Source organism: Aegilops tauschii, chromosome 6 (assembly GCF_002575655.3).
Source record: "Aegilops tauschii subsp. strangulata cultivar AL8/78 chromosome 6, Aet v6.0, whole genome shotgun sequence".
Classification (NCBI taxonomy): domain Eukaryota; kingdom Viridiplantae; phylum Streptophyta; class Magnoliopsida; order Poales; family Poaceae; genus Aegilops; species Aegilops tauschii.
Window position 1 is genome coordinate 4,430,663 of NC_053040.3, and position 70,624 is coordinate 4,501,286.

General features: G+C 43.5%; 5 protein-coding genes, 1 long non-coding RNA gene and 1 pseudogene across 12 annotated transcripts; 5 read left to right on the forward strand and 2 right to left on the reverse strand.

The window, feature by feature from the left end:
* The first annotated feature begins 2,498 nt into the window (after positions 1-2,498).
* On the forward strand, positions 2,499-3,464 carry LOC109731432 (uncharacterized). Of its 2 annotated transcripts, none has more exons than XR_012186942.1 (3): positions 2,499-2,612; positions 2,709-2,773; positions 3,119-3,463. It is a non-coding gene; the product is annotated as an uncharacterized lncRNA (long non-coding RNA). The 2 variants fall into 2 exon arrangements; XR_006668953.2 differs by having other exon boundaries at positions 2,592-2,612; positions 2,706-2,773; positions 3,119-3,464.
* An 11,819-nt stretch (positions 3,465-15,283) lies between these two features.
* On the forward strand, positions 15,284-24,472 carry LOC109731428 (DNA-directed RNA polymerase III subunit 2-like; annotated as a pseudogene).
* Positions 24,473-24,560: 88 nt separating this feature from the next.
* LOC109731430 (putative invertase inhibitor) lies at positions 24,561-25,133 on the reverse strand. Its single transcript, XM_020290578.2, has one exon. It carries the CDS (start codon positions 25,131-25,133, stop codon positions 24,561-24,563), a length of 573 nt encoding a protein of 190 aa, XP_020146167.2.
* Positions 25,134-25,528: 395 nt separating this feature from the next.
* On the reverse strand, positions 25,529-26,500 carry LOC141025653 (putative invertase inhibitor). The gene has a single exon (XM_073501569.1). It carries the CDS (start codon positions 26,498-26,500, stop codon positions 25,898-25,900), a length of 603 nt encoding a protein of 200 aa, XP_073357670.1. The 3' UTR covers positions 25,529-25,897.
* A 6,344-nt stretch (positions 26,501-32,844) lies between these two features.
* LOC109731434 (uncharacterized) lies at positions 32,845-36,793 on the forward strand. Of its 5 annotated transcripts, none has more exons than XM_040398028.3 (6): positions 32,845-33,058; positions 33,211-33,273; positions 33,930-33,983; positions 34,135-35,279; positions 35,995-36,083; positions 36,464-36,793. In XM_040398028.3, exons 1-5 carry the CDS (start codon positions 32,877-32,879, stop codon positions 36,081-36,083), a joined length of 1,533 nt encoding a protein of 510 aa, XP_040253962.1. In that variant the 5' UTR covers positions 32,845-32,876; the 3' UTR covers positions 36,464-36,793. The 5 variants fall into 5 exon arrangements, with proteins under 5 accessions (XP_040253962.1, XP_040253961.1, XP_040253963.1 ...); XM_040398027.3 differs by having other exon boundaries at positions 33,933-33,983; positions 35,991-36,083; XM_020290580.3 differs by having other exon boundaries at positions 32,862-33,058; positions 35,991-36,083.
* Positions 36,794-43,230: 6,437 nt separating this feature from the next.
* On the forward strand, positions 43,231-46,149 carry LOC109731426 (protein FAR1-RELATED SEQUENCE 5). Of its 2 annotated transcripts, XM_073500759.1 has the most exons (5): positions 43,231-43,363; positions 43,492-43,702; positions 44,149-44,770; positions 44,880-45,167; positions 45,272-46,149. In XM_073500759.1, the coding sequence occupies exons 3-5, from the start codon at positions 44,549-44,551 to the stop codon at positions 45,932-45,934; spliced, it is 1,173 nt and encodes a 390-aa protein (XP_073356860.1). In that variant the 5' UTR covers positions 43,231-43,363; positions 43,492-43,702; positions 44,149-44,548; the 3' UTR covers positions 45,935-46,149. The 2 variants fall into 2 exon arrangements, with proteins under 2 accessions (XP_073356860.1, XP_020146164.3); XM_020290575.4 differs by lacking the exon at positions 43,231-43,363 and having other exon boundaries at positions 43,449-43,702.
* Positions 46,150-48,709: 2,560 nt separating this feature from the next.
* On the forward strand, positions 48,710-51,882 carry LOC109731435 (putative F-box/kelch-repeat protein At3g17540). Its single transcript, XM_040398026.3, has 4 exons — positions 48,710-48,799; positions 48,955-49,012; positions 49,310-50,478; positions 51,507-51,882. Exons 2-4 carry the CDS (start codon positions 48,978-48,980, stop codon positions 51,518-51,520), a joined length of 1,218 nt encoding a protein of 405 aa, XP_040253960.1. The 5' UTR covers positions 48,710-48,799; positions 48,955-48,977; the 3' UTR covers positions 51,521-51,882.
* The last annotated feature ends 18,742 nt before the right edge of the window (positions 51,883-70,624 follow it).

Genomic DNA, 70,624 nt, shown 5'->3' on the forward strand with positions numbered 1-70,624 from the left:
CTGCTACCTCTTGAGCACTGCGTTGGTTTTCCCTTGAAGAGGAAAGGGTGATGCAGTAAAGTAGCGTAAGTATTTCCCTCAGTTTTTGAGAACCAAGGTATCAATCCAGTAGGAGGCCACGCACGAGTCCCTCGCACCTACACAAACAAATAAATCCTCGCAACCAACGCAATAAAGGGGTTGTCAATCCCTTCACGCACTACAACAAAACAACCGCGTAAGGTCGCTTTTTTTGGGACGCTATTTATATTCATCTCTATGGCAAGGACAGTAGCATGCTAAAGACGCTTCCTGAGACGTTTACATAAGCATCCCAATCTTATTTTTAGAATGATGCATTTATACAATAAATTTATATTCTTAATTAACTTAGAGGCGATTTGTGAGACGATTTGTTAAGCCCGCGAGATATTTGGCGCTTGCAAATTCATTATTTTACTGCTTAAAGACTTCCCGCGGCTTTTCGTATTTTATTTTGCTAGTAAGATACTCCGTGTAATCCTCCCACACCCCGTCTTTCCAGTTTCCACCTCCCACAAAAATCCCAATCTACGCCGCCACCAAAGCCTATCCCCCGCGGCAGTTCTCGGCCCGGCTCTGCCCTCCGGCGCCAACTCCACCCTCGGCCGGCGACTTCCCCCTATGTCAGCATCCTCGCTGGTCGGAGCCCCGCCGGCCGTCGGCGTACTCCCCGTTGCCACGTCGCGCCCCTCCCAACTCTCATCGCCACACCGTCCCGCAAGATGGGATCCGCCATGTCAAGAAGGTGCTCCCTCGAATCCCATCTCTTCTACAGTTTTTAAATTAAATCAATCAACGCAGCTTCTTAGTTGACACATCCCACGCCTCTATCAATCACAGAACTGATCCTGATGCATCAGATCTCATGAAGTAAATCTCGATGGTGGTGTGTCCTGCAGCTTGACAAATTTTTGTATTTTGCATCTCACTGTGCAACTTACTAATTTCGTTTGTTCCTTTTTAGGGGGAGAAGGAGAGAATACATTAATCAGGTGCAGGTTCGAATGACTGGCCATTAAGTAGACTACTTTTACTCTCTGTGGGAGAGTTCCAGTTTAAGTTGCAATTCCAACATGATTTGTACGTTCATTGTTTGATGATGTATAGTTTTAGCTTCCAGAAACTAGCATCACTTTCGCCTAGTACTTACGAAGCAAAATGACATATCTATGTGGGTTTTTACTTTATAGGTTCTGGCTTCACATGACTTCGTGAGACTGACAAGGCATATTTTTTGGTCCACCACTAATGGCTAGTGCGATTATTTTCATGGATTTTTGCTTACTTTAGCTTGGTAGATGCTCAGTATTTGTCTTACTTGTACCATTTTGGGAAGTGTTTATGCATCTTAATTAGGCATGAGTAAGATCAGAACAAGCCAAGTTATGTACATTTTGAAAAAGATCCAAACTAGATATAGTTTTCCGCTCAGTTTGATCCAGTACACCTGGTCAGGCAAATTGTGGTTCGCCAACCTATCTGATATAGCCTTGAAACATTCTGATTTTACACAAGTCAGCTAGGGCATAGGGAAATGCATGTTAGTATCTGACAATGGAGGATGCGACTCACTGTTGAGTCAACAAATTGACCAGATCAACGCCCTGTTACACACAGCTGCCCTATACCTAACCCCTGAAAGAAACAAAAAAAAGTTGTATCCCTCTCCCCAGATACGGCGCATCCATGGCTCCTGACGGGGATAACTTCCGACATTGATACTTCCCGGACATCTGGGTGATGCCGCTCGCTACCAACCAAAGTCCCCCTGCCCCCACCGGAAGATGCAGCCGATACCACTACCTTGCAACCATAGATTGATTCCTTCCTGCGCTGGCAGGCTAGATGTTGAAGGAGGTAGCGGAGGTGCAGCCGTGTGTCCATCCTCTCCTATGGAAGGCACCTGGTACAGTGGTACCCCATGATCCTCCTTCCAATTGATATTTTTATTGTCAATTTGTGTTTGCCCCCAAACATTTTTTTCCTTCTTCAATAAGTACAACTCCCATGAGCGATTGATCAGATCTTTAATTTCGGTTGTTGGTTGAGTTCACCTTGTTATGTATCAGAATTAATGATGGGATTCATGCTTTTGTACATATTACGGAGGATCTAGTATGATAATATTAATACTTCTACATAGTATTACCTCACCTTCCATACCATTGTCCACTTGTTTTGTGCTACTATCCAATGGGGGCACGTTTATTTTGTTGCCATGTCACGTAAGAGTATAATATACTTATGATATATCCTAGAGTGTATATAAAGACTAAATTTTGTAGTATGTTAAGGTGATCAAAGTTTCTCTGTGTTACCTTTATACATGACAACAGATTATAATGCTGCCAAATTTATGTGGGCTATAACCAAACAAAACACTGTAATTTCTTTCTGACAACAGTTTAGCTAGTGAATTTTATACAGATTGTAATAATATAAAACTGATGTGGGCTTTAACCAAACCACATACAATATTTTTTTCTGTCCGCACATTAACTGGTCATTTTTATACAGATTATAATATTGTCAAATCGACGTGGGCTATAACCAAACATCACTGTCATTTTTTTTCTTTCAGCAAACAGCCAGTAAGTTTTTTATTGCATTGACACTATCATAAGAGACAATGTTTTCTTACTGTTTGCAGATATTTGAGGATTTAACATTATGGAAATGTTCAGCAGATGATCTTTTGCAAGTGAAAAGAATACATATTTATAAGGAGCAATCAATGTGGGACCAATACAAGGTGTGTGATTTATCCATGTTCCAACCTTTTCTGCTGACAAAGATGGTTCAGAATAATGTAGTCGTCATCTGTTTGACAGATAAGCTGCATTATCTCTAGATCAGCTGGCTCAAACTTCTTTGTTGTGTCATCCCCACTAGTGTAGAGTTTCTATTGGACGGAAGATTACTAGTGTCGACAAGCATAACCAGTCAATCCTAAGAAGTCTTACTTCTATAGAGAAGAAACACACAAATTATAACTATTCTTTGTGAAATCAATGTATATTTCTTATTTAAAATTATCTAGCTCTGCTTCTCTATATTTCCCTTCACCTTTTCTGATGGTAATGTGCTCTTATTGCAGGATTTAGAGGACAAAACTAATTATATGGACAGATTATAACAGGTTTTATATCGGAAATAATCTTGAAACGTGCAAGGGAAATCTTCACATTTTTCTAGAAGTCATTTCCATAAAAGCTGCGAAAGCCGTCAAGCTGATGTACCAAACTAGCTATAGAATTTTTAGACAGATTTCCACTGAGAATTTCCATTTTTTTCTCAAATTGGTTTCAACTTTTAGATAGTTAGAATTAGAATTAGAAGTTTATTTTCTAGTGACATACACATTATTGTATGAACGTGCAGTTCACTGGTAAAGTATCAATACCCTTTGTAATAACAATTGTTGTAATGGCTTGCACATTGCTACTTGTTTTGCTGTGTTGATTATGAGAAACCTTTTCAGTTAATTATGAGAATAAGATGATGTTGGATAATGCCTACACAACTACATTATTTGATGATCTGCATGTGCAGCAGGGCATGATAAAACAATCCAATTCAAAATAATGAAATACAACAATGTACGACGTCATACGGGCATGTCTAGCAGAACGTATATATTTGTTCAGACACGTTTTTGAGCGTGCCTATATAGCGTCTCAAGTCATGTAGACACGCTTTTGAGCGTCCTTATATAGCGTCTCATGTCATGTAGACACGCTCTTGAGCGTCCTTATATAGCGTCTCATGTCATGTAGACACGCCTATCAAGCGTGTCTAAATGTTTGAGACGGTCCGTGTGGAGACCTTCGAAGGACGCTTTACTAAAACGACTCTACAATTGGCTAGAGATGAGATACCACGTCACTAGCTATGTAATTTGACGTCTCTACTGGCAGGTTTTGTTGTAGTGATGGTCACTTAGATCTGATAGATATGATAAGATAATATTTTTGGTATTTTTATGATAAAGATGCAAAGTAAAATAAAAGCAAAATAAAAGGCAATGGAAATAGGTTTTTGTTGGAAGATTAATATGATGGAAAATAGACCCGGGGGCCATAGGTTTCACTAGTGGCTTCTCTCATGAGCATAAGTATTACGGTGGGTAAACAAATTACTGTTGAGCAATTGACAGAATTGAGCATAGTTATGAGAATATCTAGGTATGATCATGTATATAGGCATCACGTCCGAGACAAGTAGACCGACTCCTGCCTGCATCTACTACTATTACTCCACACATCGACCGCTATCCAGCATGCATCTAGAGTATTAAGTTCATAAGAATAGAGTAATGATAACGTCTCCAATGTATCTATTATTTTTGATTGCTCCATGCTATATTATCTTCTGTTTTGGACATTATTGGGCTTTATTATACATTTTTATATTATTTTTGGGACTAACCTATTAACCGGAGGCCCAGCCTAGAATTGCTGTTTTTTTGCCTATTTCAGAGTTTCGCAGAAAAAGAATATCAAACGGAGTCCAAACGGAATGAAACCTTCGGGAACGTGATTTTCGGAACGAACGTGATCCAGAGGACTTGGACCCTACGCCAAGAAAGCTACCAGGAAGCCACGAGGTAGGGGGGGCGCCCTCCACCCTCGTGGGCCACACGTTGCTCCACCGACGTACTCCTTCCTCCTATATATACATACGTACCCCCAAACTACCAGATACGGAGCCAAAAACCTAATTCCACCGCCGCAACCTTCTGTACCCTTGAGATCCCATCTTGGGGCCTGTTCCGGAGCTCCGCCGGAAGGGGCATCGATCACGGAGGGCTTCTACATCAACACCATAGCCTCTCCGATGATGTGTGAGTAGTTTACCTCAGACCTTCGGGTCCATAGTTATTAGCTAGATGGCTTCTTCTCTCTTTTTGGATCTCAATACAATGTTCTCCCCCTATCTCGTGGAGATCTTTTCGATGTAATCTTCTTTTGCGGTGTGTTTGTTGAGACCGATGAATTGTGGGTTTATGATCAAGTTTATCTATAAACAATATTTGAATCTTCTGAATTCTTTTATGTATGATTGGTTATCTTTGCAAGTCTCTTCGAATTATCAGTTGGGTCTACTTGTCTCGGACGTGATGCCTATATACATGATCATGCCTAGATATTCTCATAACTATGCTCAATTCTGTCAATTGCTCAACAGTAATTTGTTCACCCACCGTAAATACTTATGCTCTCGAGAGAAGCCACTAGTGAAACCTATGGCCCCCGGGTCTATTTTCCATCATATTAATCTTCCAACACTTAGCTATTTCCGTTGCCTTTTTATTTTACTTTGCATCTTTATCACAAAAATACCAAAAATATTATATTATCATATCTATCAGATCTCACTCTCGTAAGTGACCGTGTAGGGATTGACAACCCCTTATCGCGTTGGTTGCGAGGATTTATTGGTTTGTGTAGGTGTGAGGGACTCGTGTGTAGCCTCCTACTGGATTGATACCTTGGTTCTCAAAAACTGAGGGAAATACTTAGGCTACTTTGCTGCATCACCCTTTCCTCTTCAAGGGAAAACCAACGCAGTGCTCAAGAGGTAGCAAGAAGGATTTCTTGCGCCGTTGCCGGGGAGGTCTACGCAAAAGTCAACATACCAAGTACCCATCACAAACCCTTATCTCCCGCATTACATTATTTGCCATTTGCCTCTCGTTTTCCTCTCCGCCACTTCACCCTTGCCGTTTTATTCGCCCTCTCTTTTCCGTTCGCCTCTTTTTCGCTTGCTTCTTGTTTGCTCGTGTGTTGGATTGCTTGCTTGTCACGATGGCTCAAGATAATACCAAATTATGTGACTTTACCAATACCAACAATAATGATTTCCTTAGCACTCCGATTGCTCCTCTTACCGATACTGAATCTTGTGAAATCAATGCTGCTTTGTTGAATCTTGTCATGAAAGATCAATTCGCCGGCCTTCCTAGTGAAGATGACGCTACTCATCTAAATAGCTTCGTTGATTTGTGTGATATGCAAAAGAAGAAAGATGTTGACAATGATATTGTTAAATTGAAGCTATTTCCTTTTTCGCTTAGAGATCATGCTAAAGCTTGGTTTTCGTCTTTGCCTAAAAATAGTATTGATTCTTGGAACAAGTGCAAAGATGCTTTTATCTCTAAGTATTTTCCTCCCGCTAAAATCATCTCTCTTAGAAACGATATTATGAACTTTAAGCAACTTGATCATGAACATGTTGCACAAGCTTGGGAGAGGATGAAATTAATGATACGTAATTGCCCCACACATGGTTTGAATTTGTGGATGATTATACAAAAAATTTATGCCGGATTGAATTTTGCTTCTAGAAATCTTTTAGATTCGGCCGTGGGAGGCACTTTTATGGAAATCACTTTAGGAGAAGCTACTAAACTCCTAGATAATATTATGGTTAATTATTCTCAATGGCACACTGAAAGATCTACTAATAAAGAAGTGCATGCGATAGAAGAAATTAATGTTTTGAGTGGAAAGATGGATGAACTTATGAAATTATTTGCTACTAAGAGTGTTTCTTCTGATCCTAATGATATGCCTTTGTCTACTTTGATTGAGAATAATAATGAATCTTTGGATGTAAATTTTGTTGGTAGGAATAATTTTGGTAACAACGCGTATAGAGGAAACTTTAATCCAAGGCCTTATCCTAGTAATTCCTCTAATAATTATGGTAATTCCTACAACAAATCTTATGGAAATTTTAATAAGATGCCCTCTGAATTTGAGACTAGTGTTAAGGAATTTATGAATTCGCAAAAGAATTTCAATGCTTTGCTTGAAGAAAAATTGCTTAAAGTTGATGAATTGGCTAGGAACGTTGATAGAATGTCTCTTGATATCGATTCCTTGAAACTTAGATCTATTCCACCTAAGCATGATATCAATGAGTCTCTCAAAGCCATGAGAATTTCCATTGATGAGTGCAAAGAAAGAACCGCTAGGATGCGTGCTAAGAAAGATTGCTTTCTAAAAGCGTGTTCTTCTAATTTTTATGAAAACAAAGATGAAGATCTAAAAGTTATTGATGTGTACCCTATTAAATCTTTCTTTTGCAATTAATATGAATCTTGATAATGATGGGACTGAATATGATCCACCTTTACCTAGAAGGCGTTCCAGAAATTCGGAGTTTTTAGATCTTGATGCTAAAATTGATAAAAGTGGGATTGACGAGATCAAAATATTAGATATTAATGAACCCACTATTTTGGATTTCAAGGAATTTAATTATGATAGCTGCTCTTTGATAGATTGTATTTCCTTGTTGCAATCCGTGCTAAATTCTCCTCATGCTTATAGTCAAAATAAAGCCTTTACTAAACATATCATTGATGCTTTGATGCAATCTTATGAAGAAAAACTTGAGTTGGAAGTTTCTATCCCTAGAAAACTTTATGATGAGTGGGAACCTACTATTAAAATTAAGATTAAAGATCATGAATGCTATGATTTGTGTGATTTGGGTGCTAGTGTTTCCACGATTCCAAAAACTTTGTGTGATTTGCTAGGTTTCCGTGATTTTGATGATTGCTCTTTGAACTTGCACCTTGCGGATTCCACTATTAAGAAACCTATGGGAAGAATTAAATGATGTTCTTATTGTTGCAAATAGGAACTATGTGCCCTTAGATTTTATCATTCTTGACATAGATTGCAATCCTTCATGTCCTATTATTCTTAGTAGACCTTTCCTTAGAACGATTGGTGCAATTATTGATATGAAGGAAGGGAATATTAGATTCCAATTTCCATTAAAGAAAGGCATGGAACACTTCCCTAGGAAGAAAATAAAATTACCATATGAATCTATCATGATAGCCACTTATGGATTGCCCACCAAAGATGGCAATACCTAGATCTATCCTTGCTATTATGCCTAGCTAGGGGCGTTAAACGATAGCGCTTGTTGGGAGGCAACCCAATTTTATTTTTAGTTTTTTGCTTTAAGCAAGATGACATGATGTAGAGGGATAAACTCATGCAATATGATATAAACCCCATCTTGTTATCCTCGATGGAAACAATACAATACGTGCCTTGCTGCCCCTACTGTCACTGGGAAAGGACACCGCAAGATTGAACCCAAAGCTAAGCACTTCTCCCATTGCAAGAAAGATCAATCTAGTAGGCCAAACCAAACTGATAATTCGAAGAGACTTGCAAAGATAACCAATCATACATAAAAGAATTCAGAGAAGATTCAAATATTGTTCATAGATAAACTTGATCATAAACCCACAATTCATCGGTCTCAACAAACACACCGCAAAAGAAGATTACATCGAATAGATCTCCACAAGAGAGGGGGAGAACATTGTATTGAGATCCAAAAAGAGAGAAGAAGCCATCTAGCCAATAACTATGGACCCGGAGGTCTGAGGTAAACTACTCACACATCATCGGAGAGGCTATGGTGTTGATGTAAAAGCCCTCCGTGATCGATGCCCCCTCCGGCGGAGCTCCGGAAAAGGCCCCAAGATGGGATCTCACGGGTATAGAAGGTTGCGGCGGTGGAATTAGGTTTTTGGCTCCGTCTCTGGTAGTTTGGGGGTACGTAGGTATATATAGGAGGAAGAAGTACGTCGGTGGAGCAACATGGGGCCCACGAGGGTGGAGGGCGCGCCCAGGGGGGTAGGCGCGCCCCCCTACCTCGTGCCCTCCTGGTTGATGTCTTGATGTAGGGTCCAAGTCCTCTGGATCACGTTCGTTCCGAAAATCACGTTCCCGAAGGTTTCATTCCGTTTGGACTCCATTTGATATTCTTTTTCTGCGAAACTCTGAAATAGGCAAAAAACAGCAATTCTGGGCTGGGCCTCCGGTTAATAGGTTAGTCCCAAAAATAATATAAAAGTGTATAATAAAGCCCATTAATGTCCAAAACAGAATATAATATAGTATGGAACAATAAAAAATTATAGATACGTTGGAGACGTATCAATTACCTGCCCGACGATGCACATTTTGATACAATGGAGGTGGATGAACACAAATACCGGTACGGGAAGCCTCTCGTCAAACCTGGTCATCCTCCTCTAACAACGATGATGTGAAGATTCCATAAGTGGTACATGGACACCTGCAAGTCTGGGAAGGATATTTTGACGCTAAGAGTTAAAGAGGAGCATGACCTCGTTGGAATTGATCTGTTGTCTGTTCCATTTGAGGAGTTCTTCCAGTTTTTCAATCAAAATGCCCTCGATAAAATAATCATCACTTGCTACTGTCTGTAAGTACTACTTCCGTAATTAAGTCTCTATATATAGCTCAGCTCTTTCATTGCATGTATATATAATTATCCTCACTATATTATGCAGATTGAAGATCGTCGAATGCAAGAAAAGACAAATCTATGATATTGGGGTCATTAACACAAATTGCATAGATGAATGGACGGTTAAATTTGATGCCAAAGAAGCCGAGGCCAACTTGCTAAAATCGTTGCTTCAAAATCAAAACAAACAGAAAATAATCTTTCCTTGCAACTTCAAGTGAGTGTTACTATCTTGTGCATATTCGGTTTTCCTTATTACTCGAGGTTATAGTAATGTAATTGATGAGTTATGCATGCGTGCACACCTTCCACTTTATTCTCCTAGAGATTAAGCTTGAGCAGGGACTAGTAATCGTCTTAGACTCAAGACGAAAAGATCCCAAGGAGTATGCGGCCATGACTGAAATGCTCCAGAAGTAAGTTCAATCGATCATTATCGCACCATATCGGCAACTTTGTTCATTTTCTGATATCAAGTAATAATTATTTTCTTTGTCTCGCAGGGTTTGGAAAGTGTTCACCGCAGAAACTCCGGGACTGCCGGGGGAGCTGCGATTTACACACCCGAAAGTAAGTACTACTAGCTAGTTCCGCGCATCTCCCATTGATTCTAGCTAGTTTCATCAATACCATTTATAATGCTTTAGTTTGATTGACCTCTATTTCTCGTAAAGTGGTTGTGGCAGGAAGGCGGGAATAATTTTTGTGGATACTATATTTGCGAGTACATCTACAACGCGACGACCTCTAAGCGGGGCTACTCTAAAGAAGATTATGAAGTGCGTAAGCAATAATATTCACAATTTTATTTTATTACCATCATTTGTGTTGAGTTTCATTCATATATATGTATTGACCCCCTTCTTCAAAATAGCTTTGGCAGCTGCGGGATGAACTCCTACCACAAGATCGCATAAAAGCAATTCAAGAGGAATTGACGGGATTCTTTCTTGACCACGTCATAGATAAAGATGGAGAATACCATGTGCAACTTGACATCAGATGCTAGGGATTGTAAGAGATCTTATATTGTATATATGTAGCTAGTAGCGTCAGATAGATGTACGAAAACTTGTTGTTTGACCAATCTCTCGGAGAAAGAGAGGTCGATCACTTCTCTTTGTATATGTTCATGACGATCTTGTGGACTTAATGGTTTCCTTCATTTGCTTACTAGCTAGCGTGTCGAGTCCTCTCTATACGTATAGTACGTAGCGTCGACCAAGCACGGAGATAAGAGAGGACACTTCTCTCTATTAGCTAGCTAACACAATATATGCAACCCCTAAATTAACCCTACAAAACCCCCAACCCCCCCCCCCCCCCCCCCTAAAAAACAAAAATCCCAGCCCCTGAACTGCTGACGCGTGGATGCCTTTTGGTCCCGGTTGGTGCTACCAACCGGGACAAAAGGCCCTTCTGCTTGGGCAAGCCGCATCGGCCACGTGGAGCCCCATCTGTCCCGGTTCGTGGGCGAACCGGGACTAAAGTTATTGGGCTTTAGTACGGGCCCTTTAGTCCCGGTTCGGGAACCGGGACAAATGGGCCTTATGAACTGGGATAAATGGGCCTTTTTTAACTAGTGATGAAACCACAGTTCTAGTGATAGACCCAGGTATATAGCACAACATCCAATAAAAAATTACTGTAATACACACCATCTAACTCAAAGTCTCGCATATGAAAAATTAGACCAACGATAGGAAACACGTACCAAATCTCAGCAGGAAATATCAAATACATGCTTCCCTGTTCGAGGCATAAATATGTGTAATTCTTAATTGATGCACTTTCGAAATCTTCTAGCTAATATAACACCATAATACGGTGATTGCGCCACATATTTTTTAGAAAATATAAATAAGCACTTCTTCGCCCTAAATTTTTTTTAGGGAGTCAATAACTGCCATTGGTTGCTAAGCCTTTGAGTATAAACACACTTCTTTTCTCAAGCTTTCCCTTGCTTCATTGAGCTGTAATTATTGCTAAACAAAAGAGAAACCACATGAAAAAAAATAATAAACAAAGCAATAGGAGAAAAGGTGGCATACTACATGGCCATGTCGCTGACTTGGCCATCGCAACCTCTGAGGCTAAGGGGCAAGGATGTGGCAACATCAGCTCCAATAAATCAATGACACCAAAATGGTTATGGTTGTCGTCCTCGATCGTCAGCAACATCGACTCAGTGGTCGCTCTCCTTGTATCTTATTCCCCATGGATCGGCATTGCTTCTACATAGGGTCAGGACAACAAACATAACCATCCGGCCCACCACCGCCCACTTCCACACGCCACCATCCCCTGTTCACCGCCGGGATGCCGACCCCAGCTCTCAAGCCCCTAGAGCCGATGCGCCCACGGGTCGTCGCATTGCGCCTGTACCCGCTGCCACCGTGCTATTGTAGAACAGATGGTGAGAGAGACGAGCGAATGGAGGAGGAACAATTGGGGTGTGATATGAGAAGAGGATCTCCCTGAGACGCCGCCGTCGTTTCCCTACATCTATGGCCACCGCCACGCAAAAGGGACAGAGAACGAGGTAGAGTTTTCTAGTTAAAAATCTTACGTCGGGGCAAGATTATTTTGACGTATATTCATCTACAGAGATTCTGGTTAGACACTGTTTAATTTAGAAATCTCAAACCAAACCCCATAGCAGAGCGCGCTACACAGCCTACGGCCGGAACACGTTGGAGGAAAAGCAAAGGCTTGAAGAAAGAAGGACACACCATCGGCTGCTGTCAACCAACCCAAACAGTGCCCACCACCACTCAGCTCTTAAGGTGACGCCTTCAGGAAGGTCACAGTGTCAATGACGCCGCTGCCACCCACCAAAGTTAACGTTTTCACATGAAAGGCAGGGAGGTGGGGAGTGGAAGAGTAGACCTTGACCGACACCCTCGGGCATCGGCGTCGTCGTGACGGGCCAAAGCCGGCAAGGGCTTTCCCCCAAACTGGATCCCCACCACCAACTTTGCTCGTGTGCCGGGGACCAACTAGCCTCACTGGCGCAGCCAGGACTCGGCGAGAGAGAAGCACACGAGCAGGGAAGAAGGCCAATGGCCAGATCTGGCGCTGTCAGCCATGCCATGCCCAGTCCACCGGAGATCCGTCGACCACCCAATCAGATGGTCAACACCACACCAACGTCGCTGCTCGCCGCAAATAGAGGGGCCGACGCCTTAAATGCAAGGCCCTCCGACGCGAACCAGAGCAGCACAGGCCCCGCCGCCGCAGTCCCCGATTGTGCCTCAGGTTAAACGAAAGCAATATTTCCTGGGAGCCAATGAGATTCCATAAAACATTGGCTGGCTGGAAGGAGAAGGAGATACCGCTATAGTAGTGTGAGATAAGGATATTTTGATGGCGAAAGTCTAAAATAAACCTTAAACTTGTAGGCGAAAGCTAAATCGAACCTTGAACTTTCAATCCCGGAAATCAGCACACCGAACTCTTCGATCCCGGTCTATTTTAAACCTTGAGGGCTTTTAGGTGGTATTCGCTGACGTGGCAAGGATTGTTGACTGGCTAGCTGGACATTAGGACGAAATGGGCCGGCCCATTAGCGCAGCGCACATACAGTCTGCTTTATATTTTTCTTTTTTTTTCTTTTTCTTCATTGTACATTTTTCGTAATAATAATAATAAATTATTTTACATTTCCGTTATGCCAATAAATACTTTTTTAAAATTACACGAACCCACTTGTCTTCATTCAGGAGCGACAAAAAATATTAGCATCAAACAGTGTGCTTAAGAGGCCTCACGGTCGCACCTTGCCAATAGCTATGAAGGATGCTGACTATAATTGTTTGCCTACAAAATATTGATTATATGTCGGGCGACACACTCACATATAAGAGCAGACAGGAGTGTTCTAGATGAAACATTTTTAAAAAAACTTTTGAAACATTTCTTGAGAAAAATGTGAACAATTGAAATACCTAATATTTTTTTAATTGCAAATAATTACGAAATTCCTAAAACATTTTTTGAAAAATTTGACACGGTAACATTTTTCCATATACACTTTTACATTTTGTAAAACTATACAACATTCTTTTACATTGTAAAGATTTTTGAAAATTTGTTCAGGTTAAAATATATGTTCCCAATTTTTTTTCAAAAACTGTTATGTTTCAACAGTGTTCGCTTTTTCAAAATTGATTGTGTTCGCAAAAATGTTCATTTGTTAAAAAAGTATTCAGAATTTTCAAAAGTGGTCGCACTTTTGAAAAAAAATCGGAGATTTCAAACATTGTCAGGCCTGCACGTCTTCAATTGTTGTTTGCCCTTAACAAAATATTTTCAAATCTCAACGCAGCGGTTAAATTGTCCCGGACTCTTGTTATAGCAGTGTCATCCAATGCTTCTTGTGGCTAGCAGGACGAGGTGAGCCGCACCAGGTCGCAAGTTCGAGTTTCACTTTTTTTTGGTATTTTTAATTCGGGTGTTATATTTCGAAAAAGAAAAAATCGCTTCGCATCTGTTGGGCCGGCCCAATCGCGACCGTAGTAAGCATGCCCGGGATTCGACCTGCCAGGTGCACAATCCCTGTTTGGAAAACGTGTGAAGGTTGAAAATAGACTGGGATTAGAGAGTTTGGTGTGCTAATTTCCGAGATTGAAAGTTTAGGGTTTAATATAGCTCTCGCCTACAAATTTAAGGTTTATTTTAGACTTTTTCCTATTTTGATCGGTCGAGATTTCAATTCACCTCAAAGAAAATGTTGACACCGCTAAAAAATATCAATTTATTTGAATTGCAGCGCTCGGCTTACGTCCAACAACCAGCGCATGCATATATTAAGACAACGAAGCCCTCGACATGTTTTTTTTAAATTGAAACACACGGCATGTTGGGAACTCGTGCACGTGCTCCATTGAGAGACCTCCTAATCGGCGCCTTCTATGGCGATTAAGGGTTCTGGCACCTACGCGCTCGCAGATATGGACCGGCCCATCACGTGCTGATGCGATCGCTCGCCAGGGCGCACTTGGTCAACCATTGACTTGTTGGAAAGTAGTAAAAGAAAAGACCAAAAAAAACCACAAAAATAGGAAAAGGTTCAAGAATTCAAAAAAATCTTGAATTTAGAAAAAGTTCATGGATTTGTATTTTTTTAGTTCATGACACTGATTTTATTTCCCAAGGATTTGAAAAAAAATCATTGGTTTTGGCAAAAAGTCATGATTTTTGAAAAGTTGACAGATTTGGAAAAAGCACATTGATTTTGGAAAAGAGTCATGATTTTTGAAAAAATATTGTGGATTTTGAGAAAAAGTTAACAGATTTAAAAATAGTTCGTCAATTTTGAAAAATGTTAACAGATTAGAAGAAAGGGTTATGAATTTTGAATAAAAAGTTGCGGACTTGAAAAAGTTGACTGAGTTGGAAAAAGAGACAAATCACGAATTTTGAGAAACAGGTTCATAAGTTGGGGATTTGTTTTTGCGAATTTTAGTACATGCATGCATTTGAAAATAGTTCACGGGATTCGAAATGGACTTCTCAAAGTTGAAGAAAGGTTTGGATTTTAAAAAAATTCCGCGCGTGTAATAAAAAGGAAAGACAAAAGGAAAAGGAAAGAAGAACGAAAACATAAAACAAAAACCGAATTAAAACCAGTCCAGAAAATATTAATGATAAAACGGCCCGAAAGCTTCCCAGAAACGTCCTGGAAGCTTGGCAAAACCGGGGAGAGAGAAATGCTCCCTCTCGCGCGTTCCGTGGGCCGGGCCATTTGGAATCGAAGGAATCGACTGAGAGAGATGTGTCGTGCCGGGCCCATTTGGGCTTGGGCCAGCCAGCAGGGCACGAGCGAATGAATCGCATCCCCTCCCTGAATCAGAAAAAAAAAGTCTCTCTCTCGTCGCAGCTCACTCCACCGCCTCCTCTCCTCCCGTCTCGTCTCGCGAGCCCCTCCAAAGCCCTAGTAGCACCGCCCGCCATGGACCTCGCCGGCGCCGGCCGCCGCAGCCGCGGACGGTACCTCCTCCTTCCCCCCTTCCCCTCCGACGACCCCCCGCCTCGAACTAACCGTGTAATTTGTTTCCTCGTCACCGCCGCAGACGCAGCCTTCCTCCTGGTACCCCGCCACCCGCCCCGGCGCTCGTGCCCGCGGCATAAGTTTAACGTTAACCCACTCCGTCCGTACACATGCAATTTAGGTTAAGCTGTTCCCCACCTCGCCAAAATTGGCAGCGCGCCCTGTTCTCAGTTCAGTGGAAACCCGTGTCGTGTACTACTGCTGTGATCCCCACTCGAACACACCACATTTCTTCTTGATTTTGCATGTCCAGTAGCTGTTCAGCTGTGTCCACGGGAAGGGGATTTGCTAATCACCAGTCCAGTTTATGCCCGTGCGTTTCAGGTCAAATCATTTCCCTCTTGCTGAACCGACGGCAGTGCGCCCAGTTCTCGGTTTAGCGGGTGAGCTGTTTCGGATGCTATTGCTGTGATCCCCTTACAAGCGCGCCGCATTTGTTCTTGGTTGTTTTGATCAGGCAATGCATCTACTGTATCGATCATGGTACCATTTTTTTTGGAATCTTCAGTTTAGTCCTTCCTGAATTGCGACTAAATAGATAGTCTCCGCACACAGCCTGTCTTTCCGCTTTGCCCTGTTCTGAATTTGTATTGATCTGCATGTGGCGGGTGATCCAATTCATTCAACTGTGCAAAAGCTAAACATTGTTGGGTTTCTCTTCAGTCAAGTGCGCCACTCTTGTTCTCATTTCAGTGCAGATCCTTTTCGTATGCTATTCCTTCGATCCCAACTCAAGCGCGCCACTCTTGTTGTTTATTTTACGTGTCCAGTGGCTGTGGCCACATTTGCTCTTGATTATTTGATTGGGCATTGCATAAACCGCATCGACCATGGCACCATGTTTTTTGAGTCTTCGGTTTAGTATTTAGGTAAACTTTTGCTCTTGATTGTTTGATTGAGGCATAAACCAAATCACGACAATGCCGCACCCGGCCTGTCTTTGCATGAACAACACAATAACAAAAGTGAATCATAGCTCAGTTAGTCGGGATTGGATATGTCAAATGCTAGTGTTAGTATAATAAGTCAAATGGATCATATCTGCAGTAATTGCTTTGCTTCTCTGTTTCTTCCCCTAAACAGAGCTCTTTTGCCCTCTACTAATATGCATTGTTGTGCTCTAGTTGATACTTGTCGTCTTCCCTTTCAACGGGGTTACTCATTTAATTTATGCCTCAATTCACATCAGTTCGTCTGCTTTCACACGTGTGCCATTTGATTTATGCCTCAATTCGCGTCTATTTGTTTGCTTCTACATGTGTGTCATCATCTGATTTATGCCTCAATTTGCGTCGATTCCTTTGCTTTGACACGTGTGTAATCTGATCTATGCCTCAATTCACGTGAGTTCGTTTGGTTTGACATGTGTGTCATTTGATTTATGCCTAGTTCACTCCGATTCGTTTTCTTTGACACCTGTGTATGTCCGGTTGATTAAACTCATAGGTCAGAGGTCTCGTGAAGGAGCACATTGAGTCCTTCAACTACTTCATCACCAAAGGAATGGAGAACATTGTGAAGGCAAATGACCGTATTGAGGCGCTCGAAGACCCATCCGTTTGGCTTAGGCATGAAGCTGCTTTCCAGTTATATTATACATGCAGCCACTGTTTCCTTTATGTGTTTTTCCAGTCCTGTCTTATATGTGCTCTATTGTTTGCTTTGATGCAGGTACACTGGAATACGTGTCGGCGTGCCCTCGATACGCTCAGACTTTAGCACTGAGGCTCTCACACCGCAAGTTTGCCGCCTTATTGATCGCACGTAAGTTTGAGCATCTTGTGGCACGATTGTTTTAATTCCTATCTTTGTGCTATTAGTACAAGTTCTCCATTACCTATGTTCTACCGTCGTGCTTCCCTAAGATTTTCCTTTCTCCTTCAGTTACTCTGCTCCTGTAACCGATGGTATTGAATACACCACAAAAGTTCGAGGGACAACATCATATCCACAGCAGGTAACCCATCTAATGCCTGGTTGAAATGTCGCCCCACCCTCCACGCGGACACACACACACACACACACATATGTCCAGCCTAGTCTTAAGTACCTCCTTTCAATCTTGGTGCCAAAGATACTTAGCCCCCTCCTTATTTTCTTCAGGGAAGTTCCATCATTGGGTACATGCCTATTATGCTTAGAAATCGTGCCTGTGTTTTGAATGGAAAGGATGAAGATGAACTAGCAAGATATGGTTAGCCTATTTGTGGTCTTGTGGGAAAATGCAATTCTTTCTTGGACAGAGTTACCATATAATCTTTTTGGTTATTTGATGGTTTTGCTATTGCGTCTATAGGTGAGTGCCCTCTTGATCCTGGTGGTTACTTCATTGTGAAAGGAAATGAGAAGTTAGCTAAAAACATCGATGCCTAACTGCCTAAGTTGTCTTCTTTCTTGATCTTGACTAACATTCCGCGTCGCTACTACCTATTTGCATGGCAACAGTAACAGTGCCAACTGCCTATTTTGACACACAAGTTTCTAACTGGTTTTGTGTTTATTAATGCCTCACGATATGTTTCCAGTCCAGTTCCTTATTATACAGGAACAACTATCAAAGAATCGTATTATTATTGAGACCGACAGTAAAGGAAGGTCATAATCTTTGCTGAGTAACTTACTGTGTCCTTTGTTTACTATTTAGAATTTTGTATCAGCATCCAGCAGTTCCTTGTATTTTTAGGGTTTGAAAACTGTTGGCGAAGACATCTTTTGTCAATTACCTGTGTCTATGGCTATTCTCGACATAATGTAGTGCACTTCGTTGGGTAGTTTACTTGAAGTAAAACATTTTGATGGATAGACAGCTGTTATAAATAGATAGACTGCACATTATGTGATTTTTGCTGTGAATATAGAAAGAGAGAACCAATGGTAAAGGGGGGAGGATACTGATAGTAATTTATAGTGTATATGTTCTTGAATTATGTGGCAGTAAAAGGTAGTGTGTCGATGGCTTATGCTGTTACATTGGTTTCATGCTGTCTACACTTAAAAGGTATTGTCACCTAGTGCAACCGCCTTAGTATGTGATATACCTTGTTTCTCCCGAATCACCATGTTTGAACTTGGTTCATTGTCTTGTTGAATGTTGAAGCAAAATAACTTGTCTAACCAACCAGTCATTTCTGGAGTTGCTTCTTTCTGTGTGATTATCAGCTTATCCGCATGATATTTCATTTCGTATTCATGTGGGTTCTGTACACTTTGTTCGCTGTATGAAATGCACCACGGTTGAAATATTAAACACATTCTGCTTCGACTATTATAACAATGTGATTTTTGTTTTCTATCGATTAGGGTGACTGCATCTGTTGTGAGCAGCACACACCAAAAAAAAGCAAGACCATTGTTGTTATGGAGAAGGAGAAGATTTATCTACAGTTGAATCAATTTACTAAGCTGGTACGCATTTGGTATCCTGTTAGTGTGTTAACTATTCCTTCCATTTAAATATGAGACTTTTTTCATCTTAACCCCTTGTTTATTATAGGATCACAACAAAATAAAGGTTGTATTTAATGAGTCACTTCTTTGTTAATTATTTTAAATACGCTGTACCGATACTTGTTGGCTGGTGCCCTAGTGGTGTATGGCTCCTCGGGTTTTGCCATGGTTTCACTCTATTATAGTCATGGTGGAAGGGATTGCTAGGTTGTGGAAGGAGACAGCTAGATAGGCAGCTTTTATGAGGGATCAAAAGCTCTTGACTATTAGTGCCAAAATCTTCTAGGCTTGCTTACTTGCTCTAGTCCTTTCACTTCATAGATAGAATTGAGCCAAACAAATCATTTATGATTAAGCCAACCACTGTAGAATCAATACTGACAGAAATTTAGGAGCACAACAAGATAGTGCCAGTTGAAAAGTAACACTGGCATGCCACTGGCATGTGGCCCACCGTCCCATCTATCGGTGGTCATATCAGTGTTACTTTCCAATTTATATATCTTTCCGACGTACTGAGCTAATCTTCCTGAATTTAAGCAATCACATCCTTTAAATAGAGCAAGACCTGAGACACCGAGTAGCCTTCTCTTATTCATTGGCTATAGACCCGATGGCTTCTTAACAAATGTGCATAAGGCCATTGATTCCTATATTGATATGGAAGGATTAATCTCAGTTTCTAAGCTTTGAATTCTGCAGATTCCTATAATGGTTGTTATGAAAGCCATGGGAATGGAAAGTGATCAAGAGATTCTACAAATGATTGGACGAGATCCAAGATATGAGGACCTCCTGTTTTTATCTATTCAGGTAATGTGTTTGTTGAATTAAATGAGATCTCTCAAGGACTACATAATCATTTAATCTTTTGTCATTGTTAGAATATTTCTCTTGTCCTTGATATTTACAATCTTATATTTGTATGTACCTTTTCCTTGTTCTTTTCTTCAAGAGCTTATGTCTTTATATTTTAGGCTATCTAAACAGTTTTTTACTTTCTTAGGAATGTGCCTCAGAGAGAATATATACACAAGAGCAAGCTCTTCAGTACATGGATGGCAAGGTGAAACTTCAAACTGATAAGCGCGTAGTTTGTTTAACATGATTCTTCTGAATTCTTTTGTAGTTTGTTTAATTTGTGATAATGTGTTTAATATCATTCAAACAGATTGCATTGTATGAGCATGAGAATCAAGATGATGTTCAGAGAAGCAGAATCACACACATTGAAATAGAGCCCTTGACTATACTAGGAGTTGTGGCTGGACTTATTCCTTATCCACACCATAACCAATCTCCATGTAACACTTATCAGGCAAGGATTTGAATTACTGCTATACGTGATGATTCATTCAATCCCACGCTTACATTTTCTAATCTGCAGTGCGCAATGGGTAAGCAAGCAATGGGCAATATTGCATATAATCAGGTAAGAAGCAGCTTGAGCTGTTTTTTACAATTTAATGCCGCATTAGTTTTTGCTTCATTGCACTCACAAGAATGCATCATGAAGTGGCCTGGTTGGTTGCAACCTGCGTACACATTCGACCATTGAAAAGCATCTAACTCACATGCCTGGATAAATTAATTATATTCCCATCAAATAATTTACAATGTTGTTATACTCTGGCCCTTGTTATAAGCTGCTTCCCCTACTAACGTGAAATAATGTTTCTTTGGAATGTGCTACAGTTTTCCGGGCAGATCCTCGACTATATTTGTTGGTGTATGCGCAGCGTCCCCTGCTTACAACGAAAACAATCGAGTTGGTTCGTACCTGCCCCGTTCTCTCCCATCCTCATTTTAAATTTTATATGTATCACATATTGTACTGCATTTCTTTTCAGGTGGGATATGATAAGCTTGGGGCTGGGCAGAATGCAACTGTTGCTGTCATGAGTTACAGTGGATATGATATTGAAGATGCAATTGTAATGAATAAGTCATCCCTTGATCGAGGTTTTGGTCGCTGCATAGCAATCAAAAAGTAATGTTATGCTTCAAATACAGTTGCTCTTCCTTTTACTCTGTTTTGCTTCTTATAGTGTATCTTTGGTTCTCATCCTAAAGGTACAAGGTCACTATCAGAAGTATGGAAATAATATATCAGAAAAGAATGTTAAACCGGAGAGGGATAAAGATGGTGTTTTGATGAAAAAGAATATGCAGGTACGAAAAGCACCGACCATTCATATTAGCGGAATTTGAAGGAATAATACTAGAGTCCACCTTGAGATGCTAGGCAAAAGAGGTTTTTTCTTGGTAGTGAAGGTCTTTCATTCATATTGAGCTATCTAAATTTTCCGGGAAAGAAAGAAAGCAGAACCCCATAGAAACAGCATGTCGAAGGTTGAGATTTTTTTTTCCAAATAGTTACCTCAAAATCCAGATAAATTTATGGATTAATTTCTTGACCTTCTTTCCAAAGACTTCCATAGTTTTACATCAGCTGTTCTCATTTCTCAACATACATTGTTTCTGTATCTCATCCCCACCCATATAATTTTTAATTCAAGTTGGGTTGTATATGGACTGTCATCAAAATGGCATTGCTATTTAGTTACACCTCTTGATATTTCGACTTCTGACTAGGTAGTTTAAGTATTTTATGAGTTTTGTTTCCAACAGATTTGGTCTGTCTTTTTTATTATTCTATGTACGCATTTGTAATGGATGATCTGGTTGATAGGGGCTTGCCAGGCCCAAACTGGCTAAAATTATTCGTATCCTCTAATCTGTCTACTCGGTATACATTTTTCACTACAGTTCCTAAAAGCCAGGGAATTTTTTGTGACAGGCATTGGATGAAGATGGATTTGCGGCACCAGGTCGAATAATCCACAATCATGATATCTATGTGAATAAGAAAACTCCCAAGATAATTCCTGATGATACTGCAAACAGTCCTGTCGTTAGATTAACAGACAGGTGACAATTGTTATTATTTTGTGCTTCTTTTTAGCATGCTCCATCTATTTTTTGGCTCCAAAGTTTTGCTGTTCAAGAATGTTATATGTTCTCAGTCGCTTCAAACATTATTCACCCAGGGATTACAAGGACTCACCTGCTGTTTACCGAGGTGATGATGACGAAACTACTGTAGTAGATCGTGTAATACTTTCATCAGATACAAATGACCAATTGACCATTAAATGTATGATCAGACACACTAGGAGGCCAGAGGTAGGACCTATTCGCTGAATCCCTTCAATTTCATGTATGGAACGATGAATATAAATTTTGCTTTCCTGTTTGTGACCCAGGTCGGTGACAAATTTAGTAGCAGACATGGACAGAAAGGTGTTTGTGGTACCATTATTCAGCAGGAAGACTTCCCCTTCTCTGAGAGAGGAATATGCCCTGACTTAATTATGAATCCCCATGGATTTCCAAGGTTATATATTGGCTTGGTTATATTGTATACCCGGTTCCTTTTGTGTTGATTTCTTTTAGTTGGGTCTTTTCTGTTCATGTCTTATGTAACTAATACGAAAAGTTGACTCTTCTTTTGTCGAGATTACACTTTTTTCTAACTTAAATGTGGAAACAATTCAGACATCATGCTTGTGGGTTTAGCTGGAGACATCATGCGCATTTTGTCTTCTGATACAAAACTACATGCATTTAAATGTGTATTCTAGAACAAAGTTGAAGATACTCATGCGACAGGATCTTGACTTGTGGAGTTATTATTGTGATACCTAGAAATAAATCAATTTGCATAGTTATTCCATGTTCTAGGTGATTGTGACACTTGATACAAGCTGTAAACATGTCAAAGGATTATCCAGTCTTCCAGCTCGTATGCACTGGCCTTAAGATGGTTATATACTGGTTATGTGCATTCTTAATATCAATCACATGATTAAATTATGTTCGCTTGATACTGTTGTTTAGCTATATTGTTTTGCTGGTTAGTGTGGAAGTATTCTCAAGCCAAACTGACTCTTTGTTTGTTCACTAGTCGTATGACAATAGGCAAAATGCTTGAACTTGTTGGGGGGAAGGCTGGTGTGTCGTGTGGTCGATTTCATTATGGCAGTGCATTTGGTGAACCAAGTGGTAATGCTGATAAAGTTGAAGACATGAGGTAATAGCATTGTTTTGGTTGCCATGATTCTTCTTCTTGAATGGTTTTTAAATCATTCTTTAACATTGTTTCCACTGCATACTAGCTATATTCTTGTCAAGCACGGCTTCAACTATCATGGAAAAGATTTATTGTACTCAGGTGTGTCTCTTATACCAAGTTCGGATGAACTATATATTTTTATGTTACTCCAATTCTGTGTCGACTAGATTTAACTGAACTGGAAACCATGATAGTTGATCATGCAGAATTGCTATCCATGTGCAACACCTGCCGCCTGGCCCTGCCAGGGTTCCTAAGAACTGATTGTTTCCCCCATTTTCAGGCATTTTAGGCCATCCTCTTGAGACATATATCTTCATGGGGCCAATCTACTACCAGAAGCTGAAGCACATGGTAGGCATACTTTTCTTTGTTCCGTTCTATTTTGCTTCTTAGGAGATGCTATGGATATTGCAAAATGAGCCTGGGTCTATTCCCCAGGGTGCACACAGTGCCTAAGTTTCATAGTTTATAGTCTAGATCAGTAACAGCATTCTGGTGCATCATGGTCAGAACATTGCATGATATATTAATTATTTTTTAAAGGTGTTAGCAGGCCTGAACTATGCTCGGCAATTCCATAATCTTATAGTTTGTGGGTCTACTCAAGCTAATGGGTCATATTACTGCCCTTTCAGCTTGCAGGAGATCTCATTTGTAACTTCTTGTGTAGCTCTGTAAATAGCCGCATGTATATGAAATTATGAGTTCTGCAGGTTCTTGATAAGATGCATGCTCGGGCTAGTGGACCACGAGTTACGATGACCAGGCAGCCTACTGAAGGGCGAAGCCATAATGGAGGTTTTACATATTCCTTTATACTATATCCCATGGTTTAATGAGTATGAAGCTTACAGTATCCTGTTGAGAATGTTGTTCCTTGTCTTAAAATATGGTTTTCCTTCATAGGCCTGCGTGTCGGTGAGATGGAGCGTGATTGCTTAATTGCGCATGGTGCCAGCATGCTAATATTTGAGCGTCTCCTACTATGCAGTGACCCATATAAAGTGCAGGTAATCTTTGAAGTAGATTCTGATACTGAAACAAAGTAGTTCTGAAACCTTATTAGATTCTGAAACATTATCTCTAGAACCAGTGCTGCTGCATGCTTGAATCCTGTCGTATATGTTGAACCCTGTCTCATTGTGTCGTCTGGCCATCTTTTTCAGGAACTGCAATCGATGAACGTTGTGCCACGCCTGAAATTAACCAAAGAATGACTCGTAACACGATTGTGGACCGTTGATCTCGAAGGGGGATTGGAGTGTATGAGGTGAACCGGTCCGCCATGATTCCTGAAGGCTGAATGTGTGTAAAAAAGATTACCCGAGAGCTCTCGGCATTCTTTGCTGTATATATTTGAGATGCGAAATTAGTTCTGTAGCTGTCTTGATATGAAGAATAAGTAACATGTCAGTTACATTGGCACCTTCGTTTCCACGACTGTAACAGGTATCTTGATATGTGTATACATACTGCCTGTCGCTTGCAACATGGAGTAGATGATAAAAGAGTCATATTACATACTTTTATAGAGCAACGTATGCCGAATAGAGCAATATATGCTAGTGACATTTGCTCAGTATAATCTGTTATTCAGAGTAATGAGATGATGGCGAGGGAGATGACGGCGTGCTGGAACAGGCGCCGACTCTCCCCTTCCATGGGCGACTGCAATCCCTGCTCCTTGAACTCGTCGTTGCAGGTAACCGGCGCGTCGGTGGTGGCGGTCATCTTCGTCTTGGCATCGGCGTACCTCCCGTCCTCGATGGCGGCGATGGAGTCGTCGAGGTCGGCCATGGCGTCGCGGAACACGTCGATGCAGGCGTTGAGGCAGGACCACCTTGTCGACCTCGTTGTCTCCTTGCCCCGGAGCGCTGCCATTCCGGAGTCCATGCCTGCCACCCCGGCCTGCACCAGCTTGGCGGAGATGAGGGCGAGCCCGTGGAGGCTGGCGTCGTGGCTTGAGGGGTCGGCCGAGAGGGAGGCGACGCAGAGGGCGTAGTCGACGTTCTGGTTGTTCTCGCCACATCTCTGGCAGGTCTCGGCGATGATATCGTCGCCATAAGGGAGCCGGATGATGGCGTCGGTGGAGGACATCGCCGGTTGCGGCAGAAGGAAGAGGGTGACAGAGGTGAGGAGGAAGATGTAGCTAGGCAGCGATGGCATCTTCGCTTCGCCTCCTCTACTCGGGGGTAGCGGCCACATTGTTTTCTGCTATACATATAGTGAGAGCAAGAGATAGGTTGAAGGAGGAAATGGGTGTGGCTGGTTGGTGAAGCGTGTGAGGAAGATGGAGTTGCAGGTTTGAGGCTGTGGCTTGCAACTGAAACCGAAGGCTAGTCCGTTATGCTACTCTTGCTGTCAAATTCAGAGATTCTCGGGGCAAATCATCTGAATCTCACGTCCAATGGAGGGATCGATGATGATTTCTGTCAGGATTTTTTCGACGAACTAAATCATCGGGAAATTTCCCTGCAAAGAACTATGATTTGCATACCTGGTTGTGTGTCATTGCCAACACACATTAATTCTGGTTTCACCAATCAAATCAAAAGTGATAGTAAAAAAGATCCCCATTACATGAGAATATGAGATACACAGTATACAAATTTTTCTTTGTACATACAGAAAAAAAAAACAGATGTGATGAGTGAATTCATCTTGTTATTATCATTGCTTTATTTATTATCTGATGGCGATCAGTAAATCATGGTCTACAATATTCGCTTTTATGGACAATCGAAAACGTAAAAAAAAAGAGAAGAAAAAGAAAATGGGGTCCCAACTACACCTGATTGATCATATATAACAATGGTAATCATCAATAATGAACGATGAGTGATGGTGACGAGGAAATATTGATGGTGATCCATGCAAGAAGAAGACGGCGACGATGATCTGATCCATGGAGGCGAGGCGACGACGCATGATCATTTGGCGGCGGCGTGGGTGAAGCCGATGGCGATGTGGGCGATGCGCTCGTACTCGCGGTCGTGGGCGGCGACGGGGATGGCGCGCGGCGGGGCGCCCCTCCAGGCGTCCTCGCAGCTCCGGGACGCGCCCAGCGCCGCCATGAGCTGCTGCATGGCGAGGCCGTACACTTTGGCCTGCAGGTTGTCCAGCGCGTCGCGGAGCAGGTCGGCGGCGCCGCCGTACTGCTCCAGGCAGTGGTCGAACCGGGCGCGGTCGGCGCCCTCGGCCTCGAGCTCCGCCAGGTCCTCGATCTTGGCCTCCGTGCTGGCGGCGTGGTCGACGGCGATCCTCGTGGCCAGCACCGCCAGGCCGTGGATCCCGGCGGAGGCCGAGGCGTCGGCGCTGCGTGCGTCCGCGTTCAGGGAGCGCACGCAGTGGTCGTAGTCCACGCCGTGGTGCGTGTCGGAGGCCCCCCGGCACGCCGCCTCCACGCTCACCGGGGTCGCGCACGACTCCGGCGCGTCCCACTCGCCCTCCGCCGCCGCCGGCGCCGCCAGGAAGAGGGCGGCGGCGAGGAGGACGCCGACGATGCACACCGCGGGTCGCGCCGTGAACCCCATTGCTGCGCCTGCTCTGGCCGGCCGGCGATCGAGCTCTGACCGGGGGCTGATGGATCAATCAACCAAGAAGGAAGAAGGTTGCTGGAGAGCGAGGGAGGAGGAAAGATCGATCGAGAGGCGAGCGCGAGGCGTGGGGATATTAATAGCTAGGGGGTTGATCGATCGGGGAAGATGGAGATGGAGGAGAGGTGGGGAGGAAGCCTCGGCCTCGGCCTCGGCGCCATTGGTGCACTGCCGCATCACGGTCGAGCTCCTGTTTTTAGCCATGGCCATGCATGCACGCACCAAGGAAGTTTGAATGCTTCAGGCAGGCATGCAAGAGCTAGCGGAGGAGAGACGATTAGGATGGCCCACCAGGCAGAACGGTCACCAGCAACGCCGACGTAGCCATGATTAGCTGAGCGCATCCCAGCCGTCCCTTATAGGCCCAGTCCTTTTCACACAGGATTCTGCAGAATCAAGATTTTGGAAAATTTTCCCAGAATCTGTTGCCGAGTTCTTTTCTGGGATTATAGGTTGAGATTCTAAAAAGAGTTGTGTGTTGAAATGTCTGTAGTACCCTTAGACAGACATTGTTTGATGAATTTATTAACACCTTGTTGTTTCTAACAGTATCTAGTCGAATATGAGTATGAAAGTGATTTATGAATGTCATAAAAAGTGCTAAATATTACATTTAGAATGAATTTAAAGATTTGTTCATTACAAAAATGGATGAACTAAAAAAAAAGATAATCTCAAGGTACGAGACTAGCAGCAATTGCCTCGCGTATTGCGTTCATGGTACCATCATCTTCTGGTGGTAGAGCATTGGCACCTATAAACGGCAACGGAGGTTGCACATATGCATCATTGTCGAACTTGTCAAAATGCTCATCACGTAACTTGCTATCACGAATCCAATTGTGGAGACACATGCATGCAGTGACAATCATCTTTTGGGTCTCCGGTTTGTACCGAGGTATGCCTCCAACTCCAAGAATTCGCCATTTCATCTTGAGAACACCAAATGTTCTTTCGATGACATTTCGCAAGGAAGAATGTCGATGGTTGAATGTCTCATATCTCCCAACTGGTGGGTGTTGTTGGAAATCTGGTACATAGTATCGTTGCCCTTTGTATGGAGATAGATATCCAACCCCGTTTGGATATCCGGAGTCGACAAGATAATATTTATCTACAGTGCGACATCAACAAAAGAAATTAGAAATTTACAACATACCATCCTGTATATAACAATATGGATACATGCGAGATGTTACCTGTGGGGGTTGTGGAAAGTGATCATAACGAACTATGACATCGCTCCATACACGTGTGTCATGAACAGATCCGGGCCATCCGGGAACAACAAACGTGAACCTCATATCAAAATCACACACTGCCATAACATTTTCACTTGTGTAACCTTTCCTATTCCTGTGTTGGGGCTCCAACTCCTTAGGCACAATCACCTTAATGTGCGTTCCATCAATGGCTCAAATAGCATGTTGAAAATGAGGCCAAAACTTTGTTTTTTCTAAGTACTGAGTGTGGTTCAGAGAAAGTTGGATCAATTGGTCTTATGTAATCACCGGCCATGCGGTCTACACACTCCAAAACCTCGTGGAATTTCTTATTAATGACAGAATGACTATGTGCAAACCAATCTGCGACATTATCAGTTGTCTAACATGTACCCACAGTCCATAAAAATTGTGCCAATGCTTCTTTGGATGAAATGTTGGAAGTTGACTCAAGCCCATACTTCTGAACTAGTAGATCATGCAATGTGCGAAACACCGACCTCCTCATTCTGAACATAGCATAGAAAGCTTTTGCATCTTTCTCCTTCTTTTCTACCCATTGGAGGCCTGTAACAAGATGTAACTTTCTTGGTGCGTACGGCAGTGTCACACTTGAAGACGCCACATCCATAGCAAATGCAACCATGGCCACCTCAAATTCCTTTTCTTCTCGTTTCTTTCTGGATTTATCCATCTGCCACAACAACATGCACATAGTGTAATATTAGATACAACATAGTTCAGATAACAATACATCTCCAAAGCAAATAGCTTAGTTCACAAAAGTACACCTCCAAAGCAAGTAGCTTAGCTCACAACATTACAAGTAAATAGTCTGGTAGAAAGCAATTAAAACATAGATGTTCTACTTATTATTGAGCTCCCACATCCTCTTTATCCATCCAAGCCTTGCAAGAGGTTCATGAGCCGTGAAAGTGGAGAAAACATCATGATATTTCTTTTCCATGAGCTTTGTGTATTTATGTATAATGCTGAGATGATTCAACTTTCAGTATTTTAGTACAATTTCCACAATGGTGAAGTTAATATTTACAGAATTGTGAGGTATAACTTCATCGACCACCTTGAGTGACTAGTACAAATTTGTTTGACCGCTGACATTTATTACTCAGCAGGTATCTAGAGTTGATCTAGGATTGCTGAGACACAAATGGGTATTTGGCATCTTTTTTTATGCTGGGCATGTGATGTGGTCATTGCAAAAGTTGTCCCCATGTTGGTTATTCCATTTTATATGATGCGACATCTGATGTATCAAAATGAAAAAAGTATTTAATTTGCAACAAAAATCTTGATCTAGTCTTGAATGCTAGTCCAATATGGGATCTGCTGTCGAAAAAATATTTGCAAGTTTGAAAACAATTTTGAGAATTTCAAAAAAAATTCACATCTTTTAAAAAATGTTCATAATTTTCCAAAAAGTTCATGAATTCAAAAATTATTCATCACTTTTAAAAATGGTTTGCGAATTTGAAAAAGAAAGTATGGAAAATAAAATAATAAAAGATAAAAGATAAAAATAAAAAAGAAGGAAAACCTGGAAGAAAAACAGAGGTAAAAAATAAATACCGATTAAGGGAAGGTTCTAGAACATTGCCAAAACCAGTGAGGAATAACCCAGATGGGCCGGCCCATACAGAGGCTGAGGCGTGCGGGGTGTGCGTTTGTGGTTTTATAATTTTGTTAAAAAAAAACTCCAGGAATTCAAGAAATATTTGCGGTTTTATAATTTTGTTCGGAATTTTAAAAATGTTCAAATTTTTGAAAGTTTGCTCAATTTTATGAAATGTTTGGTAATTTCAATAAATGATCACGGATTAAAGTTTTGTACATCATTTTACTAAATCTATTTTAAAAATTGTTCACACATTCAAAAACTGTCCATGTTTCAAAAAAATATTCAGAATTTCAAAAAAGTTCCATTTTCATAAAATTGTCCTTAGATTTCAAAAAATGGCCGCGCTTTAAAAAAAACCCCGCTCCTCCGCTCCGGCCCCGAATTCCTCCGCCGCTTCCGCGAGCACCACTGGAAATCCCCGCTCCTGCTCTCCGGGCGCCAGCGCCTTCAGTCCTGCTCTGGACCCGCCCGACCACATCCCTCCCGAGCGCTTCGCCATGCCCAGGAGCAGCAGCATTGGACCCGACGACGACAACCGTTGGGACGTGCTCGGCTGCCGCCACGTCCTCGCCGTCCTAGCCAACGTGCCGCGGCGTGTGATCGCCGTGTGGGATCCGCTCACCGGCCGACAGCGCCGCGTGGCTTTTCCGCCGTAAATGGTACAAGTTCTGTTGTCGTAATGTCGTGGTAAGGATTATTATTATTATTTCACTGGGCAATAGACGTGGTTTCGTTTACTATCCTTGTCACAAAAGCTACTTTCTCCTGATTAAGTTACATGAATGCATAAATGACTTACACATGTGCCTTCTCATTAAATCAACTTCTTTTTGAGTTTTCATTGGTTTATTTGGCTTATTTTGCTTGTAGGCAGGGCAGTTGGGTTGAAACGGTTGGATCTGAAAGTGCGAACACCTGAGATCTGAACAAGCGATGTAAACTTATCTCTTTTGCCGTATGTTTGCTTGGTTACAGAATTGATAAGATGATGCATGCTCTATTCTTGCAACATGCCTTTGAATAGAGATACCTGATGTTTTTTGCTTTGTTCTCTGAGCCTCTCATATACACTTGACACACAGTAAATCTGGAATGACTTGACAATCTTGGAAGTTTCTACTGCACTCATACGTAGTTATGTAGCAAGAATCTTGAAAACATGTCACCTAGGAATATAGTCTGCTATCAGTACCTCTGTTTTTAAATATAAGACATTTTGGCAGTTTAAACTGAACTGCCAAGGTCTTATATTTAGGAACAGAGGGTGTACTTAACAATGGGGTGGATGAAGCTTCTGAAGCTGGTGTATGTTGAAACTAAGACATGTTTGTAAGCAGTCTGACCTTCGGTTTTCAGTTTCTGTATGATCATTTAACTCTTCTGCAAGCTTATATGAAAAGGTTCAGCAACTTGAAACGTATCTCTTGCTTGCTGCAGGAATGGGTGCATACATAGGCCCATGTTACACTCATGCTCTTTTAATCGCGCAGAACGTTTAACCTGAGAAAAGGCCTTGATTTATATGTTTTCAGAAGCTACTCCAATTCCGGGTCTGCCATCCAGAAATTTTCTCGTTTCCGGTAAAACTAAAAATCTGTAGTGGTTTTGGATTTGCCATTTCCGGCAGACCATTAAGTCAATAGGTTCTTCAGGTCAGTCGCAAAAAAAAAAAGGTTCTTCAGGAAAAAAGAGAGGACAACTGTTGGTGGGTCTTATAGTCAGTGCTTGCTCTGGTGATGATAAACAATACGTACGTAAAAAGGAAGACTTTGCTCAGGCGGTAGTTTTTTCTTGTCTCTGATAATATCTCCGGTCTTTCATTCCGTTTGGCATGGTAAACACTCGTCCATGTCATGGAAATCTCTTGTAGAAAATGTGCAGGACTATTATTAATCCATGGTTCCTACTTGCTGAAATTGGTCTTGGTTCGTAGGCTGATCAGGCTAACAGCGGTTTCAGAACTGGCCACTTGGTAGATATATCTTTTTGCCTTGTGTATTATATTTTTTCTTGGTTATGCAAGTTTTAAGAGAACCCAAGATCTATTGTCTTTCTGTTTCTAGTGCATGAACTTGATTAATTTGTAAACTCTCTACTTCGTACACTTTCAAAAAAGCTAATACCAGAGAAAAACCTGCATAAATTACAATTTGGGAAGTTGCCAAATGTTTCTGCTTGTACTCGGTGAGCCTCTTATATGGAGCTGATGCACAAATTACAATCTGGGAGCTTGTTTTGCAAGTCAGCGAGTTTCTACTGCGATCATATGCAATTATGTAGCCAAGGACTTTGAGAACATGTCAGCTATAGAGGTTGGAAGGTGTGTAATACAAACTAATTGTCTTTGTATTGCTCTTCTCCGTTGCAAGTCTAGTGTTGCTGGGTTGCTTCAGCTTTGTGTATTTCTGTATAATGCTGAGATGATTCAGCTTTCAGTATTTTAGTATAATTTCCACAATGGCGAACTTAATATTTGTAGAATTGTGAGGTATAACTTCATTGGCTACCTTGAGTGACTAGTACAGATTTGTGTTGACCGGTGACGTTTATTACTCTAAAGGTATATATCTAGGGTTTTTGAGGGAACTAGGGTTGCTGAGGCACATAAATGGCCATTCGGCATCTTTTTATGTTGGGCATGTGATACATGTGGTCATTGCAAAAACAGTTCCTATGTTAGTTAATCCATTTTATATGATGTGGCATGTGATGTATCCAATTGAAAAAAGTACCCCCTCCGTCCCATAATGTAAGACGAAGCTTGCAAAAGTGTCTTACATTATGGGAAAGAGTAGTACTTAATTTGCAACAAAAATCTTGATCTAGTCTTAAGTACTAGTCCAATACCGGTTCTGCCGTCGAAAAAATATTCGTGAGTTTGAAAACAATTTTCAGATTTTTTAAAATCACATGTTTTAAAAAATGTTCATAATTTTCCGAAAACAATTCACATCTTTTAAAAAATGTTCATAATTTTCCGAAAAGTTGACGAATTCAAAAATTATTCGTCACTTCAAAAAAAAAGGTTTGTGAATTTGAAAAAGGAAAAACGGAAAAGAAAAGAAAAAAGAAAAATATAAAAGATAAAAATAAAAAAAGAAGGAAAACCTGTTCTTGTTTTCAAAAAGTATCTGGCTGGTCTGTTGTCATGAACTATCAGTAATTCTCGTGGCTCGCGATATTGATGTCTTGTGTTTGATTTCTTGCGAGTTTTTGCGTATGTTTGCGCCACAGTACCCAGTCGGTGGCTGTTAATAGGACCTTCTTCCCATACATTTTTTTTTTGAGGAAACCTCCCCACACATTCTTTTTTGAGAAAACATTCCACACATCACATGGCGCCCTATGTCAAGACAATAGAGGAGGAAGAAAGATTGCCAAAAGAGAGGAGGAAGAAAGATTGGTGATAGGGCCTTTTCTAATCGACAGATTGGGCTGGGCTGGGCTTGGAATGGGCTGCACCTTTAGTTCACAGTCTGCGAACTATCTCAGCTCCCCCCTCACTCCTCAGTCCCCACTCTCCACTCCTCTCAGCAGCTGGCGGTCGGAAGGACAGAAAGGGGGAGCGGAGCCGCCGCCGGCGACCTCACCCCGCCGCCCCGTCGCCGTCCCCGGTGATCGGATCCGATCGAGGTCAGCCCACCCCTTCTCCTTCCGCTCCTTCTCCATCTAATCTACTCCTAGCTATTCCTGTTTCTTTTCTTCGTATTTTTCCCCCTCCTAGCAGAAAACCCTAGCCAGATTTCCCCTCCCAATCAAACCCTAACATTCCTCCCCCGCCGCAGCGGCGGAGAGAGGAAGGAGATGGCGCTGCTGATGGACCCCGCCGAGGTTCCCCAAGGCCGAGGGTAAGATCCCGCCGATGCCCTGCCTGCCCCCCTCTTCATTTTGCACATCGCACCACTTGCTCTGTGCGTATGTGAAGCGGTTGAGGGCTGAGAGCTCTCCTCTTACTCTTGTGTATCGTCCAAGATCAGCAGACATTGGTCAATTTGCGTGCCTGATCAGTGGCCCTGTGATGCGAGGTGCTTGCGAGTTGCAAGGTGGATGGGCAAGAGGCAGTAGGCTCCGGCACTTTTACACGGTTTCTTTCTCAAGTCTTGCTAGTGATCTAACCTTCGGTTAATGCCTTTCGCATAACCACGTGCAGCAGCGGCAGACGATGTCTCAACCTTCATTGCTGGGGTTGCTGCTTGCCACATGACCCTTTACTTTAGCAACTCTGATGTTTTTCCAGTAATCTCATCTGAAAAGCATCTCCTGCTTCATGTTTCGGTGTCTGGATACTCGTCGCCGATAGCTAAGAGCACAATGCTAAGAATGTTTTACTGCCTAGTGTAGAGAACGCGCCTAGCCCGAGTCGCCTACTCAAATCAAAGAAACTAAGAATGTTTTCAGTGTTTTGGAAAGTATCTCCTGCTTGATGCTTATACACTTGCATGATATTCGTGACTGATAACTTGTTGTCATGCTTATTAACCTTAGTTGGATTTCTGGATTGCAGCAGTGCAGAGAGAGGAGGGCTGATGGATCCCGCTGAGGTTCCCCAACTCCAGTGGTAAGGTCCCGCCCGATGTTCTTTCATTTTGTGCAGTGCACTGCTTACTCTGTGTGTGCAATGCTGGCCGGATGGATGTACATATGTCTGCTTTGTGTGCTGCATCATTTCAGAAACCAGAAGATTGATTAACATTTTATTTTCGTCTTAGGGCCGACCCCGTTTCCAGCTCGCCGCGTGTGTACGGTAGGAAGCAGTGGCGTGCCGTGTGCAAGGTGCTCGGCAACGACAATCTCCTCGCTGAGATCCTCGTCCGCCTCCCTCCCAATCCGTCCTCGCTCCCCCGCGCATCTGTCGTGTGCAAGCGCTGGCTCGGCATCCTCTCCGACCCCGAGTTCCTCAAACGCTTCCGCAAGCACCACCGCAAGCCTCCTCTCCTCGGCTTCTTTGAAGGGTATGCCAACCGCTTTGCTCCCGTCATGGACTCGCCGGACCGTATCACTGCCTCCTGCTTCTCCATGCCCAAGAGCAGCACGCCCTACAGCGACCATCGAGAATACATGGGCTGCCGCCACGGCCTCGCTGTTCTGGTCAACAAGCAGGATCGCAAGACCTTCGTGTGGGATCCCCTCACTGGCCGACAGCACAGCGTGGATTTTCCACCCGGGCTCGATGACGCCTTCACGGGGAATTTCTGTATGTGGCGTGCCGCAGTGTTGTGTGCTGATGCCGAAGATGGGCATGTCCATGGAGACTGCTTCTTGAGCCCGTTTAAATTGGTTTTGCTCTGCTGCGGTGGATACAATACACAGGCATTTTGTTCTGTCTATGACTCGGTGTCTGGTGTTTGGGGAGGTGTTTTCTCGACCGCGGTATCACGTATAATTTCTCTGTTAAGGCCCAGCATCCTGGTTGGTAATGCACTTTGCTGGCTGATTTCTGGAGGTGATATCCTTGTGTTTGATTTGGAATGTCAGAGCCTTGATGTGATCGAGAAGCCGGCATTCTACTATGTTACCGACGGGTGTTTTCAGATCTTACGGATGGAGGGTGGTGGACTTGGCCTTGCTGTTTTGTTGGACTTGACCATCCAATTGTGGGAGAGGAAATCTAACTCCGATGGTGTCGTTGGATGGGTGTTGCTGAAGAAAACCATTCCACTGGAGGGGATGTTTCCAAGGAGAATGAATTCTGTACGTATCGTCGGGTATGATGAGGACACAAATGTGATTGTTCTCACTTCGATGACCGGCAACTTCACGCTCCAACTTGACTCGATGCAGCTCAAACATATTGTTAAAAGAAACAACATATGTTACGACCCGTTTTATCCCTACACAAATTTCTATACTGCAGGTAATACCTCCCTGTTTACATTGTACAAATAAGAAAGCCCAATTAGTATGTTTCACTCAGATTCAATGCAGTTGCTTTAGGCACTTGGTTGCGGTAATATTGTTCCTTTGAGTAAGGATATATATAAATACATTGTGCTGTTTGTTTTTTGTTGGTCTGGTGATTTTATGGTGATCTAAATTCTTATTATTACTAGGCTACATTAAAGCTAGAACAGGAATATAACTATTGCTTTGATGCCTGGCCATTGCTAAATCCTAACTATGATTATGTGCTTGCAATGATCTTGTCATCAGAGGGTCTCAAACAATTGAAATGAAACCATCTGCTCAGAGGGTCTTAAAGCTTGTTAAGTTTTTTCATTCAGTGTTTTGCCTTGTAAGATTAAAATTTATCTTGATCAATCCTGATAGTTATCGCCAATTCATAGTACCATGTACTCTAGTTTTTATCGAGGAGTAGTACTAGTTCATTAATTTCACATAGTACCATGTAATGCTTGTTTTGGAACTTAGGTTTTCCAATCTGCGCATATTTTATTTTGGCATTATGGTCATAACTGGTACAAACTCGCTCGAAAATAATTCTGGATAAATGAATTTTTTTTGAACATGTAAGCAAACAATTCTTTTTTGGACCCAGCAACATTTACTATCCTTGGCTCAACTTTTCTTTCAATTTTCGTTTGGTTTGCGCTTCTTTTGCTTGTAGCAAGGCAGGGCAGTCGGCCGGGAAGGGGTGAATCTGGAACTAATTGTGATCGGACCAGATCTGCTAACATACTATCTTGGTCGAACAATTTAGGTAATTTTATCTTCCCGTATATGTTTTTTTTCTGCTTTCCCAATTTACAAGATGGTGCCATGGCAATTCTTAGATTTCCAAAAAGCATGCCTTTGAGTAGAGATCCCAGACATTTTTTTGCCTCAGATGATAGGCATATTGTCACTGATCTTTTATGTTCTACTGCAACCGTACATAGTTATGTAGCACACAAAGTAAATGTTCTCTTATAGTATCACTTTGTCTAACAGTGCTGGGATGATTCAGCTCTGGATATTTTTCGTATAATTTGCACTATGACAAAGTTAATGCTTATTTCTGGGGATCATACATAATTTGGCTTTTCTGTGGGAGAGCATTACCAATTTGTTTTTACTGAGATGATATTGATTGTTCTGCAGGTACTGAGAGTTAAATTCGGGTTGCTGAGACGCAGCCATGGCTAGTTGGCATACGGAAGTTCTTCTATTTTGTTGAGATGCAAACATGGCTAGTTGGTGCAGTGAAGTTCTTCTATTTTGTATGGTGTGGTCGACGCTTAAACTGTCCCACCATGTAGTCTGTTGGATCATCTAGTATGTATGCCGTGGTCGATGCTGAGATGTCTCCTCTATGTGGTATGTAGGTTGTTCTACTTTTAGGTACCGCGGGCTGTGACGTGAACCTATCGGGTTTAATCATCTGAAATCTTATATATATATTAGTATCTAAGATCAGCAGGCATTAGTCGATTTGTGTGCCTGGTTAGTGACTCGCGGAGTTGGTCCTGTTAATGCTTTGCCTTGTGATGCGAGGTACTAGCAAGGTGGACGGACAATGAGCAGTAGGCTCTGGCACTTTACAGAGTTTCTTTGTGAAGTCCCTAACTGTGAGTCTTGCTAGTGATCCAACTGTGATAATGCTGCTCACATCTACACTTGCAGCAGAGGCAGACAATGCCTGTATATGCTCTGTTTTACTGCCTAGCTAGAGCCCCAGTTGTATATGCCCAGTTGCTAGTGGTCTAACTGATGTTTCCCTAGTTGGGTCTTTCTTGGAGACAAATCAGAAAAATGTTGTCAGTTTTTGTTTTAACTTCAAAGAGTTTTGTGGCTTGGCTCTTAATCAAAATAGTGTTGTGAGTTTTTGTTTGAACTTCGTTTGACTGGAAAAAATTACTGATCTTTTTGTTAAATGCTTGTCCTATTCTGGATCTGCTAGGAGATTTTTATTGTCCTGCATTACGCTGAAGATATTTTTCAGATCTTGGCCTTGCCGTTCTCGGCACTCGCCCATCAAAGTCAGTTATCCAGGAAAAGCAAAAGATCACTGCAGCCATGGCGACTGCCAACCGGTGACTGCCATGGCGACATTTTGCTTCCGACTGCACCTTGGCGCGTCGGGCTACATGCGCATAAGGAAAATGCTCCTGTCAAAGTCAAAACGTTTGGTTGTGATGTTCGTTTTTTTTTAGCACAGTTTCAGTTCCATACGTTTTGACTTATGAATCAGGCCCTACTTCATGCTCCATTTTCTTGCAGATCACACTCACAATGTTGTGTACTGCACTTGACCTGACCTTGTAGATTACTTTTTTTTTCCTTGTTCATGCAGTCTTCAACATACGTTGAATAGCTCGATTCTGTCTCCATCGCAAAAAAAGAGAGAGGTTCAATTGGCTCATAGTACTACTGTGTATTGGTCAATTAGTTCATTATAACATAGTACTGCACAAAAAACAACAATCTAAGAAAAGTGGTTGAATCTCTGTATTGATTAAGTAGTTTGTGAACCTTGCTGTGTTGCTGGTATACGAACTGGAAGAAGCATAATAACATGCTTGTCATGTCAGATATATAAAGGAACAAAAAGTGGTTCCGAGAGTCAAGTTATTTGGTCAATCAATGTTCAAAATAGGATTTATAAATTGACAAGTTTGAAAGAAACATGGGGAGGTGGGGGGCGGGGATAATTTTGAGAAATATAAATTGTGTAAAAGCCACTCCTTGAAATATTACAAGAAAGTGTAGTAAAATAAAAAAATAGAAAACTTAAAAAATAAGGATATTCATATTTTTTTCTTTCAAAGTCAGGTATCACAAAATAAAAATTGGAAAGAAAATATTTATGCTTTACCAAATATCATGGTTTTCCTAAAAAGCATGGTTTTTAAAAATGAAATCATCTCACAAAAAAAAAGAAATTATCTCACGGAAAAAAGTCTTGCCTAAAAAAACTATGGTTTTCCATAACGACTCTACCGAGGAGAAAATCATGTGACACCTGGATTTTTTCCGAGAAACTTGCACATAGTCATCCGTATTTAAAAAAAAATCTCCATGGTTTTTTATGAGAATATTGTTTTTCTCTGAGGTACTTAAGAGCAAGAAGACTGGCCTTTTTTTAAGTGTGAGTAAGAACATTGTTTTTTTAGGCAAGACATTTTTTTTTAGGGGTGGCACGAGTAAGAAGATTAGTGATAGGGCTTTTTTCTAATTGACAGATTGGGCTGGGCTTGGATGGGCCAGCATTACAAGGTAGGCTAGGCTGCAACCTCTTTTTCGGTCGTTCCTAACTCCACAGTCTCCCACTCTCAGGATTCTCAAAAAAAAAAAAGTCTCCCACTCTCAGCTGCGGACGGGAGAAAGCAGGAGCGGAGCCGCCGGCGACCACCGCCGCCCCGTCTCCGTCGATTCGAGGTCTGGCAACCCCTAATCCTTCCTCTCTGTTGAGATATAGATACATATGTGTATTTCTTATACAACAAGTCCTCCTCCTTTCATGTATAGTTGAGGACGTGGCTACCCTTTGTACTTATATATACGTGCATATTGCACCCGATCAAGATATTGTGAGTTGCATAACCTTCTACATGGTATCAACCTTCCTCCAATCCTCTACCCTAGCCGCGTCGCCGCCGCTTCCCAGCCGCCGCCGCTAGTCCCCTCACACGCCCGCGTCGCCGACTACTCGCCGCCGCCGTGCCACCTTCCACACAGGCCACGCCCGCGTAGCTTCTCCCTGCCGCTGCGGTAGCCTGCTTCCCCACTGCTTCCGCTCCCGCCCCGCGATCGCCTCGCGTCTCGCTCGCCCGCGTGCCCCCGCGATCGCCTCGCGTCTCGCTCGCCCGCGTGCCCCCGCGATCGCCTCTCCTCGCCCGCCCGCTTCTCTCCCGCCGCTAGCCGCCGAACCACAAACCCTAACCCGCCCAGGCGCTCCCGCCCGCTTCTCTCCCGCCGCTAGCCACCGAACCCCTAAACCCTAGCCACTACAAACCCTAACCCGCCCCGGCCGCACCTAACCCTAGCTGCTGCCATGTCGGGATCCAACCTCTCCGACCGGTCTGATGCCTCCACTCCTCCGGTCGTGAAGCCGCCGAATCCCTTCGACTCTTCCGCCGGCTCCTCCGCCGCCACTCTTCCTGATCCTGCCTACATCCGTGATGTTCCCATCGAACGTCACGTTCCGGTCATCCTCTCCCACAAAGAGGCAAATTTTTATGCTTGGAAGACATACTTCAATCTCCTCTTTCGTGAGTATAACCTGCAGGACCACATCGACGGCACCGCCAACCTCTTCGTCCTGAACCGTGACGCCGACTGGCTGGCGATCGACGCCACCATCATCAGGTGGCTGTTCCTCATCGTGTCCAAGGACATCTTCCACACCGTCGTTCGCGACAAGGATGATGCATGCACGGTGTGGAACAAGATCGTCGGCCTCTTCACCGACAACAAGCTCCAACGGATCGTATGTGGTTCGCCGCGATGAAGGAGGAATTTGACGCATTGCAACGCAATCACACTTGGCAGCTTGTTCCCCGTCCTCCTCGGGCCAACATCATTACCGGGAAGTGGGTATTCAAGCACAAGTTTCATCCGGATGGCACTCTTGACCGACACAAGGCTCGTTGGGTTGTTTGGGTTTTTGGTCAACGAGCAGGTGTTGACTTCACCGACACTTTCGCCCCCGTTGTCAAACCCGGCACGATTCGGACTGTTCTTCAGTTGGCGGTTTCTCGCTCCTGGCCTGTGCACCAGATGGATGTTTCCAATGCCTTTCTTCATGGTCATCTTGAGGAACAGGTGTTCTGTCAGCAGCCGACTGGGTTCGTCGATGAGTCTTCTCCGGATCATGTGTGCTTGCTCTCTCGGTCCTTGTACGGGCTCAAGCAAGCTCCTCGCGCGTGGTACCAGCGCATCGCAGCGTTTCTCACTCAGCTTGGTTTTCGCTCCACTCGCTCCGATGCTTCATTGTTTGTCTACCACCAGGGTGATGCTACAGCTTTCCTGCTGCTCTATGTCGACGACATCATCTTGACAGCATGCTCGACTGCCCTTCTTCGACAGCTCACTGATCGTCTTCGTGCTGAGTTTGCCATTAAGGACTTAGGTCCTCTGCACTATTTCCTCGGGATCGAGGTTATTCGTCGAGCAGATGGCTTCTTTCTTCATCAGCGGAAGTATGCTCATGAGCTTCTGGACCGTGCTGGGATGCTTAACTGCAAACCGGCTGCCACACCTGTCGATACGAAGGCCAAGCTTTCTGCCACAGATGGTTCTCCTGCTTCAGATGCTCCGTTCTACAGGTCGATTGTTGGTGCTCTTCAGTACCTCACTCTTACTCGTCCGGAGCTCCAGTACGCTGTGCAGCAGGTGTGCCTCCATATGCATGCTCCTCGTGATGCTCACTGGACCGCGGTCAAGCGCATTCTGCGCTATATCCGTGGCACCTTGGATCTTGGTTTGTCACTTCAGGCATCATCCTCTCTGGATCCGACGGCTTATTCTGACGCCGATTGGGCCGGCTGCCCTGACACCCGCCGCTCGACCTCGGGTTATTGCGTCTACCTTGAACCATCACTCATCCTTCCATGTATAGTTGAGGACGTGGCTATCCTTTGTACTTATATATACGTGCATATTGCACCCGATCAAGATATCGTGAGTTGCATAACCTTCTACACTCTCCTTCTCCATCTAATCTACTCCCTTCTTCTTTTCTCTTGTTAATTTTTACCTGGTACTAGTAGAAAACCCTAGCCAGATTTCCCCCTCCTAATCAAAAATTAAACCCTAACAATCCTCCCCTGCTGCAGCTGTGGAGAGATAGCTAGCTCATGGATCCGGCTGCAGAGGTTCCCCAAGGCCAAGGGTAAGAAGATTCCTCACCCTCTGCATTACTTTCTGCATGCTATTATATATGCTGGATGGATGTACATATGTGTATCGTATATATATGCTGGATGGATGGATGTACATATATATGTGTGGGATAAGATATATAATGGGAGAAACCAGTTGATTCATTATTACATGTCGTACGCTATGCTGTATTGGAGTATCGATCATGGATGTGCATATATATGTGTGTTGGATGTTTAATTTGCAGCTGCCTTGACGAGTTGACGTGCATATGTCTGTCCATTAAATACTTTTTTTTTCATGCCAGGGCCCATCTCATTCCCAGCTGGCCGCGTGTGTACAGCAGGAGGCTGCGCCGTTCTGTGCTGCTGGCCGGCCCCGTGTACAAGGTGCTCGGCGACGACAACCTCCTAATCGAGATCCTCGTCCGCCTCCCTCCCAAGCCGTCCTCGCTCCCCCGCGCGTCCATGGTATGCAAGCGCTGGGGCAGCATCCTCTCCGACCCCCACTTCCGCAAACGCTTCCTTAAGCACCACCGGAAGCCTCCTCTGCTCGGCTTCTTCCAAGGCTATGCCGACCGCTTTGCTCCAGTCATGGACCCGCCGAACCGCGTCCCTGCCGCGGGCTTCTCCCTGCCCAGGAGCAGCACACCCTACAACGACCACGGAGAATACATGGGCTGCCGGCATGGCCTCGCTGTCATAATCAATAAGCATGAGCGCAACACCGTTGATATTCAGAGTGGCCAACATTGTCTGGCAGAAGGACATGAGAAGAATAGATGCACAAGAGTTTCTTCAGTCTGAAGCTCGCAGAGGATGCAGTTAACATTTCTTTTCAACACCTGGTCCAGTGATGTAGTGGCATCTGCGTAGCATCTTGTATGTGTTCAACCGATCAGACAGGAGCAGCCAAGCAAAGACTTTCAGCTTCGTTGAGTTGCTGTGTGGCAGTGTTGTTCTGAATCTCTCAGACCTCCTCTCTGGCCTGATTTAATAAGGGGAGGTGGAAGGCCATATTCAGTGATTGAATGTCAAGGAATTCCTGTGTATTATCGATTCTTATATTTGAAAAAAGCATACCTTTGAGTAGAGATACCAAAAAATTTTGCGCTGTACTCCGAGCCTCTCACATGGGCTCGTCACAAATAGTAAATCCGGACTGAGTTGAAAATCTTGGAAGTTCAGTTTTTTTACCTCAGATGATAGGCGTCAAGTCACTGATCTTTTAGTTTCTAACACGATCGTACGTAGTTATATAGTAAGAATCTTTAAAATCTGTCAACAAATGGGTGCCAGTATAAACTAAATATTCTCTTTTGCTGTTCTCCGGTTGTAGTGCTAGTTTGTCTAATAACACTGCATGATTCGGTTTGGATATTTTTTGTATAATTTTACCTATGGGAAATTCAATTTTATTTTGGGGGATCATACATATTTTGGCCTTTCTGTCAGAGAGTATTAGCAATTTGTTTTACTGAGATGACATTGGTTTTTTCTGCAGGTATTAAGGGTTCAATTCGGCATGGCTAGTTGGTGTGGGGAAGTTCTTCTATTTTTAGTGCGGTCGACGCTCAAAATATCGTGCTATGTAGTACTCCCTCCGTTCGGAATTACTCGTCCAAGAAATGAATGTATCTAGATGTATTTTAGTTGTTCGAGTGCGTCGATTTGGAGCTCGGGCTCAGCTGCACCTATAATCTACGTCGTCCGTCCGTGTCTTGGGATGTGAACAATTACAGCTGGCGGGGCCTGTGCGATCCGCGTTAAATGGAGAAAACCCCCGAATACGTAGGAAACAGGAGTGAAGGAGTGGGGCCGGCCCCTCCGGACGGACGTTCTGGGGGCACGGAGTGGGCCGTGGACCAGGAACGTCGGTTTCTTACTAGGCCATGGACCAGGACGTTAGCTCTCGCATTCTGGGTCTGGATCGAATAAGGAGTCCAAAATGAGGTTGGCTTCTGAGCCGTCTGTCGGCCGGCAGGGGCGCACACGTGCGCTGAATAAAACGAAAGAGAACACAAGAAAAACTATCCTCTTACCGTGGTTCCTTCTAGAGGCCCCCCGCCGCCGTGGAAACCCAAAAGGGGGAAGAGTTCGCCACCGCGTGTGCTCTACCGTAAAGCTAGTCACGGATGGTCGCAGAAGGAATGGAGTTCCTACTGGATGCGGTTGACAGGTTCGTGACCTTGCAGATCTAAGCTGAATTTCTAACTGGCTACAGAACTAATCTTATGCCGGACATTCGCCGTTGTCTACTCAAGTTCCCGGTGCGGGAGGAGTTTGCTGACAGTCTTGACAACCCAGATCCGGTCCCGCTCGCGTACCTTCTGGAGAAGGGCGGTGCAAATCCGGAGTTTGGACGGGGAGAAGACCACTCTGGGATTGCTGATATCCTGTGCGACGGTGTGCTAACTGACGCCCAAGGGGGTGCCCATCAACGGCGTGTTGAGTCTCCGATGAGGTCGGCCCAATCGACGGGCAGGGTTAATCCAGAGGCCCCGGGCTGGACCAAAAGGTGAGTCTCAAAACTGCAGCCATTCAGTACATTTCTCTGCTTTCAGCTGTTAGAACAGTAACATGTTAGACAGTGATACGACGTTGGTATGACTCTGCTATATTTTACATAATTAGTAAACTATAATTTGGTACACCTATCGTACTGGAACTGATAAGTAAGCGAGGAAATGAATGTTTCATGAGTATCACCTTCCATGTGATTGTTCTGAAGAAATAACAGCAAAGATGTGCAGTACGTGGGGGTGGAGGGGTAAGAATGAGGGACGGTGTTGCTTGTGCGATATGCTTCCGAATTAATACATAGAAAAATGCTAGTTCATGTTAGGGAGATCCTGTGGACTGATTTTTTGGGCCAACAATTTGTGCTTGCATGGATTTGGAGAGTCGCTATTTGTTTCTGAATTTGTAGACTGGAATACATTGTGTTTTTTTTATCCCTTGCAGGCTTCGTCTTGGAAGTGCGCCACCTGACCGTGTGCCATGTCCATCAAGAATGAGCGCTCTAGAGCTGTCGATAAGGAAATATGCTGAGCAACCTGACAAGAGCGTGGTGCGACCTGAGCTAGGGCTTAGTTTCGATTCGTTAGGAGAGACGTATGATTTCTACAACTTATATTCATGGAAAATTGGATTTGGGATAAGATATGGGAAAAGCAGGCTGAACGCCGAGAGAACAAAAAGCATGCAGAAGATAGTATATGCGGTTGCTCGGTGAGTATCTGTTTGCTTGTATGTATAATAAGAAGCGGCAGTGTACTGGTTGGTGTTCCAACCTGAAGTTGATGAATTTGAATCAGCTTGGGGGGCACTGCTGGACAAGTACAACTTGAGGTCTCATAGCTATATGACACAAATATACGAGACAAGGAAAAAATGGGCAAAGCCATATTTCAGGGGTGTGTTCTGTGCGAAGATGACAAGTACCCAGCGAAGTGAGAGCGCAAACCACATGCTGAAATCTTACATGACGCCTGCGAGCCGAATGCATGTTTTCGTCTGGCAATACACGAGACTTCAATTTGACCGGGAACGCGACGAAAGCTATGAGGAAAAGAGGACCATGATTGTAAGTAGTTTTCTGCCATTACGAATCTTTTCGCTATGAATTTGCTGCTGCTTGGTAGATTGTGCTCGTGGAATGACTAATACCGCCTGGAAAATTTCCTTGTTGGCAGGGAGGCGCCGTCCGGCGGACTAACCTTGCGATTGAGCGGCACACCAGCAAAATATATACCAGGAATATGTTTGAGGAATTTGGCCGGCTGCTTTTAGAAGGGACGGCATACAACGTCACTGAAGTTGAGAGGATGAAGAAATACATCACAACACACAATAATGCAGGCAAGAGAGAGAAGTGGAGCAGAGTGGAATATGAGGTGACCATCAACGATGACAAATCAATATTCACGTGCGAGTGTGATCAGTTTGAACACACAGGGATGCTTTGCTGCCATGCCTTAAGGGTGAGATGGGTCGACATATTGTTGTGCAAGAGTTGAGTTAGGGGGGGGGGGGGGGGGGGGGGGGGAGAACATCAGCAATTAACATTTAACATTTGATGCTGTAGGTGATGGAGATTCTACATTTGGACGAGATTCCGAAGCACCATATCCTTAAACGGTGGACAAGAGACGCAAGGGATATACTCCTAGATCACCTGGTTCAGTACCAGAAGGACAAAGCACATAATTTGTCTTTCACATGCAGACACGCGAGGCTATACTTTAAGGCCATGGAGGTAGTGCGAATGGGGGACGCAAGCACTGCATGCTATGAGCACATGCATGCTGGCCTGGATTCTCTTCTACGTTCTGGAGCACCTCTGGCGGTCACAAGGGACGGTTTGGCTTTCGAGGATCGTCTCATTCAAAATGGAAATGGCTGTCAGGCTGCGAATGGCGAGCCTGCTTTGGTTGATCATGGAGCTGAACCATGCCACAGTGCTGCGAATTCTGTAAATGCGAATGCCCTGCAGTGCCTCGAGGCTCCAGACAAGCGTAGAGGTGCTGGCAGGCCGACGAACAGTAGGGAGAAGGCCCCGTACGAAGGGCTGAGTAAGAGAACCAGGTTCTGCAGCATTTGCTGCCGTGAGGGTCACGAGAGGAGCACATGCCCAGAGAGAGGGGATGCGCCAAAGAAGTCGCGGAAACCCGGCAGATGCAAGAACTGCGGCATAGAAGGGCATCGGCGGGATACATGCAAGAGGCCTCTTGGGTTTGCCGAGAGCTGAGTTGTGCAATTTTTGGGTTGCATCAGTTGAGGTTACCTGTTTCCTTTGAGGCTAAACATACAGTCTGCACCTGTTGAGCGTTGCTTGCGCATTGCATCCAGTTTCCTTTAATAATGTGTGCTGACAAAAAACTTTTTACGACTGAGGAACTTTGTGGCTATATGTAATGATATGAACCTGTATCGCCGATCATGTAAGAATGTTTTATTGCTGTGTGAACATTTGAATTTAACTGCACGTCAGGGTGGCAGAGATATACTAGTAGTGGGCCATCTAATGTCTATCTATGCCCGGACGACGTTAGCTCAGATAAGATGACGAGCCATCGCTCCTCAATCTGTCCCGCAACGGCGTTGCAGCCAGCAATGACAATAAATGCAGTTGGTAAACCCGAACGCCAGCCCTATATACGACCAAGAAATACATAAAGACGCACAAATCATGATGCGAACCAACGCTATAGATATCGGGATCATATGAGCCCGAGCTCAGAAACAGATTTTCGTAGATACATCCATTTTTTTAACAAGTAATTCCAAACGGAGGGAGTATGTAGGTTCTTCCGCTACGTAAGCTGTGTCATGTGAAGTGGTTGAGGCTGAGATGTCTCCTCTATGTAGTATGTAGGTTGTCCTACTTTTCTTATGTAGCGTGGCCCATGAAGTGGAACTTGTCGGATTTAGGTGTGCAAACTCTTACTCTTGTATATTCTCTAAGATCAGCAGACATCAGTCAATTTGCGTGCCTGAGTAGTGACTCTGGAATTGGTTCGGCTAATGCTTTGCTCTGTGATGCGAGGTACTAGCTAGTTGGATGGACAAGAAGCAGCAGGCTCTGGCACTTTACAGAGTTTCTTTGTGAAGTCCCCTAACTGTGAGTCTTGCTAGTGATCAAACTGTGATAATGCTCTGCTCACATCACCACTTGCAGCAGAAGCAGACAATGCTTGTATCCCCTGCCCCAGTTGCCTACTTCAACCTTCATTGTTGGGTTGCAACATGACCCTTTAGCACCTCTGATGTTTTCAGTACTTTCAAAAGTATCCCCTGCTTCATGCATATACGCTTTTATATTCCGGTGTCTGGATATTCGCCACCGATAACTTGTCATGGTTATCAACTTTAGTTGGATTTCTGGATTGCAAGGAAAATGCTGACAAATCAAAAAAAATGTTGTCAGTTTTTGTTTGAACTTCAAAGAGTTTTTGTTCGAACTCAGAGGAGATGGTTGCCTAATTGGGTTAGACTGACTTGGCTCTTTCTTGGAGGTGACAAATCAAAAAAATGTTGTCAGTTTTTGTTTGAACTTCAAAGAGTTTTATGACTCGGCTCTTGAGCAAAAGAGTTGTGAGATTTTGTTTGAACTTTATTTGACTGGAGAAAATTACTGTTTTTTCCTTAAACGCCAGTCTTATTCTGGATCTGTCATAGAGATTTTTCTTGTCCTCAGTACACCGAAGATACTTTTCAGATCTTGGACTTGCCATTTCTGACACTTGTCCAATAAGTTGGTCCTCCAGCAAAAACAGAGACCGCATATGTGCGCATAAGGAAAAATGCTGCCTTAGATCGTTTCTGCTGTCAAAATTAAAATGTTTGGCTGTGATGTTCAGTGTTTTTAGCACAGTTTCAGTTCTATACGTTTTGACCTTTGAGCCATGCCCTGCTGGCCTGCTCCATGCTCCATGCTCAATTTCCTTGCAGTACAGACATGGCATTCACAATGTCGTAGCCTGCACTCGACCTGACCTTGTAGATTTCTTTTTTTTTTCTTGTTCATGCAGTCTTCAACAGCATACGTTGAATACCTCAATTCAGTCTCCATCGCGAAAAAAGAAAGAGAGATAGATTCACTCATAGTGCTACTGTGTATTGGTCAATTAGTTCATTACAACATAATACTACACAAAAATAAAAAATTTAAGTAAAGTAGTTGAAACTCTGTACTGGTTAATGAGTTTGTGAATCTTGCTGTGTTGGTGGTAGATCAATTGGAAGAAGCATAATAACATACTTGGCATATAAAGAATATGGCTGCTTACAGGAACATCAATGACGACTCGATCAACTGGAGGTGTCGCACTCCAATTAGCAATTTTCTTCAGGAAACTTCTTCTGTCCAGACTGTTGTTTACCATATTGACAGGAACATCAATGGAATAGCTCATGATTGTGCTCATCAGGTTCTCAAATCAAGAGTAGACTCTGTCCTTAGCTGTACTCATTCCTCTCAAAGCAACTCTCTTTGCCCAACTTTGCTTTATCTTCATAACTTTCAACTCCAGGGATATGTAATACACGTTGTACTATGCTTTTGAGATGAATGATATCTTGGCGCTTGGCGCCTTCTTGTGTTAAAAAAATAAAAATAAATGAAGAAACTAAAAAATAGTTCCTAAAGTCAAGTTATTTGGTCAAACAATGATCAGAATAGGATTTACAAAATTGAAAGAAAAGGGGGGGGGGGGGTGTTATTTTTTAGAAATATAAACTGTGCAAAAAACAACTCTTTGAAATATATCACAAGAAAGTGTAGTAAAATAAAAAAATGAAAATTTAGAAATATAAGGATATTCATGTTTTTTTAAAATCGGGTATCACAAAATAAAAATTGGAAAGAAAATATTTATGCTTCAACAAACATCATGATTTTCCTAAAAACCATGGTTTCCAAAAATGAAATTATCTCACAAAATAAAAAAAAGAGATTATGCTTACTATAGTGGTCGTTCCCCACTCCCACTCTCAGCTGCGGACCGGAGAAATTTCTAAAAAAAAAGCTGCGGAGCGGAGAAAGGAGGAGTGGAGCCGCCGGCGACCTCACCCCACCGCCCCGTCTCCGACAGCCACCCACCGGCGATTCGAGGTCTGGCAACCCAATCTACTCGTTCCTCTCCCTCTCGATCTAAACTAGTAACTCCCTTCTTCTTTTCTCTTCTTAATTTTTCCCTAGTAGTAAAAGTAAACCCTAGCTAGATTTCCCCCTCCGAATCAAACCCTAACAATCCTCCCCTGCTGCAGCTGTGGGGAGATAGGTGCTTCTAATGGATGCTGCTGCTGAGGTTCCCCAAGGCCAAGGGTAAGATTCCCAATCCAGTTCCTTTCCCTCTGCATGCATTACTTTGTGTACGCTATTATATATGCTGGATGGATGTAACATATGTGTGAGTGCGGCACTTACTTTGTGTATGGTATATGCTCGATGGATGTGCATATGTGTGTGGGATAATGGGAGAAACCAGTTGATTCATCATTACTCGTTGTATGCTATGCTATTCTATTGATCATGGATGTGCATATGTATGTTGGATGTTTAATTTGCAACTTCCCTGATGTGCATATGTGTGTCCATTGATTACATTTCTATTCATACCAGGGCCGATCCCATTCCCAGCTCGCCGCGTGTGGACCGGAAGAGGCGGCGCCGTACTGTGCCGCTGGCCGGCCCGGTGTCCAAGGTGCTTGGCTACGACAACCTCCTCATCGAGATCCTCGTCCGCCTCCCTCCGAAGCCGTCCTCGCTCCCCCGTGCGTCTGTCGTATGCAAGCGCTGGGGCAGCATCCTCTCCGACCCCCAGTTCCTCAAACGCTTCCGCGAGCACCACAGGAAACCTCCTCTGCTCGGCTTCTTCAGAGGGTATGCTAAAAACTTCATTCCTGCCATGGACTCACCTGACCGCATCCCTGCTGCCCGCTTCTCCCTGCCCAAGAGCAGCATACCCTACCACACCGATGAAGCATACATGGGCTGCCGCCATGGCCTCTCTCTCTTAATCAACATTCATAAGCGCGAGACCGTCGTGTGGGATCCCCTCACCGGTGAAGAGCGCATCGTGGCTTTTCCACCAGGGTTCAACAGTACCTTAATGTGGAGTTACAGTGGCTGGCATGGCACTGTATTGTGCGTCAATGCTGAAGATGGGCATGTCCACGGAGATTGCTTCTCGAGCCCGTTTAAATTGGTTTTGGTCTGCGCTGAGTACAATACACCGGCAGTTTGTTCTGTCTACGACTCGGCGTCTGATGTTTGGGGAAATATTTTCTCAACGATGACGATAACAGCAGGAGTGTCTAGGTTAAGAAGGCCCAGCACCCTTGTCGGGAATGCACTTTGCTTGTTGATTTCTGGAGGTGATGTCCTTGTGTTTGATTTCGAAATGCAAAGTCTTGGTCTGATCGAAAAGCCGGTAGAAAACCATGGTACCGACGACTGGTATTTTCAGCTCTTACGGATGGAGAATGATGGACTAGGCCTTGCTATTTTGTTGGACCTGACTATCAAATTATGGGAGAGGAAATCTAACTGCGATGGTGTTTTCGAATGGGTGCTGCTGCAGAAAACCATTCCACTCGAGGGTATGGTTCCAAGGAGAATGGATTCTGCACTTTTCGTCGGGTATGATGAGGATGCAAATGTGATTGTTCTCACTACTATAACCGGCAACTTCACACTCCAAGTTGACTCGATGCAGATCAAACATATTGTTAAAAGAAACAACATATGTCTTGACACCTTTTATCCCTACAGGAATTTCTATACTGCAGGTAACACGCCCTATCTACATTGCACAAGCAAAAAAGTCCATTTAGTTTGTTTGGCTCGTATTCGTTCCAGTTACTTTTGGTACGTTATTGCGGTAACATTGTTCCTATTATTAGGATTGAGCTAGATACATAAAAATATGTTGTCTTATTTGTTCCTCTGTTGATCTGGTCATCTTATGGTTATCTAATTTCTTGTTATTATAGAGCTCCATTCAATCTAGAGCAGGAATACAAATATTGCTTTGATGCCTGGCCATTGCTAAAGGCTAAATACAATTATGTGCTTGTAATGATCTTGTCATCAGAGGTGGTCTAAAAATTGGAAAGTGGCAATAGCTGCAGTAGTGAAACCATCTGAAGTAATTAAGAAACTGGAACATCTGGGGGCGGCTTAAAGCTTGTTATGTTTTCTTATTCACTATTTTTTTCCTTGCAAGATTAAAATTTAACTTGATTGATATTCACAGAAATCATCAATTCATAATACCATGTGGTCTAATTTTTATCGAAGAGTGGTACTAGTTCATTAATTTCACGTAGTACTATGTAATACTTGTTATGGAACTCTAGTTTTCCAAGCCGTGCCATTTTCCATTTGTACAATCTCACATATGGCTTGGCACACAAAAGTAAATTTTATTGTATAATCTCACATATGGCTTGGCACACAAAAGTAAATCTGGAATGAGCTAACAATCTTAAAAGTTCAGTTTTTTTTTTTTGCCTCAGATGATAGGCGGTGAGTCACCGATCTCGTAATTTCTACTGCGATCGTACGTAGTTATATAGCAAGAATCTTGAAAACATGTAAGCATATAGGTGCCAGTACAAACTAAATGTTCCCTTATTGTTGTTCTCCGTTTGTAGTATTAGCTTGTGTACTGGGCCGATTCAGCTTTGTATATTTTTTTGTATAATCTGCACTGCAGCAAAGTTAATGCGTATTTTTGGGGATCATACAAAATTTGTTCTGCTGTGAGAGAGCATTACAAATTTGTTTGACTGGGATAACATTGATTGTTCTGCAGGTATTAAGAGTTAAAGTCGGGTTGCTGAGACACAACCATGGCTAGTTGGTGTAGGGAAGTTCTTCTGTTTTGCTGAGATGCAGCCATGGCTTTGGTGTAGTGAAGTTCTTCTATGTTGCTGAGACACAGATCTGCCTAGTTGATGCTCAAATTGTCGTTGATGCATGCCTAGTTGGTGTAGTGAAGTTCTTCAAACTGTGTGTCTGTAGTTTCTTCTATTATGTATGCCGTGGAACGGTGGCATGTGATGTGGTTGATGCTGAGATTGCTCTTCTATGTAGTATGTAGGTCATTCTACTTGTATGTACCTGACTTGTCGGATTTAATCGTGTGAAGTCTTGTATATTTTTATCTGAGATGAGCAGACGTTAGTCAAGTTGCATGCCTGGCTAGTGACTCGTGGAGTTGGTTGGGTCAATGCTGGACTCCGATGTAAGGTGGATGGGCAAGAAGAAACAGTCTCTGGTACTTTACACATGATCTTCTATGTCGCGCTAGTGATCTAATGGTGTCATGGTGAGGAAGGCAATGCTTGTACAGGGCCCAGCTGTTGCCTACTTCAATGGAACAAAGACTACACACATATGATGCCTCTAATGTCTTTGCCTACTTTGGTAATATTCTGGCTTGCCTTGTATTCCAAGTAGATCATGTACTCCTATATATATATATGTCCACGAGGCTCAAGCAATACATCAAACTATTCCACCAATTCCCTCTCTCCCTTCTAACATGGTATCAGCCTAATCACGATCCAAACCCTAGCCGCCGCCGCTTCCGCACCCGCGTGCCGCCCCCGGGGCGGTCGGCCTCCATGACCGCCACCGGGGGCCGCGCCACCCGTATCTAGGGTTCGTCCGCCGGCCGTGTTGGCCGGCTGCCCTAGAGAGTCTTTTTTCCGTGCCCTTGCTCTGGGTTTTTTCGCTCTCTCGCCTGTCGTTTTGATTGGCGTTTCTCCTTTTGGTTTTCCGATCTAATCTTGATCGGTTTGCGTCGCTCGCCGCCGCCGTCGACCGCCGGCCTCTCCTCCGACCCGGCGGTCACGCGCGCCGAGGCGGCCCGTCCGGGCCAGCCGCCGTCCGCGCGTCGGACCGCCCATCGCCATGCGCCGGCCGTCACCGCACTGCTCCGATCGGGACACCTGCATCGCCCCGACCCGGCGGCCTCGCGCCTGCGATGGCCAATCATAGCCGTCGCTCGCGCGCCGGCCCGCCCATCGATCCACGTCACCTGCCTCCGTCGTGTCTGCACGGCGGCCCGGAGGTCTACATCACCGGCCTCATCCTCGACTGCGTCGGGCTGACTGCGTCAGACTCGTCGACTACCTTAGCTTGGGCCCCGCTACTACGTTGGTCGCTCGGGCCTCGCTGCCCGGGCGCCGGCGTTGCTTTGGCAGCCCAGGTGCCGGTACTGACAAGCTCGTCCGCACGACGTCCCACGCCGTCCGTCGTCGCCGGCCTCATCCCGGACTCCGCCGCCTCCACTCCTCCATCGAGCGGCGTCCCCGACCTCGCGCGCGATCGGCTTGATCACCCGCTCGCCGCCGCGATCCGCCTCCCCTACGCCGCGCGACCGACCTGGCCAGTTGGTGACGCCCGCCTCCGCAGGTCCCGTGAAGATTGTCCTGAGTACCGCGCGCCTCTCCGCCGATGGAGCATCGAGCTGCCGCTACGTCGCCCCGTCGGGCCGCAGCGCCGCCTCCCCGTGGCTCTCCTCGCGGCTGCATCGACTCGTGCGTCGCCGCCGAGTCGCCCCTTCGGGCTGTAGTGCCGCGATACGCGGTCCCCGCCGCCGCCCCGTGGCCGTCCCCGCCGCCGCGCCGACTCATGAACCACCGTTGCGTCGCCCCTTCGGGCCGCAGCGTCGCGGCCCGCGGTCCCCGCCGCCGCCCCGAGGTCTTCCCGCCGTCGCCCCGACCCGCCTGCCGCCGCTGCGTCGCCTCTTCGGGCCATAGCGCCGCGGCCCGCGGTCCACTCCGCCGTCACCGCGCGTCGACCTCCTGTGGTATGCGCCGCGCCGTCTTTCTTGGCGCGGGAACGCCACCGTCCATGCCGGTCTTCGTCACGCTGTCAGGGTTCTTTGCCTACTTCGAGCACCGCCGCCGCCGCCGCCGTCAAGCCGCCACCGCCGCTCTTCTTTGGCCGCCGCCGCCGCTACCTTCGTAGCCGCCGCCGCCCGTCCACCCCCTTCGTCTTCGTCCAAGCACTAGCCCGTCGCCAGCGTCGCCGTCATCTACCCCGACCACTTCGCCTACTCCGACCACCGTTGGTGACATCGGCCCCGCGTCGATGGACGCCGCAATCGTCGTCGAGTTCTTCTCTGCTGGCCCCTCCGACTTCTCTGACATGGCGTACAGCTCGTGCAGGTCCCTCGTCTACGCATGCCCGGTGCTGACAACACCGATGCGTGCCTTCATCCACGACGTGTCCCCGGGCTTGGCAAGCCTGGTCGGCGCTTCGTCAACTTCGTCTTCGTCCGTCTACGCATGCTCGGTGTTGGCAACACCGGTGCGTGCCTTCGTGCACGATGTGTCCCCGGGCTTGGCAAACCCACCGCGACACGTCGTCAACAACGCGCACCCCTACTTCGACACCACTGCGCCCATGCTAACTCGGCGCCCTCTTGCGCCCGCGGCTCCACAACGACTTCCTCGACACCGGCCACCCCGACTTGACATTTGACCACGGCATTCTTCGCACGGCTACCTTGACCACGGCTCCACCACCCACGCTCTTGGCTACATCGACAACCGGCACAAAGGGCTACCGCCTGCTTGAGCAACCTCATTGGTTTCCACTCCAACCACGACTCCGCGATGCATCGACCGTTACGATTGTGGGGGTGTCCGTCGGCTTGCCTTCGGATTCTTCTCCAGTCTCACCATCTGTGTCGCTACCGTTGTGACTGCGGGGGGATGTTGATTAACGTGATTGTATTAGGAAACACTAGACCATGATGGCGCGCGTTGCTGGGCCTGCCAATTTTATGATACAATGATGGAATATCATGTAATTTTTAAAAAATATAAAATATAGAAATTAAACTTGCATGAACTAACCGGTATATTAGACAATAAAAAATGTAATATTGCGACCGTCTCGGGAAATAGAATTAGGCAAGTGATTGCTCTAATTTTTAAATGAATAGTGTCTATGAAAGATATCTTGGAAACAAAAACATGAATAAGTAACATAGGTTTAGAGAACATACATGATAGTCAATAGCACGATTGGTAAGATAAATTAACCGGGCAATATTTTCTGCTTAATTAATCGATGAGACAAATCTTTTATTGTTGTTTAAAAAAATAGTGTCACTTCCCCTAAAGAAAGAATTAGCGCTGCTTGATTCCCATATTGGTAGACCTTGTCATCGTTGCCATGCGCACGTGTGGGAGGAAGGCAGTGGGGCGTCAATGTTGTGTGGCGCTGCGACGCCAACACAAGCAACAATATTTTTTCTAGAACCACCGTCTATTGCAAAATGTTTTAGGGAATACAGATAATAGATGGTGGAGACGTTAGCCAGATAAAATGGCCCGCCCACAAAGAAGACGCGACTTTCACATGATTGTGAGCCTCAACATTGCTAGTTCTTCTCTCATGTTATAAAGAAGCAGTCCGTGGCCATTTGCATGCGAGAAAGGTTGAGATCAAAGGCAGAAGATAATGCCCCACTCACACGCAGCTACCTAATTTTTTATTTGAGAAATAACGTTTTTTTAGCAAAATTTGGGAAATAGCTACTTACCTTTGTGTTTCATATATACACTTTGTCCGCTTAAACGGTTCCACCGGCCCAAGAAACAATCCAGGCCCAATCAACCACAGGTGAAGAAGATAGTTCCCTGGAGCAGCAGCCCAAGAGATGTCCAGGCAGGCGATCGTACGGCTAGCAACACCAAAGCTTTGTGGGGTCTCCCAGCTCGCCCTGTTATACTGTTTAGTAATAGGTTAGACTAAGAAATATTCTGACTTGCCTTATACTCCAAGTAGATCATGTACTCCTATATATATATGCCTACGAGGCTCAACCAATACATCAAACTATTCCACCAATTCTCTCTCTCCCTTCTAACACTTTTGTCTGAGACAACTCAAAACATTTGTTCTACTTAAAAATGAAATTTAAATGTTTTGATGTTTTTTTCCTTGTCTGAATGTGTGCAGCGTATTTATATGGGCCTGTGTTGTGTTTTGCTCGTGCGCCGCAAAGAGTATTTAACTTGAGAGAATAGTGGATTCGTTTTTGAAAGCAAGTCCAGTATAGTTCTGTAAGCTGACTCATCACTGTGTGCTGTCTTGACAGTATATATTTCGTGGTTGTGTTTCGTTTCAATTTAGAAACTGAATTTTTTATCTGGTGAACACCATTTATAGATCATTAATATGTGATTGTGAAGCATCGAATATTCATTTTATACAGAAAATGCCGTTTGGATCGGCAAAGATCATATTGTTACCAGGTAACAGAGTTGGTCGATGAATCCCCTGCTACAGCCACCAGTTTTTATTTTTTATTTTTGAGAAAAACTGCCAGCCGTTGGGATAAAGAACAGGATTACAAGGTTAACAAAACCCATTCACGGCCTGCAAGCCGGCCAGGTAACTTCCTTGACCTAGTGGGCCTGTTGGGCAGCCCATTCGATTTGGTTGCCTGCTGAGTACTTGACTGCAATTCAGCTACGCCCTCTGCTATCTGAACTTCTTCAGGCATTTCAGCAACAGTAGTAGCTTTGCTCCGGGGAACGTATCCGGTGCACCAAGACAATTGGTGCTACCGATGCACCAGACCCTGTTGCACATTCAAAAATATTCAAAAATATCCAAAAAAAATTTAGTGTATCGACACAGCATCAATGTATGTTGTCGCAAAAATTCAAATAAAAATTCAAAACAATGCTCAAGATACAAAAATGACAAATTTGACCTCAATGTGTTAATGGGCCAAAAATGAAGCCCAACTTGTGTTATGTACTATTCAGTGTCAAATGTGTTATTTTTGTATCTCGAGCAATATTTTAAATATTGATTTACATTTTTGTGACAATGTACGTTGATGTTGTGTCAATGCACTAGATTTTTTTCGGATTTTTTCGAACATTTTTGAATATGCAACGGGCGACCGGTGCGCCGGTAGCACAAATTGCCCCGGTGCACGAGATACATCCCCCTTTGCTTCATCCCTGATGAATTAGTGATGCTGACAGTCTACTTCTGGATCAACCATTGTAGTTTCTATTGATTTTCTGTTTCCTGTTTCAGATTTGCCACTTCTAGCCAAAATTCGCCAAGCACTACGAAAAAAACATATCCGTGATGATGCGCGTTTGTCATAGCAGGTTACGTTTTCTATCATGCATGCATATAGTGATACTGTTCATCACCCAGAGTGTAGAATAAGTTATTCTTCACCCGAGGTAATCTTACAATCATTTCATAATTAAATTACGTTTGGAATTCAAATAGTTACATTCCTATTGATTCACTATGTAAAATTTGGCATAAGAAAATAAAATTATAGGTCATAAGAGAAGAAAATTTGCAGTTTCTGTGTATTTTACACTATGTTTTTTAGTTTGTAATTTTACATAACATAAATTATTTTTTACGACGATTATATTTTTTTACGGTCTCTTTTTAGTCGGAAATAAGACAAAACTTACGGAACGTAAAATTACGGTGCATTGATGGTAAAATAGAGAGGGGTGAAGAATAACTATTCCTCAGCCTGGGTGACGAATAGTCAATCCCATATATATTCACACATTCAAAATTCGGTAATGGGTCAGTTTCTAAAAAATGTACATTTGTCCATTTGTCCAAAAATATTTCCCGATCAGTTTCTAAAGAAAATCGCTACAGTAACTGATTCTGCGCCAATGGGTCAGCCCAGCCGGGTTGTCTTCTGTGCATGGCGATATATATATTTGACGTAACGATCCACATGCCCAGGGTAAGAATCCCCATCCTTTTCTCAAAAAGAAATTCCTCTCCCTCTTTATTGCCCTCATGAACGAATACATGTTTTTAGGGGAAGCAGGCTTTGGATTCATGTTCTGACCACAATAGCAGTTAGAACCAAGCACCCCTATGTCTCGCTAGCCTCCTGTTAAAACGTCAACATAACGTGGATCATTTACTGGCCTATAAAATCAAAGGAGCGGTGAATCATTTCCCCCATGCTTCCATCCCTTACTCCATTGCTCAAAGCTCACAAAACTCCGACTCCCCCAGATCCATTGCCAAGCTTCTTTCCCTCTCACATATTCCCCACGGCCGATGGCCGTCAGAGGGAAGGAGGCCGTAGCCACGACATTCGATGCCAAATTGAAGAGGTAGTGGGTGCCTTCCAACATCATGACGGGCACCATCGAGGAGCTCCGGTCTGCGGGGTACATACCCGCAGCGGCCTAGCGCCGCGCTCCGGCGATGAGCGAGGCCAACCGCTCTGACTCCACCATTCCCATTCCCAAGAAAGAGGAGAAGGTGATCTTTGTGCCCCACCTCGTTCGAGGTCTGGAGTTCCCTCTCACCCCTTTTGTGAGGGGCTTTCTGTTTTTCTATGGGTTGGACTTCCACCACTTGGCCCTGAACTCAATCCTCCACATAGCCACCTTCATTACTATATGCGAGGTGTTCCTCCGCGTTGAGTCGCACTTTGGGTTGTGGATGAAGATCTTCAGCCGAAGAGTAGTGGTTCCCAGCTCGCTAAATGCGGCGCGGCCATGCTTAGTAAGCTACCGAAGGTGCTCTGGCCATAGGGCACTTTCGTCGAGACAATCAAGATGTGACAGCGGGAGTGGTTCTATATCACTGACCTACCTGCGCGAGACCAGACAGAGGTCCCTGCCTTCATGGCCGAGCCCCCGAGGAGGCTTGTCTCCTGGACAAAGAAGGGCCTCGACTGGGGCACAAGTGGACAAAGAGGAGGTCCAAGTGGTAGACGCATTGCGGGTTACAAAGTCAAAGCTGACAGTAGTGGAAGAGGGTGTCTCCTAGAGGGAAAGAAAGTCATGGGTTGCAAATGGGTGTCCACAATGAACAAAATCCTGAAGGGGAAATCGAAATGGACTACGAAACCTTGTAGTAGTGGAAAAGAGTTGCACGGTAAGGATGTTAATTTCTACCTCAAGTTAGCAAGTCTTACCTTAGCCCACTCGAATGCCGCGCATGGGCAACATCGAAAGGTTCTTCGACGAGTTCTTCAAGACTTGGTAGATTCCAGTCATCATAGGCAGTCCTACCGGTTGCATGTTGAGGTAGCTGCTCCTCATAGCAAAAAAGAGCATGATGGTGAGCACCATGAAATGCCCAACCATGTACGAGCCTTGTAAAAAGCATACAATCCTATGGGGGATGCCACTAGCAAACCAAAATTTACTGGGGGGGGGGGGGGGCAATGGCCCCCTTTGCCCCATGAAGCTCTAACATTGTTCATGAGGATATACTGCCCTGCATGGTAGTACAATGCTTGAGAAACTTCCCTCAATAAACAATGCTTTAAACTGATTTCTACCCTAATAATAAAGCAAATAGTATTTCTGGTCGTCCGTCCAAATAATTGCCCCCGAATTAGCTGTAAATTACCCGCTATGCCACCTGCAAGTTAAGAAAATGATTCGGTTTTTATTTCCAAAGGCGCCGCCGCGCTCAGTGCTTTTATATCTGTGATGCCCCACCTATGACATAGATGCAGTACCATCGTGGTGGCTAGAAGCTTTTGCTTATACACAGCAGACCAGGATTCCAATCCTGGTCATACCCTTTTTTTGCCTCCTTTTTCTTAGGCACCTCCATAAAATGTGAGTGAATTCAGAAAAAAACTTTGGGAAATCATAGAATTTTCGCCGTTTCAAAAAATATTGGTGATTTTACGAAACTGTTCGCAAATTATGAAAAATAACAATCTGGAAAACCATGTCGGGAAGTAAAATCATGTTCATGATTTTGAAAAAAAATTATTGTGTATTCAAAACATACTCGTAAATCTGGAAAAAAATGTCCATGAATTTTTTAGAAAATATTCAAAAAATCATATGTCTTTTGTGAAATTCAAAATTCAGCCCCAATTTAAAAAAGTCATCAATTCAAAAAATGTGAGCTAAGTCAAAAAATATTCATGAATTCAAAAACTATTCATGCATTTCAATAAATGTTTCTCTAAACAAAACAAATGTTCATGATTTTTTAAAGATGTCCTAATTTAAAAAAGATGTTTGTCGATTCGAAAAACTGTTCGCCGATTCAGAAGTATTTTATGTCTAGGATTTGATTAGTTTTTGGAAAGTATTTATATGTCTAGGCATTGAGAGTAGTTCGTGGTCGATGAGATTTGTTTTTAAAGATTTAAATATTCCTTTGCGCGAGACAATGGCAAGTGTTTCGTGCAGTGACAAGCTCATTGCCTAGGGATTTACCACGTCGAATGCATTACGATCACGTGGACATTGTGCCCATCATCAACGAGAGTGAGAAGAGAGATATGTGGCAAGATGGTGAGCCACCGTGTTAAAATAGAGGACACTCATATGTCTGGATATTAATTCATAATTATTTGGCTAGCATGTATTTTTTGTGTCTCCCATTGCAACGCACGCCCCCTTAAGGGGATTGACTACCGACATCATTAAAAATCTTTGATCTATTTTTTTTTTGTCATAAATTTGATGTCTCGTGTTCCTTGCTCTCTTGCATCATTTATTCTTAATTATCAATATGTAAAACTGATGGCATATTGGTGCAATTTGCCTGAACTCGAATTATTTTATTTTGGGTCTATAAATTTTATGATTTTTTTGTTGTTCACCCGTTGCAAAGCACGGGCATTTTTGCTGGTTGATTCAAAAACGAGGACACGTTAGTTCATACCACGTATGCAACGGCGGCATAGACCATGTGAGTTCAAACGCGAGACAGAGTGAACCCTCACTGAAGTTTGGCGTGAGTTGGGCTGGTCCAGGCGCCCGCGAAAAAATACATTGTTTTTTTTGCTTTGTTTTGATTTCACATTTTTTTCATTTTGATTGTACTTCCAAATATAATAAATAAATATATTAAAAAAATCTACATAATTGTTTTTCTCAAAATATAGATAAACATTCGAAATATATTAGATGTGCATAGAGAAAATGTTTATCACATACACAAAAAATGTATGCAATAAAAAATATAATGTGTATGAAATAATTTGATCATAAATGTAGACCATGTATTAAAAAATGATGAATTTCCTTTATCATTTACATAAAAATCTTAAACAAGCATTTTAAAAATGTTGAACAAGTATTTGAAAAAATTAATCAAGCTTTTAAAAAATTGTTAAATGTATATATAAAAAATGATGATTTGTTGATTATGTATATAAAATGATTATCAAACATTACAAAAATGTAGAAGAAGTATTCGAAAAATGCTAATCAAGCATTTTAAAAATGTTAAATGTGTATAGAAAAAATGTGAGTCTTCTATTTGAAATTTTGAATTTTTTTAAAAGTGTGTAAGAAAAATGTTGACAATGTATTAAAAAAATGTTAATCTTGTGTATGATAAATGCTGATCAAGAAATTGAAAAATGTTAAAAATGTGTATTGAAAAATATCGACCATGTATTCAAAAAATGCTAAATTAGTATTGGAAAAATGTTAACGTGTATAGATAATTGTTGTTGACACAGACAAAAAAAATAGAGTGAAAACCAAAAGAAACATCAGAAGAAAATAAAAGGAAAGACAAACGAACAAATGGAAAAGAAATATGGAAACCAAACAAAAAATAAAGCAAAAAAAATGTGAAAAGTCAATTAGAAAAAATAGAAGAAAAAACCCCTATGAAAACTAATGAAAAAACCTGCTTGATTCACCTCAAGCAAGTAGCATGTCTACTACCTACCACTTACGCCAGCTCCCAGGAGACCATGATCGATCTCTGCTTGTCCCCTTTTCCTTCCCTACTGTCTCACCAGAAATAGCCGCTAGGGTTAGAGGGAGCTGCTAATCCGTGCTTCACGCGCCCGATCACAAAGCTGGCACTCACGCGGCTTCGCTTCGGTCGTACCAATAAAACACGCAATAAAATCTTTGCGTGAAAAAACGATCAAAAAATTGAGTTCTTCAGGATTTGAACTCGCACCCTCACAGTCCCATACAAGTTTGATCAAGCACTACAGCTACTTGACTCGTGTGACTGAGAATAGCGTCGGTCGATGATATAAGAACATCGAAATGTGCAATAAAAATCTAAGTGTTACAGCAGACGGTATTGGGCAATTAAATTTTGCGAACACAAGAGTGAAGCGCTGATAAACTTTTTTCAGTTAAAAGTTCATCGATTTTGAATTTTTATATCATCGGCTACTACATCCACTTGACTCGGGTGACTGATTTGTTTTATCAGTTTTGAAATGAAAAGTTCATCGATTTTTAAAAAGTTCATCAAATTTGAAAATGAATTTAATTGATTTATAAATAAGTTCATCGATTTTAAAAATATAATCGACTTTGAAAAAATATTCATTCAATAACAAAAAGGATGATATTTATTAAAAAAGTTCACCAGATTTCTAAAAAAGTTCATCAATTTTTAGAAAAGTTCATCGGATTTTAAAAAAGTGAAAAACAAGTTCATCGAATTAAAAAAAGTTCGTTGGATTTGAAAAAAGTTCACGCATTTAGAAAGGGAAAAAGGAAAACAGGAAAAAAATAAAAGTGAAAGAGAGAACATAGGCGGGCATTTCCTATACATAGAAATATGAGAAAAAGAAGGTTGTGTGCACAAACGCCAAGTTAGCATAGAGGGTTAGTGCAGTTCAAGCGGAAAAGAAGAAAAATAGCTCTTCTTTTTAGGTGAAGAGAAAAATAGTTAAGCAAGTCGGCCCAGCGTGGAGGGCTTCGAGCATCCGTTTACAAAATGCATAGTAACAACCGCCTAAAGCGTCAAATAGGAAGCGCTCCGGTGAGAGCTGTTACTAAACGAAGCAGCGTCCCTACCCAGGACCGTCATCAGCAGACATCGTCTAGTTCGTCATGAAGTAGTTCGTCATGAAATAATATATAGGTGTATGCACAAACAATGTGAAACTGTAGTCTCTAGTCATGAACTAATCACATACTGTCCATCTAGTATGCAAGTCAAATTGAGTATTAATATAAAAAATAATCATAAAAAATCTTACCATCAAATTTAAAGAATGGAAAATAAGACTTTAGAAAGCATACCTTTAAATAATCACGCGTTCCCGTGTGATGTTTGCACCAATCAGTTCATGTGAGAGATGCATATTAAGAAAGAAAGAAAAATATTGGTGTTGTGGTGGTACAATGTTTGCCGACCTGAATGAAACGGCTAAAAAAAAGACAGTTTGGCAAAACTCTGCTCAAATCAAATGAAGTTGGTTGATATAATCGGAGTGAGTTGACGACATAATATTTTTCACGTATTCTTGAGACAAAACAATAAGACAATAGGGGAAAGGTAAATACAATGGCTGAGATCAAGCAGGGTGTCCTTGATGTCTACTACGCAACCTTCTTCTTGTAGACTCGTGTTGGGCCTCCAAGCGCAGAGTTCTGTAGGACAGTAGCAAATTTCCCTCAAGTGGATGACCTAAGGTTTATCAATCCGTGGGAGGCGTAGGATGAAGATGGTCTCTCTCAAACAACCCTGCAACCAAATAACAAAGAATCTCTTGTGTTCCCAACACACCCAATACAATGGTATATTGTATAGGTGCACTAGCACTAGTAGAAAACAGGGCTTTGGTTGGGGCCTGGCCAGCCCATTAGTCCCGGTTCAGTCACGAACCGGGACCCATGGGGGGCATACGTCCCAGTTCGTGCGCCCAGGGGCCGGCCGGGCCTCGTGGGGCATTTGTCCCGGTTCGTCTGGACCCATTTGTCCCGGTTCCAGGCACTAACCGGGACCAATGGTCCTCGCTCCTGGCCCGCAGCCATTGGTCCCGGTTCATGGCTGGAACCGGGATAGAAGGGGGGCCTTTAGTCCCGGTTCCAGCCACGAACCGGGACCAATGAGGTGGCTATATATACCCCCTCGCCTCGGCAGAGCACTCCACACTGCTATGTTTTTTCTGGCCGGCGAGGGGAGAGCTTTGTGGTGCTCTAGCTCACCTCCTATGCACATGAGGTGTTCGATGAAATGCCCGAGCCACACTAGTTAAGCTTTCTACTCTCGAAGCTCGACTTCGAAGCTCCATTTTCCCCGAGATTTGTCTAGGTTTAGCGGTCCGTCACGTCCCGTCCCCGTCTTCACCGCCGTCGATCGCCCGCGCCGATCTCGTCGCCGGCACCACCGTGGTGAGCCTCTTGTTCTTATCTTCTTTCTGAAAGAAAAAAAATTCTTACTTTAGATAGATACTTGTCTAATTTTCTTACTTTTATTATTGCTTGTTATTATATAGTGCGATGGTTTTGGTATCCGCCCCCGTCGGCCCTCGTCTTGTCTATGATTCGGATGTGGTATATATTATCTTTTATAACTATTTGGTTCATTTATTGTTTATGACAATTATGCCGACCAACGTGACATAGATTTTATTTATCTAGGAGGTATGTGAACCGGAAATTCCAACCGACCCTATTGTCGAGAGGTTAAATTTAGTTGAAGAAGAAAACAATTATTTGAAGGAAAAAAATTGAGGAGGAGAAGATGGTATTGGAGTTGCATGTTGCAGATGTCGTCGATGATCACAAGATCAAGATGGACGCAATGCGTTTGAAGATTTGAAAGATTAGAAAATATGCCATTCATACCGAGGCTTGGTATCATTATGCCGTTGGATCAATTGTTACCTAGGTTGCGATTATGATCGCATTTGTTGTTGCATTGAAATGTTTTACATAGTTTCAATGTATGGTTTAATTAGATGCTCTAGAGAGCTATATGTTGTTCAATGAGAACTATGTATGTACTTTGGTTTTAATGTGATGATGAACTTCTATTAATTTGGTCACTTATCTATCCATGATGTTCTGTAATGGTTTTTGACACACTTAATTATATATAATGCACACAGATGAACCGGCAATGGATGTACGGTGACGGACACACCTCCGAGTACGTTAAGGGCGTGCATAATTTTCTCGAAGTGGCTGAGGCAAACAAGCAGAATGGTTTTATGTGCTGCCCATGCCCTATATGTGGGAATACGAAGTCTTACTCTGACCGGAAAATCCTTCATAGCCACCTGCTTTATAAGGGTTTCATGCCACACTATAATGTTTGGACCAGGCATGGAGAAATAGGGGTTATGATGGAAGACAACGAAGAAGAAGAGGACGATGACAACTATGTGCCCCCAGAATACGGTGATGCTGCAACGGGGGAAGCTGCTGAAGATCAAGAGGAACCAGACGGTATTGTGTCCGATTATGATCTCCGCCGGGTCATTGTTGATGCAAGGAGACAGTGCGAAAGTCAAAAGGAGAAGCTAAAGTTCGATCGCATGTTAGAGGATCACAAAAAAGGGTTGTACCCCAATTGCGAAGATGGCAACACAAAGCATGGTACCGTACTGGAATTGCTGCAGTGGAAGGCAGAGAATGCTGTGCCTGACAAAGGATTTGAGAAGCTACTGAAAATATTGAAGAAGAAGCTTCCAAAGGATAACGAATTGCCCGACAATACGTATGCAACAAAGAAGGTCGTATGCCCTCTAGGATTGGAGGTGCAGAAGATACATGCGTGCCCTAATGACTGCATCCTCTACCGCGGTGCGTACGAGGATTTAAACGCATGCCCGGTATGTGGTGCATTGCGGTATAAGACCAGACGAGATGACCCTAGTGATGTTGATGGCGAGCCCCCCCAGGAAGAGGTTTCCTGCGAAGGTGATGTGGTATGCTCCTATAATACCACGGTTGAAACGTCTGTTCAGAAATGAAGAGCATGCCAAGTTGATGCGATGGCATAGAGAGGACCGTAAGAAAGACGGGAAGTTGAGAGCACCCGTTGACGGGTCGCAGTGGAGGAAAATCGAGAGAAAGTACCGCGCTGAGTTTGCAGGTGACCCAAGGAGCGTATGGTTTGGTTTAAGCGCGGATGGCATTAACCCTTTTGGGGAGCATAGCAGCAATCACAGCACCTGGCCCGTGACTCTATGTATGTATAACCTTCCTCCTTGGATGTGCATGAAGCGGAAGTTCATTATGATGCCAGTTCTCATCCAAGGCCCTAAGCAACCCGACAACGACATTGATGTGTACCTAAGGCCATTAGTTGAAGAACTTTTACAGCTGTGGAATGGAAACGGTGTACGTGTGTGGGATGAGCATAAACAGGAGGAATTTAACCTGCACGCATTGCTGTTTGTAACCATCAACGATTGGCCCGCTCTTAGTAACCTTTCAGGACAGACAAACAAGGGATATCACGCATGCACGCACTGTTTAGCTGACACCGAAAGTATATACCTGGACAAATGCAGGAAGAATGTGTACCTGGGACATCGTCGATTTCTGCCGACCAACCATCAATGTCGAAAGAAAGGCAAGCATTTCAAAGGTGAGGCAGATCACCGGAAGAAGCCCGCCATGCGTACCAGTGATCACGTACTTGCTATCGTCAATGATTTACACGTAATATTTGGAAAGGGTCCCTGCGGACTATTTGTTCCGAATGACGCTGAGGGATGCGCACCCATGTGGAAGAAGAAATCTATATTTTGGGACCTACCCTACTGGAAAGACCTAGAGGTCCACTTTTCAATCGACGTGATGCACGTGACGAAGAACCTTTGCATGAACCTGCTAGGCTTCTTGGGCGTGTATGGGAAGACAAAAGATACACCGGAGGCACGGGAGGACCTACAACGTTTGCACGAAAAAGACGACATGCCTTTAAAGCAGTATGAAGGTCCTGCCAGCTACGCTCTTACCAAAGAAGAGAAGGAAATCTTCTTTGAATGCCTGCTCAGTATGAAGGTCCCGTCTGGCTTCTTGTCGAATATAAAGGAATAATAAATATGCCAGAGAAAAAGTTCCAGAACCTAAAGTCTCATGACCGCCATGTGATTATGACGCAACTGCTTCCGGTTGCATTGAGGGGGCTTCTACCGGAAAACGTCCGATTAGCCATTGTGAAGCTATGTGCATTCCTCAATGCAATCTCTCAGAAGGTGATCGATCCAGAAATCATACCAAGGCTAAGGAGTGATGTGGCGCAATGTCTTGTCAGTTTCGAGCTGGTGTTCCCCCCATCCTTCTTCAATATCATGACACACGTCCTAGTTCATCTAGTCGACGAGATTGTCGTTCTCGGCCCCGTATTTCTACACAATATGTTCCCCTTTGAGAGGTTCATGGGAGTCCTAAAGAAATATGTCCGTAACCGCGCTAGGCCAGAAGGAACCATCTCCATGGCCCATCAAACAGAGGATGTCATTGGGTTTTGTGTTGACTTCATTCCTGGCCTTAAGAAGATTGGTCTCCCTAAATCGCGGTATGAGGGGAGACTAGCTGGAAAAGGCACGCTTGGAGGGGACTCAATATATGTAGGGACAGGCATTCTTGGTCTCAAGCACACTACATAGTTCTATTGAACTCTACCTTGGTGGCCCCGTATGTTGATGAACACAAGAACAGTCTGCGCTCCAAACACCCGGAGCAGTGTGACGACTGGATTACATGTGAGCACATCAGGACTTCCGGCAGTTGGTTGGAAACACGTCTCAGAGGTGACAACACTGTTTGTGATGAGCTGTACTCGTTGTCCAGGGGACCATCTTCGACTGTATTGACTTACAAAGGATACGAGATAAATGGGAATACATTGTACATGATCGCCCAAGATCAAAAGAGCACCAACCAAAACAGCGGTGTCCGCTTTGATGCAGCAACCAAGAGGGGAAAGGACACATATTATGGTTACATAGTGGACATATGGGAACTTGAATACGGACATGATTTTAAGGTCCCTTTGTTCAAGTGCAAATGGGCCAATCTGTCAGGAGGCGGGGTATAGGTAGACCCACAGTATAGAATGACATCAGTGGATCTGAACAATCTTGGGTACACAGACGAACCATTCGTCCTAGCCAATTGACACATTATGTCACAATACTTATTCCTATTCTCTCTTATTTTACAATGTTTACATGAAGAGGGAGAATGCCGGCAGCTGGAATTCTGGGCTGGAAAAGGAGCAAATATTAGAGACCTATTCTGCACAACTCCAAAAGTCCTGAAACTCCACGGAAGTTATTTTTAGAATTTATAAAAAATATTGAGCGGAAGAAATACCAAAGGGGGGCCACCCACCAGGCACGAGGGTGGGGGCGCACCCTACCCCCCTGGGCGCGCCCCTGCCTCGTGGGCCCCCTGGTGGCCCTTTGGTGGGCATCTTCTGCTATATGAAGTCTTTCGTCCAAAGAAAAATCATAAGAAAGCTTTCGGGACGAGACTCCGCCGCCACGAGGCGGAACCTTGGCGGAACCAATCTAGGGCTCTGGCGGAGCTGTTTTGCCGGGGACACTTCCCTCCGGGAGGGGGAAATCATCGCCATCGTCATCACCAACGCTCCTCTCATCGGGAGGGGGCCAATCTCCATCAACATCTTCACCAGCACCATCTCCTCTCAAACCCTAGTTCATCTCTTGTATCCAATTCATGTCTCTAAGTCTGAGATTGGAACTTGTAGGTTGCTAGTAGTGTTGATTACTTCTTGTAGTTGATGCTAGTTGGTTTATTTGGTGGAAGATCATATGTTCAGATCCTTTATGCATACTAATACTCCTTTGATTATGAACATGAGTATGCTTTGTGAGTAGTTACGTTTGTTCCCGAGGACATGGGAGAAGTCTTGCTATTAGTAGTCATGTGAATTTGGTATTCGTTCGATATTTTGATGAGATGTATGTTGTCTCTCGTCTAGTGGTGTCATGTGAACGTCGACTACATGACACTTCACCATTATTTGGGCCTAGAGGAAGGCATTGGGAAGTAATAAGTAGATGATGGGTTGCTAGAGTGACAGAAGCTTAAACCCTAGTTTATGCGTTGCTTCGTAAGGGGCTGATTTGGATCCATATGTTTCATGCTATGGTTAGCTAGTTGCGGATGCTTGCAATAGGAGTTAATCATAAGTGGGATGCTTGTCCAAGTAAGGACAGCATCCAAGCACCGGTCCACCCACATATCAAATTATCAAAGTACCGAACGCGAATCATATGAACGAGATGAAAACTAGCTTGACGATAATTCCCATGTGTCCTCGGGAGCGCTTTTCTCTATGTAAGAGTTTGTCCAGGCTTGTCCTTTGCTACAAAAAGGATTGGGCCAGCTTGCTGCACTTTATTTACTTTTGTTACTTGTTGCTCATTACAAATTATCCTGTCACAAAACTATCTGTTACCTATTATTTCAGTGCTTGCAGAGAATACCTTGCTGAAAACCGCTTATCATTTCCTTCTGCTCCTCGTTGGGTTCGACACTCTTACTTATCAGAAGGACTACGATAGATCCCCTATACTTGTGGGTCATCAAGACTCTTTTCTGGTGCCGTTGCCGGGGAGTGAAGCGCCTTTGGTAGGTGGAATTTGGTAAGGAAAAATTTATATAGTGTGCTGAAATTTACTGTCACTTGTTACTATGGAATGTAATCCTCCGAGGGGCTTGTTCGGGGTATATCTTCATCCCGACCAGTAGAGCAAAGAGTTGCTCCTCAACCTACTGAACCAACTGAGAATGAAAATGTCTACTTTGATATTCCTTCGGGTATGATAGAAAAACTGTTAGCTAATCCTTTTGCAGGAGATGGAACATTACATCCCGATGAGCACCTAATATATGTGGATGAAGTTTGTGGATTATTTAAGCTTGCAGGTATGCTCGATGATGTTATCAATAGGAAGGTCTTCCCTTTATCTTTGAAGGGAGATGCATTGACATGGTATAGGCTATGTGATGATATGGGATCATGGAACTACAAGCGATTGAAATTGGAATTTCATCAGAAGTTTTATCCAATGCATCTTGTTCATCGTGATCGTAATTATATATATATAATTTTTGGCCTCGCGAAGGAGAAGAATCGCTCAAGCTTGGGGGAGGCTTAAGTCAATGTTATATTCATGCCCCAATCATGAGCTCTCAAGAGAAATGATTATTCAAAATTTTTATGCTCGGCTTTCTGACAACAATCACACCATGCTCGATACTTCTTGTACTGGTTCTTCTATGATGAAGACTATTGAATTCAAATGGGATTTATTGGAAAGAATTAAACGCAACTCTGAAGATTGGGACCTCGACGAAGCTAAGGAGTCAGGTATAACACCTAAGTTTGATTGTGTCAAATCTTTTATGGATACCGATGTTTTCCGTAAATTTAGCACTAAATATGGACTTGACTCCGAGATAGTAGCTTTTTTCTGTGAACCCTTTGCTACTCATGTTGATCTCCCTAAGGAGAAGTGGTTTAAATATCATCCTCCCATAGAAGTAAAAGTAGTTGCACCTATTAAAGTTGAAGAAAAGACTATCACTTATAATGATCCTATTGTTCCTACTGCTTATGTTGAGAAACCACCCTTCCCTGTTAGAATAAAGGATCATGCTAAAGCTTCAACTGTGGTTCGTAAAAGCAATATTAGAACCTATACACCTCCTGAGCAAGTTAAAGTTGAACCTAATATTGCTATTGTTAAAGATCTCTTGGCTGATAATATTGATGGGCATGTTATTTATTATTGTGATGAGACTGCTAGAATTGCTAAACCTTGTGTTAAAGATAAACATAGACATGTGGTAGGCATGCCTGTTATTTCTGTTAAAATAGGAGATCATTGTTATCATGGCTTATGTGACATGGGTGCTAGTGCAATACCTATTGACTTATACAAAGAAATTATGCATGATATTGCACCCGCTGAATTAGAAGAAATTGATGTCACAATTAAACTTGCCAATAGAGACACTATTTCACCAACTGGAATTGTTAGAGATGTTGAAGTCTTGTGTGGGAAAACTAAATATCCTGCTGATTTTCTTGTTCTTGGTTCCCCACAAGATAGTTTTTGTCCCATTATATTTGGTAAACCCTTCTTAAACACTGTTAATGCTAAGATAGACTGCGAAAAGGATGTTGTTACCATTGGTCTAGGTGATA

What these genes read in the sequence shown, in the direction of transcription:
- LOC109731430 (XM_020290578.2), bottom strand. Translation starts at nt 25,133, where the DNA reads ATGCCATCGCTGCCTAGCTACATCTTCCTCCTCACCTCTGTCACCCTC.
- LOC109731435 (XM_040398026.3), top strand. Translation starts at nt 48,978, where the DNA reads ATGGATGCTGCTGCTGAGGTTCCCCAAGGCCAAGG. An exon ending in GAGGTTCCCCAAGGCCAAGG is followed by an intron (nt 49,013 to 49,309) that starts GTAAGATTCCCA and finishes TATTCATACCAG; the next exon opens with GGCCGATCCCATTCCCAGCT.
- LOC109731426 (XM_073500759.1), top strand. Translation starts at nt 44,549, where the DNA reads ATGACACAAATATACGAGACAAGGAAAAAATGGGCAAAGCCATATTTC. An exon ending in AGGAAAAGAGGACCATGATT is followed by an intron (nt 44,771 to 44,879) that starts GTAAGTAGTTTT and finishes CCTTGTTGGCAG; the next exon opens with GGAGGCGCCGTCCGGCGGAC. An exon ending in TTTGCTGCCATGCCTTAAGG is followed by an intron (nt 45,168 to 45,271) that starts GTGAGATGGGTC and finishes TTGATGCTGTAG; the next exon opens with GTGATGGAGATTCTACATTT.
- LOC109731434 (XM_020290580.3), top strand. Translation starts at nt 32,877, where the DNA reads ATGGGCTGCACCTTTAGTTCACAGTCTGCGAACTATCTCAGCTCCCCC. An exon ending in GAGGTTCCCCAAGGCCGAGG is followed by an intron (nt 33,274 to 33,929) that starts GTAAGATCCCGC and finishes TCTGGATTGCAG; the next exon opens with CAGTGCAGAGAGAGGAGGGC. An exon ending in CACAAATTTCTATACTGCAG is followed by an intron (nt 35,280 to 35,990) that starts GTAATACCTCCC and finishes TTTTGCTTGTAG; the next exon opens with CAAGGCAGGGCAGTCGGCCG.
- LOC141025653 (XM_073501569.1), bottom strand. Translation starts at nt 26,500, where the DNA reads ATGGGGTTCACGGCGCGACCCGCGGTGTGCATCGTCGGCGTCCTCCTC.